Here is a 71,192-nt window from a genome sequence, read left to right on the forward strand (position 1 = left end):
AGAAAGGCTTTTGAGGCCTGACATTTGAGCTTAATCAGGCCCCCCATGGAAGATTCGGGGATTGTACGTTCTGATCAGGTGGTCGAGGGTAAAGGGCATCCCCTTAATCATGTTCACAAAATATCTGATCATGTAAATAATACGCCAGAACAACGGATGAATTTGGCCGAGAGTCACTCGATATCGTTCGCAGAAGTCGAGGATCACGGGGTCTATTGAAGGCGAGGATGGCTCCACCGAGCCAAGAGTAAATGGATAGGTATACACACTAAGGAAGCTGGCCTTGTATGTCATTATGTCCTCTCCCCGAGAAGAAATCTCCACCAGTACCGCGTCCCTCCAGCGGCAGTCAGTCTTCACCTTTTTGTCGTCTTCTACTAAACTAATATATCGGGACATGGGTTCACATCGTCCCAGCCTCAAAGAAGGATTGTCGACCTTGAAATCGGAGGTCGTTTCGCAGGGTCCTAGGATGCATTCCTCAAGATGAGGGGGTACTGTTACCTTGCCCTTAGACGAGCATGAAGAAGAGGAAGGCACATCTTCCTGAGGGACAGAGGTGGAAGTCTTCGCCATTTTTGTTAAAAGATTTTAGAGGAGAGAAGAAATTGTAATCAGAGAAAGAACATAAGAGAGAAGTAAGAAGAACTCTTTTGAAGGCTTGATGATATAGTGGAGAATAAGGAGCGAAGGAAGAAGTATTTATAAAGGCCAATCATGTACATTGGAGCAGGCCAAAAGATAGCCAACTGATGTAATCAATTCAAAGGCTTTTCAAGGGTTGTATGGACGCGACCTTTAGACACCCTTTTTATCACATCAATCGCTTGATATAGCGTAACTGACGTCATGATGGAAGTATCGAAGAGGCAAGCATTCAATACCGTTTCTTATAATTTTCACTCTAAGAAACACGATGACTATCTTTATACGGCTAAAATCGGAGAATCCAATTTTATGATCATTATGACATTCCATAACCCGTCTCCAGAAGGCTCGAGGCACAACTCGAGGTTCGACCCCGAGTGTTCTCTATGCTCGATCTCGGGGCAACGTAAATCGGTAGCTATCATGGACAAGCGGGAAATTCCCAAGGCACGTGGTCAAAGCTGACAACGCCTTCAAGAATAGTACAAGTCTGTACCGGACCATTAAGTAGTTGTACAGCTACGTATCTTTGTAATAATTATATATGTACCATGTTAGGATTCCCCCTCCTATATAAAGGGGACCCTTATCATTTCTTGCACATATAATATTCAAAACAAGAACAAGAACATTCTCTGCTCTCTAACTTAAACATTCTCCATTGTCTTTCCTTTGATTTATTGCTTACATTTATTGTGTTTCATTGATTGTTCCTCATTTATTATTTATCATTGATCATAAAGAGCCATTATTGAGGCCCTTGGAACTATTAGTCCTTCATCAATCATCCCCATTCAAGCTCATTAACTCGGGATCTGGACCAAGTGAGGTGCATAAAAGATGATGACGGCAAAGTTTTGATGGGAGATGACCAGATTAAGAGGAGGTGGCAGACCTACTTTCATAAACTTCTAAGTGAAGAAGGGGATCAGGATATTATACTTGGGGAATCGAGGAATGCCGACAGTCACCATGAAGTAAGTAATTGTAGGGACATTGAGATCGATGAAGTCATGGAGGCAATGCGTAAGATGAGAAGGGGCAGAGCTACCGGGCCAGACGAAATTCCGGTTGAACTGTGGAGGTGTGTGGGTAGAGCAGGCTTGGAATGGCTTACTGCATTGTTTAGTGTTATATTCAAGACTAATAGAATGCCTGAAGAGTGGAGGTGGAGTACAATGGTCCCGTTGTATAAGAACAAAGGTGATGTCCAGAGCTGTAACAACTATAGGGGCATCAAATTACTAAGTCATACCATGAAAGTTTGGGAGAGAGTGGTAGAAATGAGAGTGCGAAGGACGGTGTCTATTTCAGACAACCAGTTCGGGTTCATGCCGGGACGATCTACCACAGAAGCTATCCACCTTATTAGGAGGATGGTGGAACAGTACAGAGATAAGAAGAAGGATCTCCACATGGTGTTTATTGATCTGGAGAAAGCGTACGATAAGGTTCCTAGGAAGGTCTTATGGAGCTGCTTAGAGGATAAAGGGGTCCCGAGTAACTATATTAGGGTGATTAAAGACATGTATGATGGAGCTAAGACTCGGGTTAGGACAGTAGGAGGCGACTCTGAACACTTTCCAGTTATTACGGGGTTGCACCAAGGGTCTGCGCTCAGCCCATTCCTATTTGCCCTGGTGATGGATGCACTGACTCATCATATTCAAGGGGAGGTTCCATGGTGCATGCTATTTGCTGATGACATTATTCTAATTGACGAGACAAGAGGCGGCGTCAACGAGAGGCTAGAGATTTGGAGACATGCTCTTGAGTCTAAAGGTTTCAAGTTGAGTAGGACGAAGACGGAATACCTCGAGTGCAAATTTGGAGTTGAGCCGACGGAAGCGGGAGTTGAAGTGAGGCTTGACTCTCAAGTCATTCCCAAGAGAGGTAGTTTCAAGTACCTTGGATCGGTTATTCAGGGGATCGGGGAGATTGACGAGGATGTCACACACCGTATAGGGGTGGGGTGGATGAAGTGGAGGTTAGCGTCGGGAGTCTTGTGTGACAAGAAAGTGCCACCGTTACTAAAAGGTAAGTTTTATAGAGCAGTGGTTAGGCCTGCCATGTTGTATGGAACTGAATGTTGGCCGGTAAAGAACTCACACACCCAGAAGATGAAAGTAGCAGAGATGAGGATGTTGAGGTGGATGTGCGGGCATACAAGGATGGATAAGATTAGGAATGAAGATATTCGAGAGAAGGTGGGTGTGGCCCCCATGGAGGACAAGATGCGGGAAGTAAGACTCAGATGGTTCGGGCACATTCAGAGGAGGAGCACTGATGCACCGGTGAGGAGGTGTGAGCGACTGGCTGTAGTGGGCACGCGGAGAGGTAGAGGAAGACCTAAGAAGTATTGGGGAGAGGTGATCAGACAGGACATGGCGCGACTTAGGATTACTGAGGACATGGCCCTTGATAGGGAATTATGGAGGTCGAGCATTAAGGTTGTAGGTTAGGGGAGAGTGTGAATATTTCTACAGCACAATAGAGGGAGACTATCCAGTTAGGAGTTAGACTAGGAATGTCATTGGTCGTCTATTGATGCAGGGCTTTACCTTCTAGTTGTACTATACCAGCCATTTATTTCGTATTTCGTATTTCGTATTTCATATCCTGTATTTCATATTTCATATCTCTTATATATTGTTGTTATTTTTATTACGCATTTTTATGGTACTAATATATCATCTCCTATTGCTTTTTTGAGTCGAGGGTCTCCTGGAAACAACCTCCCTACCCTTCGGGGTAGGGGTAAGGTCTGCGTACATATTACCCTTCCCAGACCCCACTTGTGGGATTATACTGGGTCGTTGTTGTTGTTGTTGTTGTACATTTTTAGGATTTAAGGATAATTAATCAATTCCTACAATCACTGTAACGTACAAATCTCACTCCCCCATGTTTCTCTCTCCACATCTCACCCACTCCCCCACGTTTCTTGTACAAGAGAGCAGCAATTCCACCACTGACAACCATTAAAAAGCTTTGAAGCTTTGAATTCGAATTTGGGTTTTCAAAAAAAATTATTTGTTTGAATTGGGTGTTGTTGCAAAGAATTGGGGTTCTCTCTACGTCCCTCTCTATCTCTCAATCCCTAATTTCAGTAATGTAAAGCTAAGGAAAAGATAGCAGCAATTCCACCATTGACGGCCATTAAAAAGCTTTGAAGCTTTGAATTCGAATTTGGGTTTTTAAAAACTATTATTTGTTTGGATTGAGTGTTGTTGCAAACAATTGGGAATATAGTTTGGAGTTTATATCTCAATTTTGAGGGTGTTTTGGTGAAGATTAGACTTGATTTTGGCTGAATTTCATATTGAAACTCGAAGAAGAAGAAGAAGAAGAAGACATGACATACATTATGCTGCAGAAATTGTAGTAAAATTGTAGAAAAATTATATTCTATTGCTTTTTTATTTATTTAAATATTGTATAAAAGTTGAACAATATTGTATAAAACTTATATTTAAGTTGTATGATATTGTAGTTGTATATAACTGGATAGAAATAATGTGTGAAAGTTGTGAATAAATTGTGGATAAGTTGTATAATATATAATTAGTTGTATGAAATTTGTTTTTACTATATATATAAATCAGATACAAAATATACAAAAGATATTGTATAAAATTTGTATAAAAATTATTTTTAAGTGGTATGATATTGTAGTTGTATATAACTTGATATAAATAATGTATGAAAGTTGTAGATAAATTGTCCCTAAATAGAACTTTTCTCAGCTCTTCACGAAAAAAGAAAGAATATAAATAAAGTAGTACATATTATTACTAGGATCTTGCAGTCATAACGTTAAGTAATAATATTTTTAATTTCATCCAAATTTTTTTCTTTTTCGGTTCACATAGAGAATTTGATTAGTGTCTTTTTGCAAAATATAATAAGTGAAACAATAGATACAGCTATACAGCTTAGCTGTGCACTCCAGTAGGACCTAATTCAAGCTCAAACAATTATGAATTGCCTATTGCAAGACACAGTATTGAGAAAGCCCAACTTTGTCTCGGCAAGGAAGCAACTTTAGCCATGGAGTGAGGTTCTCTGTGCAAACAGCCTCACAGGGCAATGTGGAGAGGAGGGGAGAGAGGAGAGAAAGAAGGAAATTGTGTAACTAAATCCCTTAATTGAAGCCACAAATAATGGATTGAGAGCCTTTTAAGGTGGATTGTATATATTTGGTAAACAAAACTTGTTTATGCCATGTAATTAGCTAAACATAAATATTAAGGGTAATAAAGTTTCAAATAGTGTATAAGTATGAAAAAATCAGTTAATGAATTTCTCCGAAGTTCTAACTTTTGAATACGAATATTTAGTGAATAAATAAAGTACTTTGACGAGCTGCGAATTAATGAAGGGTAGAAAATTAAATTCTTTCTTGATGTGGCCCAATTGCAACAGCAAAGATGTTGTGTGACCAAACTACAAATTCAGAAAATAAAAATTACAAATTTATTGCACGTTTGGACATAAGAATTTTTTTCCTTTTTTGGGATTTTTTTTTTACTTTTTTTTAAAATTAGTGTTTGTTCACAAAATTTTCAATTTTCACTTGAAGATGCATTTTGGAATTTATCAAAAATTAAAAAAACTCCAAAAAGCTATTTTTTAAAATTTTCACTGAGATCACTCACAAAACTTAAAAAACAATCCAAAATTATATTCATGTCCAAACACAACTCTAATTTTCAAATACCATTTTCAGTTAAAATTTTTTTTCATTTTTTTTTTTGAAATTTTACAATTCTTATGTCCAAACGCCCGCTTAGACTCTCTCACTCCTATTTTATACTCCATGACGTGTTTGACTAAACAAAGATTAAAGTAACCTAATAACTTTCATATATTATAGCCAATTTGGCTGAGGTTTTTTTTTTTAGTGACACTAGGTAGAACTCTAAAGGGTTGTTATTTAGGAATTAGTCGGTGCGTCCTTAATTTTAATTTTTCGGTTTAATTCTTCAGGATGAATTGTCCTGAAGTTAAGATTTGTAATTTAAAATTTTAGGACAAAATAAATACTGACTAATATCTAAAAAGCATCTCTGAGAATGGCTATCTGTGCACCAGAGGCGGCTCAAGCACATACGGGACCTAAAGCCAAAATTTAATATGAGGCATAAATTTTTAAAAGAAAGTTATAAGATATGTTTTATTTGAAGTCTATTCTTCTAACTTTTTGAGATATAAAGTTGTTAATATTTTTTTATAATCGATTTTCTCTAATAATTCTTGCTCGATTGATAATATAGCCAACCTATCTAGTCTTTCTTGAGATTGTTGATTTTAGATAAGATTTTACAAAGCAATAGAAGTATAGAACTATTAGAAGCTTAAATGTATTGTTGAATACTTGAACTAGTGAAATCTTGGAGAAAGAAGGTGAGTAATGAAATCTTGGAAAAAGAAGTGAGCAAGAATATCAAAGAGAAACGCAAAAAAATATGTAGGGTTTTCTGAAATATGAAGAGATTGAAAAAAAAAGATTGACTTGGACAAATTAAGGAAGAGAGAGCAATTTTTTTAACGAATGAGTGAAAAATGAAAAACTAAAAGTTATGAAAACTATTCATCTACACATTTTTAAGTGAGTCAAATTGTTATTTTATTTATTTATCTACAAAATTTTCTCTCCTTTATAATAAAAACTCTAGTTTTGTATTAAAAGTACTAAATATTATTTTTCAAATACCTATGAACCTATTATTTTTAAAAATGAGGCCACCTAAATTTCGAGGCCTAAGGCACATGCCTTACTCCACGTAAGGTTGGAGCCGCCCTGCTGTGCACTTGCTTCCCCCCCCCCCCTTTGGACAGAAGTAATTTTTTTCAAAGTTAAGGTATTTGGCTCAACTTTTAGAAGGAAAATAGTGTTTTTGAGCAGAAGCAAAATCAGTTTTTGAGGAGCTGAAAAATATAATTTCTTGCCAAAAATATTTTTTTGAAAAACTTGACCAGACATTAATTGATGCTCAAAAGTACTTTTCAAATTTATTAGCCAAACACAAATTGCTTCTTACTAAAGGTACTATTTTGAAAAACACTTTTCAAAAGAAATTAATTTTAGAAGCTTGTCCAAACAAATATTAGACTATCATAGTAATAGTAAAAACATATTAAAATAATTAACGAGGTTGGTTTTATATAAATTATTATGTTAAGTCTAAATTATAAATAGTAGTAAGATAAATTTGAAGTCTTAAAATGTAAAATTGTGTAAATAATACTTTATGCGAGATGATATCACATATTTTAAAACTCTTCAGCGAGAACTATGCCATATAAATCAAAATGGAGCAAGTAATATAATACTTTTATTATTCTCAAATCGTGGAAGCAGTCACCAATGCTTGCATTAAGATAAATTGTGTACATCACACTCCTTAAAGTACAGTCATTTCTTAGATCCTACGTAGATGGAAAATACCTAGTGTATCAAATTGTAAAAACTTCTTAGGGCTCGTTTGGTATGAGGATAAGGAATAATTAATCAGAAATTAAGGGTTTGTTTGGTATGAAGGAAAACATTTTTCGGTAAATATTTTCCAATTTTTCCATGTTTGGTTGGCTTAAATGTTTTGGAAAATATTTTCCTTATGAACTCATTTTCCTCCAATTGGAGGAAATTTTCCAAAACTCCTTCTCAACCTTCCCCACCCTCACCAACCCACCCCACCCTCTCTCTCCAAAAAAAGGTTTTTTTTCTTCAAATTTCAGTTTTTCCATTACCACCCACCCTACTACTCCTCCACCCCAACCCCAACCCCACCCCCTCCCACAAAAAAAATTATTTTTTACCTCACTTTTTTTTTGCAATTTTAAATTTTTGTTTTTTCATTTTTCTGCACCACCCACCACCCACCTCCCCGAAAAAATATTTTTTGAATATATATTTCAGTTTTAGTTTTTTTATTTATCGGTTCAAAGATTCAAAATTTTACAAGTTCCAAAGTTATGAGTTCGGAGGTTTATATGTTTGGAAGTTTACGGGTTTAGAAATTATAAAGTTTACGGGTTCGAAATTCCGCAGTTTCGAAAGTTTATGACATTTGTGGGTTCAGAAGGTTGTTGGTTTAAAAGTTTATGGCTTCATGTTTATTACTCCCTCCGGTCCAAAATAAGTAATTTTTTGGCTTTTTTCTTGTAGTCCAAAATAAGTGATTTTTCCAGATTTCAAGAATGAATTAATTATTTTTTTCCTACATTGCCCTTGGAGTAATTAATGTTGGAGTATGTGTTAGAAGTGTTTATGTGAAGATATAATAAAGGTTAATATGATCAATTTCATTGCTAAATAATATTAAAAGGTGAATTTCTTAATATGTGTGAAAACAACGAAAAAATCACTTATTTTGGACCAGAGGGAGTATATCTAAATTATTTATGAATACTCTTGAAAAGTCATTTTCCTTAATTTGCGTACCAAACACCGGAAAATGAATAAGATTACTACTTGTTTTCCGAGAAAACATTTTCCCCGAAAAATATTTTCCGTTATACCAAACACATCCTAAATTTGAGATAGAGTTTATTCCAAATTTGGTTGAGATAAAACTGAAATATAACTATACTAAGATTAGTTATTTGGAGATTGCACTATTATTTTTATTCCTATGAGAGAATTCAATAACAGTTCCAAATAACTAGTTCCAAAATAATTAATTCTGATTTCCCAACCAAACGACCCGGTACACCAAGTGGCCCATAAGATTCATTCGAGCCGCGCAAAAAAGGAAAAAAAGAAAAAAGGAGTAATTTGGAGCCACAAATTAAATTGACACTCCTCTTTTATCCTTCACATTTTCATGACTTTCTGCTCCTGTCCATCTTGATGTGTTCACCTCTGTACTCTTTCACAAAAACCCAACTTCTACACAATGTTGTAGCTTTACATGACATTTAAAAACCACAGCTTTGTACAAAAAACCCAAAGATGAATTCTGCTTCAATGTCAGCATCAGTTTTAAACTGCCAAATCTTGAAATTTCTCCCACCCAAAAGCTCTATATTCTTGAAATCTCCATTACTTAGTGGCAAAAGTTGCAGACTTTGTGTGTCAGCAAGTTCAAATGAGTTGGATAAACAGTTAATAGAGGACCCAAAAGAGGAAATACAAGAAAAGACTAATGGGGTTATTATTAACAGTGAGGAAGAAAGAAGAGGGGAAAATTCTACTTCTACTGGTCCTAATGCTGTTCTTGATAATAAGGAACTCAAAAAGGTCAGATTTTTATGTATTCTTTACTCAGTTTTATTCAATTTTTGATATGTTTGAGGTAGCTCGGTTCACATGCTAGTTATGCGGGAATTATAATGCATGGATTGTCTATGCAGTGAATTAATTATAATGCAGAGATTGTTATGCGGCGATTAATAATGTGGAAATTGTTATGCAATGATTAATAATGAAAGGGTTGTTATGCAGGAATTACTTACTTTAAGGTTATTTTTGTATTTAAATACTTTAAATCCTGTGTTGCTAATACATTGCTTAATGCGGGTATTATGCAAGAATTGTTTTTTCTTACACGGCCAATCAAATGCTGCATAAGTTAGGCATGAATTATTAGTTCTAATGTTAGGCATGAATTATTACTTCAAAGGTGAAAGAAGCTAATGAAAAAATTACAAGCATGACCATTTTATTGTGTAACTGCATCAGCATGAACTTTGTAAAGCATAGCCGGTCTTAGATCCATATAAAAGAGAATGCTTGAGTAAGTTTGTGGGGTCTTTGTGATAATTGTCTAATCATAATGAAACCTTTGAAAGAAACAGAGCTAGATTTTATAGTTGAGTTACTCCCAAGGTTCTTTTTCTTAATAGTAACAATTTGCATCAAAGAGAGGTCCAATGGAATGACTTGTAGATTATCGCACAAACTTTCATCATCGAGGACGTTAGAACGGTCCATCTGGTATTGTGCTAAAAAACGTCTCAAATTTCTGTCGGGGCTTTGCAAAGCCAACAGCCAAATTTGCAACATGATTATTTTTCCTGCTATGCTACATGGGCAAATATAATTTGACTAATTTATAACTTTGTGATGTCTTACCAAGAATGTGTGATAACCTCAAAATACTCTCTAACAGGCTGTTCTAAAGACTGCTGCGACCTTTGCACCAAGGGCTTCCACTGCCACAAAAAATCCTGCTGTACCTGGAACTGTTTTATACACTGTTTTTGAAGTGCAAGGCTATGTTTCAATGTTGCTCGGTGGAGCTCTCTCCTTCAATCTCATATTCCCCTCAAATGAACCAGACATCTGGAGACTAATGGGAATGTGGTCCATATGGATGTTTAGTAAGTAATTTTGTTTTATAGAACTAAACCTTGCTTCTAAAGTAGTAGAAATAAGATCATTTCTGTATAAGAGATTCAAAGTTGCTTTTATGACGTAGATATGTAAAGTTCATCTGTCCATTAATTCATTTCGTTTTCCTTTCACTGTTTTCTTAATTGGAGGACTATGATTAGGTGGTTCCATTTGCGGCTTTAGTTGGTTGCTATTTGAATCTGATGTTACTTCATTTAGATAGTTTTCTCAAATGTCAGTTCATGCCTCATCATGTAAGGAACATCAATTGTTTTAAAGAAATATTATTTTCGTATTTTATACAATTTTCCTAAGTGGAGGGGGAGCCTTAGCATAATGGTAAAGTTGCTGCTATGTGACCAAGAGGTTACGGGTTCGAGCCTTGGAAAGAGCCTCTTGCAGAAATGCAGGGTAAGGCCGCGTATAATAAACCCTTGTGGTCCTGCCATTGACTGGACCTCGCGCATAGCGGGAGCTTAGTGTACCTGGCTGCCCTTTATACAATTTTCCTCAATATGGTATCTTATATTCTTGAGATTCATTGTGATTTGAGTTGCTGTGTAAACGATGTTCAAACATTTTGTGTTATTAAACACGCTAGTCTCAATTGTGAATGCCAAAGTAAACACTAGCATAAAATGTATAAGTTGATGTAAGGAGACACTATAATTTGTAATTCTAATGTAATTACTAATTTTTCTATCTCCCCAAGATATTAAACTTTGACTGTATATATGCGTTTTAAAATAAATATCCTTATAGGTGTAGAAAGTTAATTTGTACCCTTGCTACTTATACCTCAATTTAGCTGTAAATTTGAATTCAAATATTAATTTCTATTATTGCAGCTGTCCCTTCTCTTCGGGCTCGGGATTGCTCAAAGAATGAGAAAGAAGCTCTCAATTATCTTTTTATCCTCATTCCCTTGCTTAATGTTATAGTCCCATTCTTCTGGAAGTCATTTGCTGTCGTTTGGTCAGTGGATACTGTAGCATTTCTTGGGATGTACGCTTGGAAGGTATTTGGTTTATTCAGTAGACAAATTGAGCATTGTTTATATTCTCCTCTCTGCTAACATACTTTGTTCGTGCAGCTTGGATGGCTACAGAAAGAGTGATGGCAAAAGAAGTGACGGATCAGTGTCGCTCTTGTTGCTTCAAATAAGTAGCTCGTTCAGCTGATATAATCTCTACTATGGCTGCTTATGGTTCACGTCATGTCTGCTATATCATGATTCGTTTGAAAAATGAAACATCTACGAGCAGAGTAAGAATATCTCATATCAAGTTGCCTTGCTTCGGCTAGTTCGAGTTATGAGCTTTACTGCTAACACAGATAGATATTGTTTTCTTTGGGTTGGGGGTTGCACACCTTTAGTTTTATGTGCTCTGTGTATTTCGTTACCCTTAAGAAAGTACAGATGTTGTCCATCCTTCTTCGTACCGATGATAAATTACTATTAAGAAAGTACATGCACTCTCCCTCATTTATGTACAGACGATAAGTTGTGAAGATGAATTTTTGAAGCCCTAAAAATACATCTGAGAAATGACTTTATGTTTACATTGAAAGGAACTTCGTTAGCTTGAAGTAAGAAAAATAGGCATTGGTCCAATGGTGCTGCCCTATAAGTTGCAGGTCATTGTGTATTTTTGGTGGGTTAAGGAGAGGATATCGTCAAATATTTTCAGTTCCCCCAATTCCCCCCCCCCCCCATTTCCCTCCGGCAGAGGTGGTCTCCTTTCTGCTGGAGGCAGTATCATATTGCATGACGAAGTTTAAGTAAATTAAAGTAAGACCTTTTTCTACAACCAAAAACCTGGCTTCATACATTCTTCACAAATTCATGAAGGTAAACATACACAGATACAATTTGGTTGTTTGGTGACATTTTATATACTTTATCGGTCATCTGTAATGTGTTTTTGTGTATCCTTTCATGCGTAAATGAGAAATCAAATCTTGAAACTACTACTATAGTAAACTTATTAGCTTGTTTCGTGGAGCATAAAATTACTACTATCGTAAAATTTATGAGCTTATTCAAGCCATAATATATTGACACGGATGCTTTTTGAGCCTGTGGCGTATTGGCCTGAGATCTCCATGCACAAGCTGCTATATTTAATGTTAGTGAAACATCTTACTCAAAAAGCTCACTCAAATAATCACTTGTGTCAACACTAATCATAGCCAAAATGTAAAATTAAGTTTGTCAAAATGGAAATATGAAATATGAAAAAAGTTTAATTACAAGGTACAGTTACATGCTTTTAATTCTATACTCTGGTGATGATTTGAACCATTACTTTAACGTTATGATTCTTCCTTGTGCTGTGACTTGATGCACCAAAACTTCCATAATTAGAATTTAAGTTGCTTTGTTGCCTTAACGAAATCAATACTTACATTACTTGATTCCATGTTGCTTTTACTTCTGCGATTTGTGCTAGCAATTGCTCTCTTGGATCTTTGTTTTGTACTCAAACCAAGTTCTCTATCTGTGACTTAAATTTGAATCCATGCTGTTGCAAGACTCACATTATTTCCCATTAGATTCAACAGTTGCTTTCTCTTGACGCTCCCTTGTGATATTACTGTTGGATGTTCCGCTACTTGAACTTGAGTTGACACTTCTAGAGCGGGATTTTACCTTGCTTTTATGTCTCGAACCTGCAGAACCCCATTTTCCAGATTTTGTTGTCACCTCTCCTTGTTCATCTCCACTGTCATCCTCATATTCTGATGATCCCGATCCGCTTCCGTATCCATAATCTGAACTTCCTCTATCATCCTCTTGATTATCATGAGCTTTTTGAGACCGTTGTTTGTCATGGACCTTTTGAGAATATTGTTTGTCATGGACTTTTTCATTGCTTTGCTGGTCACTCTCACTGCTTGCATCCTCATTATTTGAATCGCCTTGATCCTCATCATCTGAATCACCTTGGTCCTCATTTTCTGAACTCTGTTGATCTTTGTTTGACTTATCCATATTTGATGTTGGGGTTGGAGCTGGAGGCGAACTAGGAATAGGGTCATCGGGTTGTGGCATTGTAAGAAAACTAAGAGCTGCCACAACATCACCAATTAAAGGACGAACCATTGGTTCGTCTTGAAGACACATTGCGGCAACCCCAACTGCTTGATTTAAACTTTTGGCAGGAAACTTCTTTCCAAGACGCGGATCTGCCAATTCAGGGAACCTCTTTGGATCCCTGAAAAAGGGTTGTGCCTGTTAAAATCACATACATTTGGTGACCAGTTAGAACTATACTCGAATGCCCTTTTGTTTTTAGCTAAGCAAAGGCACAAGAACTATGAGATTTAAAAAGAAATTCTTGTATAGAATGTACTTACCCAAGCAACTAGATTTTGCTCATCTGCTGGCCTTGATGTATCCACTACGCGACGCCCTGTTATAAGTTCAAGCAAGACAACTCCAAAACAGTATACATCTGACTTCATAGAGAGTTCACCCGATCTTTCAAACTCTGGAGCACAATAACCATTTCCCACCATCATTGGAGACATATTTGTCCTACTCCCTCCACCTGCAAGCTTAGCAATACCATAATCTGAAAGTTTAGGATTGAAATCTTGATCCAGTAGAATGTTTGAGGGTTTCAGATCACGATAAATAATTGGTGGATTGGCCTTTTCGTGTAGATACTCGAGTCCATTAGCAGCACCTGAAGCTATCTTCATTCTGGATAGCCAATCTAATGGCTTTTTCCCATCTTTGAGGTCTGGAATGTAACAAAACTTTAGTTAGTACAAAATCAAGAAAGTGTATGACTACATGAAAGGGGGAAGGGGATGGTGGTGGTGAAGAGCTGTGGCAAGTGTAGTTAAGGGAGTTTAATTGGATCCCCTTCTTTGGAAAGTTACACTGAGCGAATACGATGAAAACAAATTCTTTTCTACATATATAAATTGTTGGAAGGGGAGCCTTGGAGCAACGATAAAGTTGTCTCCGTGTGACCTATAGGCCACGGGTTCGAGCCATGGAAGCAGCCACTAATGCTTGCATTAGGGTAGGCTGTCTACGTCACATCCCTTGGGGTGCAGCCCTTCCCCGTACCCTGCGTGAACACGGGATGCCTTGTGTACTAGGCTGCCTTACATATAAAGTGTTGAATTCTCTTTAATATAAGGGAAGTTTGTAAAGTAGTGGGAAAAGTAGCTCAAAAATTGTGTTAGGTTGTTGGTTTGAAGTTCAAGTGTGGCATTCTTGTATTTTTTTCTGATTCCTCTGTTCGAATTTCTGACTCTGCCACTGGTGAAGAGTGCGAGGTATGTGCATAAACTTACCAAGGAGATGGTCTTCTACGCAACCCATAGGCAGGTATTCAAAGACCAAAATCCGCTGATCGCCATCAGCACAATATCCAATGAGATTGACCAGATTTGGGTGCTTAAGGAGAGTCAACTTTGAGAGCTCAACAAGAAACTCCTGGTTTCCTTGTGTTCCACTCCTGTCTAGTTGCTTCACTGCCACAACCTATTCAGGTACAAACCAGACATCAAAACTGAAGTTCTTTCTTGACTCGTAATATAGGGTGACATGTATAAAAGAATTTTTTATTTAAACAAGTTAAAGTCACAACAAGGCTGAAAGAGATAAACGGTAGTTTTACCTGTCCGCCTTGAAGCGTTCCCTTGAACACTCTTCCGAATCCACCTTCACCTATCAGGCATTCTTGCTTGAAATTCTTTGTTGCACTGGCAAGCTCACGGAATGTGAAAGTCTTAGCATTGGTGTTACCATTTTCGATAGGGTTATTGTCGTCTTTCTGAAAGGGTTCAGCTGGTGGGTTACCCCCAAAATGCATGGAGAAAGTGAACATCAGCCTACAAATGTGTTAGGAAAACTACACAAGACATGTAGCAGCACACCATCTTGTCTTTTGTTCTGAAGACCATAACCATCTATTGTTTTTATTTAGTAACGCTTGGTGCATGAGCATTCCCCAGACTCCGATTAGACTGTGTTTGTTGTTGTTGTTTGGTGCATGAGCATAAGGGGGCAGCCCTGTGCACTAAGCTCCTGGCGTACGTGGATCCGGGGAAGAGTTGAACCATATTGAGTCTTATGTATATAGCCTTACTTTGCATTTCTGCAAGAGGTTGTTTCCATGCTCACACGCCCGGCAACTTTACATGGTGCGTGAGCATATTTACTCAAAAGGGGTATGTTTTTTACAAACAAATCTTGCCTTTACTTCTAAAGACCATGGCCATCTATTGTTTTCATTCCCTGATTATCTTAAAACTATTGGCTTTCTACATAGCGTTAGTATTTTGTGAATGCTTAGGTTGATGCTGTTGTCTTCTTTTCCTTTCAAATTAATGATCCTAGGAAAACCATCGGCTTTTGCATGACTTCTAGGCATGTATTCTTCTCTTATTAACTAAAAAATGAGACAGATTTAGACAAGAAACAAAAAAGGGTAGGGAAACTAAGGAGAAACATCAAGTTTGTGTTATTTAGGAGAACACAACCATCAACAATTCATTTTCTTTAAATTTCAAAGGATCTATAGGAATTCAAGTATGATATTAAAAGAGCATACCGGGATGTGGTGGGATGGTTGCGATCTCTTTAGGCTGAGCTACCGGCAGCTCCTCCTGCGGCGATTCGGATTTTTTCTTGAAGCAAGGGAGGCAACTCATGTTCTTGATCCTCTCAAAAGATCAAAAAAAACTTCCACGGTCCCCTCAAGAAAAAAAAAATCTCTTTTTCGAAATATATAAGAATTAATATGAATTGTGTCTATTTACAAATGGAACTCAAATGGAAAAAGTCTACAAGAAAAAAAAAATATTTCTTCACGTTGTCCCTCTCAAGATTCCAAAATGTTTAAAAAGAAAAATGCATGATTGTACATAAATTCATGATCATCACGTTCAAAAGCTTTTAGGTAAGAAACGAAAAAAAATAGTTAGGAGGAGGAAAAGGGGTGGCAATGGCCCTTTCCTCTCATCCTCCCCGGTTCTGGTTCAAGAAAGGGTCAACGTAAAGATATTATTTCGAAGCAATCTATATAGTTTTTTTAATGCGAACATGTCTTGTAAAAGAATATAATTCCATATTGATCTCCAATGTACGTTTTGCAATGATATGGCTCCTTCTATCAATGGACCCTAAGGTTGTGGAGGTGTTAGAAATTGTAGGAAAAATAAATCACTTGGAGAGGAAGCAGGGACAAACTTTTTTTCTTTTTTGGTCTTTTATCTTCTTTGTTTTTTTTTTTTTGGGGGGGGGGGGGGGGGGGGGTTAAACTTTTGGCTAAAAAATATTGGTGATATCTCTCATTATTAATTAGAGGGAAAAGGGCGATGTGAATGGTTATATTTGTAAACGCACGTATATTTATAATATGTTACACGTATCTCTCTTCATTTTTTATTTTTTTAAACCAGGGAACTGCATAAGAAAAATAAAAATATTGAGGCTAAATATAAAAAATAATACCACTTATCATTGTAAGAATTTGTAATTAATCCAGTTTTTCTAATTGTCGCACCTTATGAAATATCTTGCATACGACATTGGACAAGCTAACGATAATCATGCAACAGACGTATAATTGTATACTATGAAAGTTAGTACCATCTGAACAGGTTGGGTACTTTTATTTCTATTTATTTATTTATATTTCACTCGACTTGTAAGTTGTAACTAGACTCTGATTTTAGATTCTGCAAGCTTATTTTAAAATTATATTGAACCAAAGCATCAGCAAGCTATAAGAATGAACTATGTTAATTCTTTAAAAGTTTGTCCTCCTTTGGTGGGGATCCAAATAAGTTTTTTTTCTTTTTCTTTTTCACTTACAGGAATTTTCTGCTAATTTTGTTCAAATAATCTTGTTGTAGGAGTGAGGAGGGCACATCCCTATAAAATATTATGTTCAAGTTCTACATATATGTTTGTGTGTATAACTAATGGATTTGTCTCAACAACAAACATGAGTTGTGAAAATGAACAGTATCACTCCATACTTAATTATAATTCTCGGGTTCGTGACCTGGGAATGAAAAAGATCTTAATAGAGAGTGCATCTTCTTTTAGTTTGCTTTACGCAATATGAATTTGAATTAGTCCGGACTGCAATGCGAATAACGGACATCGATTGAAAAACCCAAAAAATAAATTTATCTCACGTTTAAATCATCGATATCTGCTCGGAAAACTTTTAAGAAAATAATTTTAAAAAGGATAAATCGTTGTTTGGTATGCTAAAAGAACCTTATACCAATTTAACATGCTCTCATAATTTATCAAAAAAATTCCAAAGCACAAATTTGAGGAAAGAATTTTGCTACAGCAATATATTCCTTGTCATCATTTAAAATTTTCTGTTTCAATCGAGAAAAGGAAAAGAAATATTATTCCCAATGGACTTCAATAGAGATTGGAAAAGAATAATATAATTAAAACTTAATTAATTTTTTTTACTTGAAATACCATGATTAAATTATTAATGATGCGTTCCCAAAATATAACTTCAAAACTAAAAAAAGAGCTAAATTAAGCAAAATGAATGTACTTACCCCTTTGTTTCTTAATTATGTTGAAAATATCTGGATAATTTTGCTACATGGCATTGGCTCTGTTGGTATAATTTAAAGTATTTTAAGATGTTACGTTTGATGATACTTGATTTTAGGTAATATTTAGTCCGTTAGAAATACCAAATAAAGGAAAATAATTTAGGTGATATTAAAATAAGTCATTTTTCATTACTATGTACTATTTTATTTTACTGGTATATATAAATTGCTCACACCAAGTAAACATTTTCTTTCACTCTTTACTACTTAAGGTTATTAGCAAAGCATCTCAACGAATCCCATTATCACCTTCTCTTCCTACAACATACTATAATATTATAACACTACTAAAAAAATTAAAATTAGCACTACAAAAAAAGCTGTGAATTTGAGGCGGTTTGTTAACCGCCGCTAAACACAAAAATGGCGAAAATGGCAGTTCACGTAAACAGATAGTCGTCACTAAATTATTCGTAACTAATAAACTTTTTTAATAATTTATCGTTAATTCATTACTAAGTAGAATAAGCAGCGAATCTGCTGTTTAGCTTCAGAATTTGTCCATTATTACCTCTATTTTTTAGTACACGTAAAAAAAGTCAGAAAATAAACGATTTCCCGTTGACAAAATCTTAAATGATTCGCAGAAGATTTTCCCGAAAGTGGACATACTTTTTTGGTCATATTCGAACATACTTATAATTGAATCCGAATTGGCAGAATAAGTTTTCTACTTTGCTTTTTTATGTCATTTGCATAATTTTGTTCTTTTAAAGGATTTAATTCATAAACAGCGATAAAATAAACTTTACATTATTGATATACTTTAACTAGTTATAACATATTATTTTGTCTTACTGTCTAACTTACTAATTTCTCTTTTTCTCTAACCAATAACTTGCTTCAAATATTAAACCCACTTTGAGCTACACGTATCCTTCTTTTTTAAGAAACTTTTTAAAAAAGAATAACATAGGGGTGTGTTTGGTATAAAGGGAAATATTTTTTTGGAAAATAAATAGTAATCTTATTTATTTTCCAGTATTTGGTATGTAAATTAAAGAAAATAACTTCTCAAGAGTATTCATAAATAATTTAGATACAATAAACATGAAGCCATAAACTTTCGAACCAACAACCTTCCGAACCCACAAATTTCATAAACTTCCGAACCATTAAACTTTCGAACCCGCGAACTTTTGAACCCGTAAACTTTATAATTTCTAAACCCATCAACTTCTAAATACATAAACCTCTGAACTCATAACTTTGGAACTTATAAAATTTCGAACCTTTAAACCGAAAGATGAAAAAACTAAAACTAAATATATATATATATAACCGGAGGGGAGGGGGGTAATGTATGCAAAAAAATGAAAAACACAAATTTGAAATTACAAAAAAAAGTAAAAAAAAACTTTTTTTTGTGCGGGCTGGAGGAGGGGGACAGTGGGGTTGGGTGGGGGTGGAGGGTGAGTGGTGCAGAAAATCGAAAAAATAGAAATTTGAAAAAAAAAATAGTGTGTGTTCGGGGGAGGGGGGATAGCAGGGTGAGTGGTTAAAAAAAGCCTTTTTGGAGAGGGGTGGAGTGGGTTGGTGAGAGTAAGGAATAGGGCGGGGAAGGTTGAGAAGTAGTTTTGGAAAATGTTTTCCCTTCTCTTGATAAGGAAAACATAATTGGAGAAAAATGAGTTCATAAGGAAAATATTTTCCAAAACAATTAAGCCAACCAAACATGGGAAAATTGAAAAATATTTTCTTTTCCTTCATACCAAACACACCCCTAATCTCCGGCCAATTTGAGCACCTCGTCTGAGTAAAAGATATACTAACCTGATCCAAGGGGAAAATGGTATGTGAAGCGAAATTATCACATCTTAGCCACTTTTAGGATTAGTAATCGAAAAATAGTTAGCATTTGCAAAGTCATTGAAAAATTACCACTGTTTTGCTGAACTCAGAAAGTTCCAGCATAATATGCTGAATTATGGAACTCCTGCGTATAAACTTCCAACATGGAAAATTCTAGCATAATATGTTGGATTATGGAGCTCTTCCATTTAAACTTCTGGATATTATGTTGGAACTCCAGCACATTATGAAATTCCAGCATATTATACTAGAATCTCATATGTAAAAAATTTGAACTCCAGCATATTATGCTGGAATTTTCTCTAATATTTAAGGGTATTTTTGTTCAGATTATGTATTACATGAAAAATAACTAAATTTCCATTACTTTTGAAATTGTGGCTATGTTTCAATTACCAGTTGTAAATCTGGCTATTTCTGATTTTTTTTCTTTTCGTGTACGTGAAAGCAAGCTCCTCCAAGCAGGTCCAATTCTGGGCCGGAACTCTTTTTATTGCCCAATTCTCTTGGCTTTTTTCATTTGAAAATTTTCGTTCCTATACCATATATGAAACTATATTACCAAATATGTTCATAGTTTGCATATTACCCGCCATGCTAATAGTATTTCTACAAAATATAAACAATTCATTAAATAAGGAATCATTGTAGCTGTAGGCTTCCTTATTAAGGCGCGCTAATATTGGGGAATTAAATATTCCCACTCCCCCAAGTTTCTCTCTCTAAATCCCACCACATCACTCATGTATCAAACCACACCCCAGGATTTTCTCTTCAATCACCCACGATTTTCTCTTCTAAAACCAGCGAAAATCTGTAATCCCTCCACCAATGACAACCATTAAAAAGTTTTGAAGCTTTGAATTCGAATTTGGGTTTTCAAAAGATATTGTTTGTTTGGATTGGATGTTGTTGCAAATAATTGAGAATTCTCTCTACGTCTCTTTCTATCTCTTAATCCCAAATTTCAGTAATATAAGAGGAAAGGAAAATAGAGCAGCAATTCCACCATTGACAACTATTAAAAAGCTTTGAAGCTTTGAATTCGAATTTGGGTTTTCAAAAATCATTATTTGTTTGGATTGGGTGTTGTTGCAAATAATTGGGAATATGGTTTGGAGTTTATATCTCAATTTTGAGGGGTTTTGGTGAAGATTAAACTTGGTTTTGGCTGAATTTCATATTGAAACTCGAAGAAGAAGAAGAAGAAGAAGAAGAAGAAGAAGAAGAAGAAGAAGAAGAAGAAGAAGAAGACATGACATACATTATATTGCAGAAATTGTAGAAATATTGTATTCTGTTGTTTATTTATTTTTCTTTTATTCATTTAACTATTGTATGAAAGTTGAACAACATTGTAAAAAAAATTGTATTTAAGTGGTATTATATTGTAGTTGTATATATCCGAAAAATTATAGAAATCAAATACATTGTCAACGAGCAATGGAAATTAGGAACGATATGGGTGTTCGTGTATACATGGAGACGGAAAAGGAAAACAAAAACTTAGGTTCATATCCGCTGTGTATAACTGTTCACGATTTCAATATGGAATTGAGTATCACCAATGAGAACACAATTGCATGTTTGTGCTGTTACATTTTATATCAAATTCTAGTTGTATATAAATGTCCTACACTTTATTTACATTTTATCTACAAATAAACTGTATGTCAGAGTAAATATATATATCAGTATGGATTTTCACAATATCTACAAAATTTCTACATTTAGAATACAATAAAACTACATATCATTTGAAAAATTAATATGAAAATACAGAATTTCAATGTTTCTACAAATAATCTACAAACTGTTCATAACAGAATTTATCTTTATTTTCATGCAGGTTCGTCTGTAACACTAAAGTTACTTGATATGCCAACATCTCCTGGTATAGAGGAATATGACTTATCTATGATTTTCTACAACTTTCACACATTATTCCACCCAGTTAAATACAACTACAATAATACAACTTACATACAAATTTTATACAAAATTTATATAATATGTCTTTTGTATATTTTGTATCTGATTTATACATAGTAAAACACAAATTTCATACAACTAATTATATATTATACAACTTATCTACAAATTATCTATAATTTTCGTACATTATTTCTACTAAGTTATATACAACTACAATATAATCCCACTTAAATATAATTTTTTTACAATGTTGTTCAACTTTCATACAATAGTTAAACGAATAAAAGAAAAATAAATAAACAACATAATACGATTTTTCTATAATTTTTGCAATATAATGTATGTCATGTCGTCTTCTTCTTCTTCTTCTTCTTCTTCTTCTTCTTCTTCTTCTTCTTCTTCTTCTTCTTCTTCTTCTTCTTCGAGTTTCAATATGAAATTCAGCCAAAACAAGTCTAATCTTCACCAAAACCCCTCAAAACTGAGATATAAACTCCAAACCATATTCTCAATTATTTGCAACGACACCCAATCCAAACAAATAATGATTTTTGAAAATCCAAATTCAAATTCAAAGCTTTAGAGCTTTTTAATGGCTGTCAATTGTGGAATTGCTGCACTCGTTTCCTTTCCTCTTATATTACTGAAATTTGGGATTGAGAGATAGAGAGAAATGTAGAAAGAATTCTCAATTCTTTGTAACAACATCCAATCCAAACAAACAATGTCTTTTAAAAACCCAAATTCGAATTCAAAGTTTCAAAGCTTTTTAATGATTGTCAATGGTGGAGGGGTTACAAATTTTCGTTGGTTTTAGAAGAGGAAATCGTGGGTGATTGAAGAGGAAATCGTGGGGTGTGGTTTGATACGTGAGTGAGGTGGTGAGATTTGGAGAAAGAAACTTGGGGGAGCGTGAATATACGGTTGAGTAAAATTAGGAAACTAATTAATACCATTAAAATCCTAAAATGGTAGATAAATGGTAATTAAGTATATAGAAGGTAATTGTATCAAAAGTTAAGCATGAAGGGTAATATAGTTTACTATATAGCATAAGAATGTAAAAATTCCTTTTTCATTTTTAGTCCGCACCAAAGACTATTCACATTTGGTAGCTGAAAAAGTATATAACTTTTGTATATATCATATATATATACAAAAAATATATATATTTTCGGTTATTATTTTAAGAGCATCATTTTCCTAATTCTCTTTCCCAATCAAAGTCACTAAGAAGGGCCAGGAAAGAGCCAATAGTTCATCACTGACGAAAAAACTGAATAAATCGAGAATCACTAACTAATACTACTAATCTGTTAGATCCTTGTCAATTATTGCTAAGATTGATCAAATATGATCTCTTAAAAGCCCTTAGGATTGTAATAATTCCATTGTGTACAAGAATAAAGAGGTCATAAATCATCGCAAGATTTAAATGTCTAACTACTACTTCGGACATCACCCACAAAGAGTATTAAGCAGCATGTGAGTTCCACAAATTATTTTAAGACAAATAACTAAAGAAAAAAACGACATTACAAATCACAAGAAAATATAAAATGCTTAAGACACTATACACGTACTAGCTTTTAGCACCAACTTGACTGCAATGGTGATTCAATTCTTGTAAAACTTGTGCAACTCTTGTGGTCAAGATCTCCCCAGCCACATGTGGGACAACGGTTTTAGGCCTCGTAGCTTCTGGTCCCTCTTTGTCTTGCACTCACTTGGAAAGTGGCTTAGCACAGACACCAAATGAACTTTCAATATCAAATCATTAGTCTTCCTTGGGCCTGATTTCAATCCCTTCAACAACTAATCCACTTTTCCAGTTACCTTCCTTGATCTCTGTCAAGCTCATCTCCAGTTCGACTTCTTGCCCTCTCTTGACAAAGAATTCTCCCAACTCAACTTCTAACCATCCATCACTTCTCTGTTGTGGATATCGTGCTTGTGCTTCGTTTTCTAAAGGTGGATTCACTTCCAGTCTTAGGATATTCGCCATCTGGTTCAATAGTCCCACCCGCCTTGGAACAATTTGGTACATATGCCTCCGTGCTGCCTCTGGATCCAGAAAAACTGTATGTGATTTTCTTTCATGCCCCGAAATCCTTAATGCACCCTCTGCACTTTGGTGATCAAATCCATAGGTCCTGGATTTCGTTGTGAACACGAAGTACGCTGCATAATTGGTGTCAGGGGATAACATAGAAGTGTTTATCTTGCCGGCAATGTCAAACCAGCAGACATCAAGAAGCTCAGCGACCTCTGAGAACCTAGTTTCAGAAACATCACATTACATCAACTTGAGAATGACAAATTGACATCTTATAAGAACCAAGACTCTACTCTTCTTCGCTTTAGCATTAAAACTTTTATCCTTAGAACTAGAATGCAAATGAAAAAACAAGTACTAATCGTCAACTCAAATAAAAAAAAGGTAGAGGAAAAGGACTTCTCTTCTACCCCATAATAAAAGTTACTTGTCAAATGAAATACCTGGACTCGGGAAGGGAGATCCATCTCCAATACCTAGGTGTGTCAGCCCAAACAATTGCAAGTGACTTTGCAGCTAACATGTAACATTTCTTTCCACTGCGCTTCTCCAATGAGAAGCTCTACATTTTATCAATACCAAGTCAGAAGTAAACTTAGCAAGCAAGAAACAAAACTAAGCGCAGCAATAGTTGCTCAAAGTAGAGAAAATAGGAAAAATGAGCTAATCACATGTGAACCAAAAGACAAAGCAATGATATGAAAAGTGTAGCAGAAAATACACAATGTGATCAAGGCGATATCAATATGTACTTAAAGACAAAATGGCGGATACACACCAATCCACAAGTGGCAACTGTGGTCCTGTTGCTTTTTTTTTTTTTTTAATAATATTCTAATTTCCTTTAGTACCCAAAAGATAAAAGAGGGGAAAGGGGTTAATGGGAACGTGAAAAGGCTTTGATTTGTGTATCATAAAATGTTAATACCATTCACAAAAGAATTTAAAAGAATATGGTTAGCAGACACCACTATATAAGGTTCTAACACCGTATTCAACTTCCCATCTTCTGCATCAATGGCGATGTAGCCAATTGCAAACAGATTGTCTCTCTGACACATGGACTTGACGAATACAGGAAAGATATCAGCTTTCAATGAGTTCAAATTACCAAGAACTAGCACATACTTAATGTCTATGTGATCGACGGATCACTTTAATCTTTGAAAGAGAAGATTCCAGGAATAATTTGAACCACTATCTTTTCTTCTGCATGTTTCACATCGATATAATTCCCATATTCTATACGTTTCTTTTAGTAATTACCTCACAGACTGCCAGGTAGCTTTTATATCGTTGAAGTCGGTCTTTAACCTACTCTATTTGGTTGAGTGACACAAGCAAAAAAAAAAAGTCGCAGTTATCCACTTGTCAAGGAAATGACTGACTATTATATCTTCTTCACTAGTTCAATCCATGTGAGTAAACATATGAGCAAAAGATTCTTATTGTTGTTCAAAATCACATGTTCTAGAGTAAAAATTGTCTCACATTATATTTCATATCAAAACAAACCAAAATCAATTCTCTCCTGACAAATTACAAACAACTCTTTCAAAATCAATTCCAAACAGTCCAAAAAAAAAAAAAAAAACAAACAACACTAAACAAACTACCCAAAAGTGTGGCCTAGTGGTTAATGAAATGGGTGAAAAACACTAGGTGACCGGAACCAAAAAAACACAAGGTGATTTCGTCCCATCTGTGACCTTGGCGGATGGGAGGTGGCAGAGGTGCACACAAGCAAGCATGGACACCATAGGTAAGTTACTTCGGAAACAAAAAAGTAAAGTCAAATTTCTTTGGGTATTATCTCAATTCCAATAAAATGCAATCGGGTCCAAAAAAACACTAAAACAAAATCATTTCTAGCCCTGACGCTTGGTTTAGAATGTATTCTCTAACTATAACAAAATGAGTTACTGACAATGTAAAATTATTTTCACAATCCGATCACTTAAATAGGTAATTAACATGCTATCACAGAATAATGTAAAAAGACCTTTACCATGTTAGTGTATATAACTTAAATTCCAACAAGATATGAGTATATCCGCAATTATTGTTTTCAAAAACAAAACAGACCAAAACCAATTTTACAACAAACTCAAAATTATTCCTCTCAAAACTAAATCCCCACACATACCAAAAAAACAAACCACCTCACTCCACCAGACGCATAGTAGAATAATAATATCCAACTATAATAACAAGCCTTTTTTTGTGTGTATTTTATCGATCGCTAAAGCAATGCACTTCATTCCGAAATATTCCATACAAGAAAAATCACATTTTTCGAATTCTCAAACAACGAACAAAAAATTCGAGATTAAAAATTATTAGTTCCAACGAAATCAAAATAAAGAAAACATAGTAGATAACACTATGGCGAACCAGAAAAATAAAAATAAAAAATCATATATATCAAATAATCCATCATGTATAAATTACCTTAGTGCAACCGTCAATCAGAAAAGGATGATCACAGAGGTAAAGATAAAGCTCTTTCTTCGAACCGAACACAATCGAATCCTGTCCATTACTAGACCGGGAAATAATATCACGATAATCCGGCGGCAAAAACCGGTCCCAAACGGCATCCGATTCAGCAGCGGACCGAAAAACTGAAGCTACAAGCGATAACCGACTCGCATCCCTCGGACATGTTAATGATAGAACGTTCGCTATGCAACCTTCCGGCAGGTGGTAGATATCAACGCCGTTGACGGCGGAGCTATTTCGGCTTTCCACCGCCATTGTGATGTACCTTTGTACCTGATGATTTCTCTCACTATTTATATGTGTGAGGGTATGAAAAAAAAATTATTTTCGTGACGGTAATGGGTAAGATTATGTAAACGGGCCAAAGCAGCTACTTATAGAGATGTGTGGTTGAAAAAGACTTCTCTTTTTAAAAATTTAAAATTGCCGGAACAGTTTTACGTGTAGACAAAGTGTATGTATTCTTTGTTCTTGCCCGATTTCCTTGCTGATTTTTTTTTAAATGAGAAACTTGTAATTCTCTGTGTAAATCAAACTTATTCTTTTTACAACTATCAAACTTATTGCATTATAGTATCATTTGTTTGTCACAAGGGTGTCAAACGGACAGGACGGATCGAATATTAAGGGCCAAAAACAGATAATATAAAAAACGGATAAATATTCGATCTTACCCATATTTAGCACGGATAGAAAATGAGTTAACTATCGAATAATATGGATATCCATATTATTATTCATGACTTCTTAAATATAATCACTTTTGGAAGAATTCCTACTTCCTAGTCTTCCAAACTTAAGGAACCCCCAATTTGAGTCTTTAAAAATGTAAAAGTTAAAATTATTAGTTTTCCATTGGTTATCCATTTTCTAAGTGGATAATATGGCTTTTATTTATATTTGACCCGATTTTAAAATTTTCATTATCTAGCCCATTTTTAGTGATAGTTGGATAACTATTTTTTTAATCCACTTTGCCGCCACTAGTTTGCTATATATTGTAGAGAAATTTCCATAAAGCACTATCTTTTAGTGGTAATTGGCTATCTATAGATATCATTTGCTATATTATGGATTGTAGATATGTTTTCTATTGTTATAAGATGTATTAGATGTATTTAAGTATTGTATTCATGAATACAGTAGCAAAAATAGGCGTGAATCAGGGAAGTCCAGCTAATCAGTTATTGTATTCGAGTGTATTCGACTGTATTCACGGCGTGAAACAAGGGGTTACACTGTTTTTAAACGGAAAGTGAATCAATTAACATAATAGACTCCTAATATAACTCAACAAACTCAATTATAACACACAAAATTTGTATTTTCAGTTATAAAAAAGATTCTCAACCGAAAAATACCCCAAAAACATAGCAATCTTCAGAGAAATTATATAATACATCTGAATACATAAATTATATTAATTAAAAAAAATATATGAATACATTCATGGCATATAGCGAGACAGTGAATACAATAAAATACATAGAAAATAACGGGATACATTGAAATACAATAAAAAAAAAGACAATGAATACAATGAAATACATAAAAACACAGTGTGATACATTGAAATATATTAACAGAAAATCAAGTTGCTCAGCCCCAAACTCCGTCATCTTTGTTCAAGAACAAACCCTAATTTCCGGCGAATCCACCATCGAGAAAAAAACTCTAAACACTACATGTCTTTTTGTAAGTGGTATGTAACTTATACAACGTCCATCGCACGTATTTGTATTGTAGGAGAACTATATTGTTGTTGTCTACCTAAAACTCCTTCATCAACATATAGTCCTCTCCAGATGAAAGACCCGTGAAGCACAGAGGGATTGACCAAATTCTGGGTTGCACAAAATTGAGGAGAAAAGTCAGAGAAGTCTTCGTGGTATACCAGGCAAAATCACCGTTTGTGGCTAATGGTAGGTGATAATAGGCTAGATTTATGTAATATGGCGATTGTTTATGCCCCAGCTTGATTATGTTTCACGGTGATAATATAGTTAAATGATGATAAATTGGCTCTAATTGTGAATTTCACACGTTGCAGGAGTGAGTAGCACGTATGAGGACTTAAAGCTGTGATTGGAGCTAAATTGAAGCAAGAAAAGCCCCATAGGAGCGGAGTACGTGGGAAGATAAGAAAAAGAAGAGATGAAATGAAGACCTGGACTAGCACGGCCACTAGCGTGACCGCGCTAGCCCAGATTGTCGAGGCAGAATGATAGGGCATATGCACGATCACTAGCGCGCCCATTAGCGCGACCGCGCTAACCCAGTTCTGGAAAAGTAAAATTTAGGGGTAAAACTGGAAGTTTGGGGGAAAATCCATTTAACCTATAGAAAGTCTAGCTCGCCCAAGAGATCATTATCAAGGTTTTCATAGCTTAGTTCAAGAAAAGGAGAGGTAAAAGCCAAGGAGGATAATTCACCATCGAGTTCTTCCTTTCTTCCTTTTGTTTTTACGATTGTGATGAATTTGAATATTGTTATGATGAACAATAGTATGAGTAGCTAAATATTTTAGTCTAAGGTTTTGATGGAACCTATTGAAGAGTGGACTTCTTGCTACGTTCTTGTTGTAGTTAATTGATAGGATCCTCAATTAGCTGTGCCTATTTAGGGTGCATAACTCGGGAGAGAATGCATATTTTGGTAATTGTTGAACAACACCACTTTCAAAGTATATAAGGGATCAATAATCGAGGGTTTAAAGGCGGGATTAGGGATAACGAAGCCTTGGGTGTAATCTAATGTGAGCTGTAATAAATAAAGCCATCTAGCGTAACTCAGGAGAGTGCGTCTAGTAAATTATTGTGATTACTCGGGAGAGATTTACTGTAATAAAAGTGCTCATGATTGATAAAGACGGTTAGGCAATTCTATGTGAAACATAACTGGAAGAGATTCCATCAATAGGGGAAATCATAACCTTAGAACCTTCTCTTAATTGTTTACAAATTAATCATAGTTAGTTTTCAGTTGCTTATTTACATTCATTCTTAGTTAGTAGAAACATCTTCAATTGCATTTCACAACGTTTGAGAAGTTGATTCCGTGGAATTTGGTAAGTCTAACGAGAGTAATTGATAGGTTAATTCCTTGTGGGTTCGACTCTGGGCTAAATACTCAGATTATATTTGCAACGTCCGCGTGTCTTTTTTATAAGGCATAGTTGGGCGTGATCAAATTTTGGCGCTGTTGCCGGGAAATTAACGGTGTTATCAATTACAATTGAAAGAAGTACAAAAATTCTTAGTGTAGTCAGTTTTCTCTATACTCAATCTTTACATTGAAATTTTAACGTTTGTTGACGTGGTTGTACAGGTGCATGCCTAGAAACTCATCGAGAACTGGTGAAGTATTTGAAGCATTATCAGATCCTGAGAGAGTTTTCAAGGTCTTGAATCGGGCCAACCGGAAAAACAAACAACTGAACAATTCGAAACAGACATGGGAGATCACAAAGAAGACCCAGCTGCACCAATAGCGCCAGTGGCACCTCTTGTGCCAGAGGCTGCTCTCTATGACTGGGCACAACACACAGCTGAAAATCTGGCCACAACAATTGTAGTCCCGCAGATACAAGCTGAATCATTCCAAATCACGAATAACATGCTGCACTTGTTGCAAAACAAGGGACTATTTTCGGGGTCACAAGTCGAATATCCTCAACAACACTTGAAGAATTTCCTGTCAATTTGTAAAACCTAAAGGCAGCCCAACGTAACTCTAGAAGCAATCAAGCTGTTATTGTTTCCATTCTTAGTGACAGGAGCTGCCCAGACCTGGCTAAACTCACTCCCCATAAATTCCATAACAACTTGGGAGGAGTTAGTCAAGCAATTCGTGAACAAGTTCCACCCACCCAACAAGACTGCTCAACAAATTGATGAAATTTTGAGTTTTAAACAGAAACCAATGGAGACACTACATGAAACATGGGAACGTTTCAAGGAGATGCTGGTTATATGTCCGCACCATGGTATTCCAGATCTGATGTTGGGACAACGATTTTACATGAGATTGCCAGATAGTGTGAAGAACATTGTTGATGCTTCAGTTGGTGGAGCATTTTTGAGCAAAACATGGAGAGAAGGCCAGAGTCTGCTTGACAAGATAGCACAGAATTCAGGATGGACAACCAGGAATGCACCTATCACTCCAGTGGTTCACTCAATACCCTTAGATCCATCCAACTCTATGGCTGAAAATATGGCCACCTTATTGACACAGATGAGTATCCTCACCAAAAAGGTGGAGGAGTCAGGGCAGAAGCAACAGGTACACATCGTAGATACTACCAATGAGGGCTTGTGCACATTTTGCATTAGTCAACCAATTGGTAACCAGTGGAATGCAGAACATGATCATCATCACTACCCTGAAAACATGAACTATGTGTCTAATTATGGAGGACAGAGACAGGATGGTCAGAATTGGGGCCAGCAAAATCAGCCGTACAGGCCAGTCCAGCCACAATTCAACAATGGGAGCATGGGAGGTATGAGACCTCCTAACAATATGGCACCTTACCCAAGGCCACACGGATATAACAATCAAAATCAGCAATAGGGGTATCACCCTCCTCAGCAGCAGCATGGTGGATGACAGGTTGATGGGTTTGCTAGACTTGAGGCAATGATGCAGCAGGTTATTGGGTATAATGCAAAAATTAGTGAAAGAGTAGATGCACATGATTCAGCTATCAAGAATATTGAAGTGCAGATGGGCCAAATTTCGATGTCTCTAAACAATCGTCCTCATGGGCATTACCTGCAGACACTCAAATAAACCCAAAAGATCAAGGCCCGAAGTAGCTGATGGCAGTGAGTCTACGAAATGGTAGAGATTTAAACATGGATCAAGAGAGGGATCGAGAAAGTAGACAGGCTGAGACACTCATACCCGTGCCCATTGAGCTAGATGAGTCAACGAAACTGACAGAGGTGACAGTCTAGCCTGCCCAGGAAGAACATAACATTCAGATTGAGACTGAGAAAGAAGTTGAGACAGCCCAGGAACAAGTAGTTGAGGTGGCAACTGATAAAGAGCAGTCCCAAATCATTGGGAAGAAGAGACCTCCCACACCATTCCCTCAGAGGCTGGCTAAGTACCAAAAAGAGGAGCAATACAAGAAATTCTTGGAGATGCTGAAATAAATCCAGGTAAATATTCCATTGATAGATGCTTTGAAAAAGATGCATGGGTATGCAAAAATGATGAATGACTTAATGTCTGGAAAATTCAATTTCCAAGACTTGGCCACGGTGACTCTTACTCAGACCTACAGTGCAGTGGTGACTAGACCAATTGCGGAGAAGCTATCTGACACAGGGAGCTTTACAATTCCCTGCACTATTGGTAATTTTGCTTTTGCTAAGGCACTTTGTGATGTAAGGGCCAGCATAAATCTTATTCCCCTGGCGATTTATAAGAGGCTGGGGATTGGAAGAGCTAGACCCACCTCTATATTGTTGTAGCTGGCTGACAGGACTGTAAAAAGACCCTCTGGTATCCCAGATGATATGTTGATTCAGGTGGGGAAATTTGTGTTCCCTACAGATTTTGTGATCTTAGACTGCAAGGTGGATGAAGAAATTCCCATAATTTTGGGAAGGCCATTCTTGGCCACTAGGAGAGCTCTCATTGATTGTGAGACTGGGGAGCTCAAGATGAGATTGAACGATGGAGAGATAACATTCAATGTGTAAAAATCTATGAGGCGACCAAGTGAATTCGCCAATTGCTCTCTTATTGATGCCGTTGATGTAATTGTAGAAACTGATGATGAGATGCTGACTATTGAGGACCCTCTTGCTGCATGTCTGATGAATTTAGATGAGGTGAATGGAGAAGAACTGGCAGAATGGGTGTTGGCATTAGAGGGCAGAGGGTTCTGGGATAGAACTCCTGAATTTGAGCCCTTGCATTTAGAAAATAGAGAAACTCCTCCAACCAAGCCATTCATCGAAGAACCACCAAAGCAAAATTGAAGCCGCTACCCACCCATCTCAGGTACAAGTTCCTTGGACCTGACTCCACATTACCTATTATTATCTCATCTAGTTTGTTAGATGTGCATGCATAACAACTCTTGCAAGTACTCAAGGAGTGTAAGACTGTCATTGGGTGGACCATGGCAGACATTAAGGGGATCAACCCCGCCTACTGTATGCATAAAATTCTGCTGGAAAAGGGATACAAACCTTCCAGGGAACACCAAAGAAGGATGAACCCAAACATGAAGGAAGTGGTGAAGAAGGAAGTGATAAAGTGGTTAGATGGGGGAATCATTTCCCAATCTCTAACAGTAGCTGGGTTAGCCTAGTACAATGTGTTTTTAAGAAGGGTGCCATGACGGTGATAAAAAACGATAACAATGAATTGATTTCAATAAGAACCATCACGGTTTGGAGAATTTGCATGGACTACAGAAAGTTAAATCTAGCCACCGGGAAAGACCACTTCCCACTTCCCTTCATTGATCAGATGTTAGATAGATTGGCAGGGAGGGCACACTTCTTTTTTCTGGATGGGTACTCAGGGCACAATCAAATCTCCATTGCACCAGAGGACAGAGAGAAGACCTCCTTCACTTGCCCATATGGCATTTATGACTTTTGGAGGATGCCCTTTGGCCTATGCAATGCACCCGCCACATTCCAAAGGTGCATGATGGCCATATTCACTGACATGGTAGATGACATAATGGAGGTATTCATGGATGATTTCTCAGTGGTAGGGAACTCTTTTTATGAGTGCCTTATAAATCTGACTCGTGTGCTGAAATAGTGTATTGAGACTAACCTATTTCTTAATTAGGAGAAGTGCCATTTCATGGTACAAGAGGGCATATTTTTGGGGCACCGGGTGTCAAGTAAAGAAATTGAGGTGGATCGCGCTAAAGTTGACGTGATAGCAAAGCTGCCACCTCCAACTTCAGTCAAGGTAATCAGGAGCTTCCTCGGGCATGCTGGTTTCTACCGGAGATTCATAAGAGACTTCTCAAAAATTGCCAACCCTCTCTGTAAGCTGTTTGAAAAAGATCACCCTTTCTTGTTTTCTGATGATTGCAGGGTAGCATTCGAGGAGTTGAAAAAGAGGCTAGTCACAACACCCATCATTGTTGCCCCCGACTGGGAGCAACCATTCGAACTCATGTGTGATTCCAGTGGCTATGTAGTGGGAGTAGTGCTGGGACAGCGGAAAGACAAGCTAATGCATCCAATCTACTATGCCAGTCGAACGTTGAGTGGAGCCCAGTTGAACTACACTGTGACTGAGAAGGAGATGTTGTCTGTGGTGCTTGCTTTCGACAAATTCAGATCGTATCTGATTGGTTCTAAGGTAATTGTATACACTGATCATGCAGCTCTCAAGTACTTAATTGAGAAGAAGGAGTCTAGGTCACGCCTGATTCGTTAGGTGCTGCTACTGCAAGAATTAGACCTTGAAATTCGTGACCATAAGGGCACAAAAAACTAAGTCGCTAACTATCTATCACGACTTGAGGGAGCTGACAACTCAGTTGAGGTTGATGACATTCTGGAAACCTTTCCAGACGAGCAGAAGCTCACTACTAGTTTTGAGGAAGTACCATGGTATGTAGACTTTGCAAATTACCTGGCTATCAGTATAGTTTCTTATGACCTTTTATCTGTATAAAAGAAAAAGTTTTATCATGACCACCGCATGTATTATTGGGATGAACCTTACCTATTTCGAATATGTGGTGACAATATGATCCGGAGGTGCATCCCCGAGATAGAACAATCTTCTGTTTTGCAGGCATGTCATGCATCAGCGTATGGAGGGCATTTTGGAGGAGTCAGAACAGCTGCGAAAGTGCTAGATGCCGGTTTCTTTTGTCCAACAGTGTTTAAAGATGCGCACCAATGGGTGAAGGGCTGCAATGAATGTCAGCAAATTGGGAACATTTCCCGTCGCCATGAGATGCCCATGAACCCGTTTCAAGAAGTGGAAGTGTTTGATGTCTGGGAGATTGACTACGTGGGACCCTTCGTCAGCTCCTTTTGCAATAAGTACATACTTGTTGTTGTGGATTACGTGTCCAAATGGGTAGAAGCTGCAACATTGCCCACTAATGATGCAAGAGTGGTGGTGGAATTTTTGAAGAAGAACATATTCACCCGTTTTGGGACCCCGAGAGCGATTATCAGTGACGGAGGTACCCACTTCTGTAATAGAGCCTTCGAGAAGTTGCTAGCAAAGTATGATGTACGCCACAAGGTGGCTACCCTTTATCACCCATAGACCAGTGGACAGGTGGAAGTGTCTAATAGAGAAATAAAGAGTGTATTGACCAAGACTATAAACACTACAAGAACTGATTGGGTGAAAAAGCTAGATGATGCACTCTAGGCTTATAGAACGGCTTTTAAAACACTAATTGGTATGTCACCATATAAGTTGGTGTTCGAGAAGGCCTGCCACTTGCCAGTGGAACTTGAACACAAAGCTTGGTGGGCACTAAAACAGCTGAACCTAGACATTGAGGCTGCGGGCACAACGAGAATCACTGAATTGCATGAGCTTGACGAGTTCCAACATCTTGCTTTTGAGAGCACAAGGTTGTACAAGGAAAGAATGAAGAGGTTTCATGACCAGAACATTGTTGAGCGACATTTCAAACCCGGGGACATGGTATTGCTCTATAACTCAAGATTACGGTTGTTCCCTGGTAAGCTTAAGTCACGATAGTCTGGTCCATTTCAAGTGGTTGAAGTATTCCCTTCAGGGGCTGTAGAGATTGCCTCAGAGAAAGACTCTCACACATTTAGAGTCAATGGGTAGAGATTGAAGTTATACATAGGCATGAAAGAACCAAAGAAAGTGTCAGAGATCCACCTGACGGAACCTCAGAGGTCGAGCGAGCCTTAAATGCGCTTGTCTATGTCATGCCGCGACATTAAATCAGGCGTTGCATGGGAGGCAACCCATTGAATTGCTGTAATCATCGTGCCACGACATTAACTAAGGTGCTAGTTGGGAGACAGCCCAACGATAGTAGTAGTTGTTAATTATGAGTTTTTAGGAAGTGCTAACCAATGCAGGTGACAATGGGTGGGTGATAAGGCCATCGAAAGTGGTAAGAACAGGTGAAAAATGTGAAACAAATTGTGCCCAAGAGTGCGCCCGCGCATATGGGTAAGTATTCTGCCTAGGATCAAAACTATTAGCGCGCCCATGCTATTGAACGTGCTACTGGCCGTGCTACTAGCGCGATCGCGCTAGTGGCCATGCAAATCAATGAGTTTTCTGCCTGGGCTAGCGCGGTCGCGCTCGCACCGCGCTACGACTGTGCTAGTCTCACCCACATCTGTACGTTTAGTGTTGTTTTTTTTTGTTTTTTTTTTCATGTTAATTTTTAATTTAGCCTAAAACTACCCTTTTTTTCTAATAACCCCTCATCTAATAAACCCCTCTTAAATCACAAATTCCCTCCCCCCCAATCGGTACAACCATCTTTAACAGCCCTCCCTAACCCTAACCCCCCTTCTTCTTCAAAGAACTCTCCTCTTCTCCAACATATTCCCCATCCTCATTCTCTCAAGTCTCAAGCCTCCTTCACTTCTACATTTCTTCTCTTCTCTCCACACTTTATCACTACAGGTATGAGTCCCTTATTCTATTTTTCCTTTTTTTATATATATTTTTTCAGAATTTTGTGTGTTTAGTGTTGCATTTATGTAGTTGTTTTTCTTTGTCTTGAGTAGTAGAATTGGTAACATATGTTGTAGTGTTTGTGGGTGGTGAGATTGGTGGTGTGTTGCTTCACTTGGTTTGCGATTTTGGAAGATATTGTGGTGGGTTGAGGTTGTAACATGTGTGAAATAGGGTATGAGTGTAGAATGCCCACAACGTGTTTGTGTAAATGCCTCAGTAAACGTAATTGTGTAGTTGTGACCACTTATGCGTGTGAAGTCTGAGTAACCGCATTGCGTCACAATTGTGTGTTGGGCTGTGCTAATGTGCTCCCATTTTTCAGGTACTATGGCTCCATCTCAGAAATGCTGTGCCATAGGTGCCTCTTCTAGAAGCCAAGCTGGCTCGTCCAGGACGTGCGGGGCAGCCGCTGCGCGCCCTTTGATTGTAACAGATTTGTATCTACCAAGGCTCAGGACCGCTTTGCGGATAAGGCCTCTAAAAAGCTGATTCCAAAGAGGGGTATTGACATAGGATCAGTCCAGCTACACTGCCCTCACATGTACACTGAGCTGGTAAGGCGGGGGTTGCAAACTTTCATTAACGAGTCGGGCAAGGGCAATGTAATGGTTGTTAGAGAGTTTTACGCCAATGTGCAGGAGCATGAAAATGGCGTAGTCACGGTGCGACGAAAGGCGGTGAATGCTTCTGTTGAGGCTATACGGACGACCTACCAGCTGCCCCCTCCTGTGGACCCTTATGATGACTATTATGAGGGGTATGGCGGAGGACACACACAGTGGGAGAGGTTCTTTGAAATGATCTGTGTACCCGGGAAGGAGGTGATCTGGATGAAGTATGGTGAGAAATTTCACTCCTCGGCACTAACCTTTGAAGGGAAGTGCTGGTTGTATATTATCAACAATCGTCTGATCCCGTCCCTGAACACTACGGAAGTGAATGGCCCCCGAGTGGCCTTGATTTTGTGCTTCATCAATGGTCACAACTTCGACGTGGCCAAAGTGATCCATGAGGAGAGGTTCATCTGCTGTCCAATCAAAAGGTATGGATTCGTTTTCCCTTCTTTGGTCACTAACCTTTGCAGGCAAGCTCGGGTGCTGGAGAATTTGGCAGTGGATGGGCTGGTGCCAAAAGACCGCAAGTTCCGGGCCGACAAGGTAACCACAGGCAAGGAGCCGGCGGTAGCAGTTGGGGAGGATAGTAGTGGCTTTGATGACTCGGAGGACGAGGAGGCTGGGCAGGAGGACGTGGGGGCCAAACTACATGCCCATGAGCAAAGTGCAGCAGCTGCAGCACCATCTGTGACTACAACATCTTCTGGAGCTGCCCGGGTGTCCCATTTCACCGCTTTAGAGCAGGAGGTGGCTGGGTTGCATACCTCAGTCACTGATTTGGGTGCCCGCATAGACGCGGTGGCTGACCGGTAGGTGAAGTCGGAGAAGAAATTCTTAGGCTGGCTGAGAGCTCTGGGTCGTGCGTGTAATGTGAACCCAAACACCGTCTCCAATCATTAGTGATATTTCAGGGAAGTTCCTTTACCTCACTGTTCTTTAAATTTTTATGCCATGAGGACATGTCTGCATTTTAAGTGTGGGTTGGGGGATACTTCAATGTATATATATATATAAGTAGCAATTTGACTGGCTGATGTTTCTTTATTTCTCTTTGATTGTTTGAGGTGTCATTAGGTAATTTTAAAGTAGGTAAGTGACTTGTCGCGACGACAGATCTCTTTCGGCAGGGTTCTTGAGGGACTAAGTCGATAAAAAAAAAGGGAATATGGAAACTCTTCCTGATGACGGATCCCTTAGACTATTTTCTTGAGGGAAGTAAGTCTAGAGAAAAGACCAAAAAGATTTTTTTATTTTTATTTTTAGGTAGTGTAGTAACTCCCCCTTGGTATTTCTTTGGGCCACAATTCTTTTCCAAGGGTTTAGGTTGAACCCGGTGTAGGTAGTTTTTGTTTAGTTTGTTTTATTTATTTAGTTTTTAGTTAGGATTGATGGGCTACGAGCTAAAATCAAAAGAGAAACCTTTAGCGTTGATACACCTGAACACAATAGACACTAGAGTGTAACGCTTAGTCTCAGTAGTTGATTCTTGCTAAAGTGCCTTAAAATTATATGTTTGTCACTCACTTGAATACTCAGAAGAGAGTGTCTTGATAAGCCAATCTGAAATGAGTCATATGCCATGTGTGTGTGAGTTTTACTGTATTCCATGATTCACATTTGATGCCTAGAACTTGTCCGGTGTGTTTGCAAAGCGAAATAGTAGTTTCATTCAGTCTTAGAAGTGATATAAGCATTTCTTTGTTAAGACAGACATATAAAGTAAACCCACCTAACTGTAATACATCGTAGTCAACCCCGTTGAGCCTATAAGCATGTTTCTTTGGCAACCACATTGCAAACCTTACCCAATTATTTGAATGGACATCTGTTTGAACCCCTTTACCTCTCATAAATCACTTGAATGGTATTGAAATTATGCAAAAGCAAAATTGTGGGGTGGTGGTTTGGTTTTTGAGTGGAACCATTGAAATAGAGAAAAGGTGCAGTGTTTGGATAAGTAAAAGAATAAGCACCACTGAAAAAAGAGAGTAAATGTAGTAATCGATAAGTGGTAGTTGTTACAATTGCACCTAATGGATGGGGATGCTGTAAATAAAAAGTGGTGGAGTGTTTGGTTGACATAAGTATGGTTTTGAAGGTTAATATAATTGTATTAAAAGTGCTTATGGAGGTTAGTCACTATATCCAAATATATCCTACCTGTCCCTTAGCCTACATTGCAACTAAGTGAAGTCATATTGATCTTAGACTGAGTGGGCTCGATTAATAGAGTAGTACACTACGGGCAAGCCTATGGTGCATCTTTGTGGCATGTGAATGTTCTTTTTGAGAGTGAGCGAATTTTGTCTATCTAAGTTCCTAATTGTTCTAAATATCATTATATGTGGAACTACTCTCTTGTGTGATGTGAGGGCATGTGATTCACGAAGGAAAGACAAGTCTTGACTTCTATGGAAAGTAATTTGAGTAAGTATGAATAATGCACGGCACGTGAGAGTTGATTTTTGAGGCGAAGATTGTTCACTATTAGGCATAATTTATGTGATATGTTCTTGGTGTGATGCGTTAAGGAATAATGCTTAGTGAAGGAACCTCTATAGAGTGTGGTGGATTGCTCGAGGACTAGCAATGATTTAAGTGTAGGGTGTTGATAATAGGCTAGATTTATGTAATATGGCGATTGTTTATGCCCCAGCTTGATTATGTTTCACTGTGACAATATAGTTAAATGATAATAAATTGGCTCTAATTGTGAATTTCACATGTTGCAGGAGTGAGTAGCACGTATGAGGACTTAAAGCTGTGATTGGAGCTAAATTGAAGCAAGAAAAGCCCCTAGGAGCGGAGTACGTGGGAAGACGAGAAAAAGAAGAGATGAAATGAAGACCTGGACTAGCGCATCCACTAGCGCGACCATGCTAGCCCAGATGGTTGAGGAAGAATGATAGGGCATATGCGCGATCACTAGCGCGATCGCGCTAGCCTAGTTCCGGAAAAGTAAAATTTAGGGGTAAAATTGGAAGTTCGAGGGCAAATCCACTTAACCTATAGAATGTCTAGATCGCCCAAGAGATCATTATCAAGGTTTTCATAGCTTAGTTCAAGAAAAGGAGAGGCAAGAGGCGAGGAGGATAATTCAACATCGAGTTCTTCCTTTCTTCCTTTTGTTTTTACGATTTGTGATGAATTTGAATATTGTTATGATGAACACTAGTATGAGTAGCTAAATATTTTAGTCTAAGGTTTTGATGGAACCTATTGAAGAGTGAACTTCTTGTTATGTTAATATAGTTTGTCTGGTTTAACCTCTATTTGTTCAACTACGTTCTTGTTGTAGTTAATTGATATGATCCTCAATTAGCTGTGCCTATTTAGTGTGCATAACTCGGGAGAGAGTGCATATTTAGGTAATTGCTGAACAACACCACTCCCAAAGTATATAAGGGATCAATAACCGAGAGTTTAAAGGCGGGATTAGGGATAACGAAGCCTTGAGTGTAATCTAAAGTGAGCTGTAATAAATAAAGCCAACTAGCGTAACTCAGGAGAGTGCGTCTAGTAAATTATTGTGATTACTCGGAAGAGATTTACGATAATAAAAATCCTCATGATTGATAGAGACGGTTAGGCAATTCTATGTGAAACATAACTGGAAGGGATTCCATCAATAGGGAAAATCATAACCTTAGAACCTTCTCTTAATTGTTTACAACTTAATCATAGTTAGTTTTCAGTTGCTTATTTACATTCATTCTTAGTTAGTAGAAACATCTTCAATTGTTATTCACAACGTTTGGGAAGTTGATTCCATGGAATTTAGTAAGTTTAATGAGAGTAATTGATAGGTTAATTCCTTGTGGGTTCGACTTTAGGCTAAATACTCAGATTATATTTGCAACGTCCGCGTGTCCTTTTTATAAGGCATAGTTGGGCGTGATCAGTAGGTGATGTGGGTGAGAGGAATTTTGAGATTGAGCATCATGTTTTCAGGAAATGGGGGAAGAGAATGACATGTATCAAAGTAGAGAAAGAAAGAAAATAGTGTAACTGAATAGCGTGTTTAGTGGCTTAGGGGTAGGAGGTAACCAAAAGTAGATATTTTGCTATAAACATTAAAAGGTATCTATAGAATATAATTTTTTTAAATGGTATTTATTTAAAATAAATAAGATGTTAACCTTTGCTATAGGAGGTAAAAATTCCTATATTATACCACTTCAAGTTTTTATTCTTTTATGATAAGTTGTGAAATTGTAATATCTAACATATAGTTCTAAATTGATTATAAATCTGATATATTAGTATCACCCTTTAGGTTTGCTCAGATACACGTGACTATGATTTTGATATATACTAGAAGCTTCGATTAAAAAAGTTATTTAAGTAGTTGTGAAAATGGCGAGGAGAGGGAAAATACTGTTATGAAATAAAAACTATAAAGTAAAGACAAGTATAGAGAGAAACTGATATATTATTCGAATTCAAACTGATGTACATAATGAACTGAAATCTCTTCTATTTATAGAAGAAAGGAAGCTGCTGTGTAAGCTGCTACGCAAGCTGCTGTGTAAGCTGCTACTAGAAGCTGCTGTGTAAGCTGCTACTACAAGCTGCTGTGTAAGCTGCTACGCAAGCTGCTGTGTAAGCTGATACTGCAAGCTGCTGTGTAAGCTGCTACTATACCAGATATGGATAATCTTCTACCTAGGGAAATATTTACCCATAACCGGGTACCGAAGTGATAAGCTTCTTCAGGAAGATTATTTCCAATAGAGTACTAAATAGATAAACATATTTACGGTGGAGTCCCATATGGATAAGCTTCTTCAGGAAGATTATTTACAATGGAGTACTAAATGAACATCCATAATATAATATATTTATAACACTCCCCTTTGGATGTTCATTAAAAGATAATGTGTCTCATTAAAACCTTACTAGGAAAAACCACGTGGGAAAAAAATCATAGTGAAGGAAAAAGAGTACACATATTTAGTAATACGCATTGCTAGGTGCCTCATTAACAACCTTATAAGGAAAACCCCATGGGAAAAAACCTTAGTAAGGAAAAAAGAGTGCATCGCGTATTTTACTCCCCCTGATGAAAACCTTGTTTCAAATATTTGAGTCTTCGTATTCCAATCTTGTATACCATCTTTTCAAAAGTTGAAGTTGGCAAAGATTTAGTGAATAAATCTGCTAGATTATCACTTGAACGGATTTGTTGCACATCAATGTCACCACTTTTCTGAAGATCGTGTGTGTAGAATAATTTTGGTGAAATGTGCTTCGTTCTATCTCCTTTTATAAATCCTCCCTTCAATTGGGCTATGCATGCAACATTGTCTTCGTATAAAATTGTGGGTTTTTTCTCACATTTCAAACCACATTTTTCTCGAATAAAATGAATTATTGATCTCAACCATACGCATTCCCTACTTGCTTCATGAATAACTATTATCTCAGCGTGATTTGAAGAAGTAGCAACAATAGATTGCTTTGTGGAGCGCTATGATATGATAGTACCTCCATATGTAAATACGTAGCCGGTTTGAAATCGAGCTTTATGGGTATCGGATAAATAACCTGCATCTGCATTACCAATACGATCTGCACCACTTTTGTTAGCATTAGCAAGATAAATAAGTGCACCATCTACACCGAGATAGAGTATTTCAGGACCAAGGAGCTCCTCATCCTCTTCTAGAGGTTGGAACGGATCCTTATTCACTTCAAGTGATTGAATATTCATTGGTGTACTTAATGGGTACACTTTGTCCATGTAAAAGTATTTTTAAGACCCTCTTGGAGCTCTTCCGGAGTTCCAATAAGATTTATGTCACCAACATAAATAGCAAGTGTAACAAATTTTGATGACATTTTCTTTATAAAAATACATGGACAAATAACATAATTTATGTAACTTTCTTTCAGCAAATATTTACTGAGGCGATTATACCACACGCGCACAGATTGCTTTAAACCGTACAAAGATCTTTATAATTTGATCGAGTACATTTCTCAAGACTTTGAATTATATGCTTCGGGCATTTTCAATCCTTCAAGGATCTTCATATAGATTTAGCCAAATAAGTCATATAGGTTAAGACTTGTATCTAAATGGTATGACATCTTCAAGTGTCTGGACTGCTAGTCCGATCCTCACAATCTTTTACAATATTGTGCACTATATTGTATTAAATATATCGTCGACGATCATTTTGTGTCAGTTCCGAAGCGACATAACTTGTGGAGATCTCATCACTTTCTTTATTTTCAGGTACCTGAACTTTTTCGGGAGTTTCATGAAATGTTATGTCGTGGGCTCTTCTAGAGCTTATTTCCTCCTCATTTTGATCATTAGCTCCTACTATTTTTCAAGGATTGTTACCTTTGGAACCGATTGGTCTACCACGCTTCATGCGTACAGTAAACTCTATCCTTCAGGGACTTTAATTTTAATAGGAGCATTTGCAGCTGAAATATGATATTTAATTTTGGATCAGCAAATGCTTCTGGCATTCGACTTGAATTATCTTCTAAGTGAGGATCATGATAATTCGATTCATATAGCATATTTTTCAACTGTTTATTCCATCCCCCAAATGTTAGAAAAACTAACATATATCCCCAATCATCTTTGGGAAACATATCTTTGTGTATTATGGTAGAGAAATTAATCATATACCACACAACAAAAGATAGTAAAAATATTTGGTTTCTGATCCTAAACCAATTGTGAAGGGAGGACTTATCATATATTGTTGATCTGATGCATACAAGTGTTGCTATATGCAATTTAGAAAATCTTAGACCAACACATGAAGCTTTGTTCTCATAAGCAATGGTTTAGCCATTAATAGGAGGTATTCAATGCTAAACCAGCTTGGATATAAACCAGCATTATCAAGATGAACTGTCTTGATTTCATAATCTGAAAATTATGCTCTTAATCGAGAAAAGCAATTCCAAATGCCAAACTGCAGGTTGACAATAATTACACATGTAACCATCTCATATATGCACCTATAAGTGGTTCACATGATAGGTGAACGGGCCCATATTCACCTTTTATATATTTCAGAATCAGGGGTCTTAGTCCCAACTTTAGCTGGTATAATCAATTCATTATGAGAACAAGCAACACATGAGAATTCCTGAAGAATCTTCTAGTTCTTTAGTATATGCTTATCTGAATTCTCAAATAGCTCATTTAAAAATGGCAAATGAAAACTTCAAGTTTATCATGTCATGTGCTATCTCTTAGTAAACTTCTGGTTTACTATGACATAAACTTTTGCTTTAGTAAACTTCTGATTTACTGTGATACATGATATAGTACAAATTAAAGAATAAGACGGGGTAACTTCTCACATACATATTATTTTACCCCCTATGATTGTGGAAACATGAAGATTATCAATCTTCCAATTATTTGTAGTCTCAATATGATAGCCATTTGTATTAGTAAACTTCAGGTTTACTACAATATATGTTTTGACCATAACCATATAATATGAATGACATATATGTATATAAGCTCTTCGAGATCCTTCATTTATTATCCACAATCTAATATTTATCTGACACTATTAGTGTCATGTATTCTTTAGGCAAACATTTAGCTCTTCAGGAGTTGTTGATACATTTTGTACTATCAAATATTGCTCAGACACTGCTGGTGTCATGAGAGAAAATCATAATCAAATAAACAATGTAAAACAATTGTTTAAGCACATGAAAACTCCTCTTCATAATATTTTTCCGCTTCAGGAGGCAATTTCAATTGTGTTACTTCTTCAGGAGCAAATTTAAAATACGAAATATTGAGTATATATTCTCTCAATTATATTAACTCTTCTGGAGGTGAATTGTAATGTATTCACATCAAGAGCGCGTTCATATTTACCCGACTTATTAGTATTGTCACATTCACTTCAGGGAATGGATTAATATTATCAAAAGTTCTCATCCTTCAGGAAATCGAACATAATTATCTGAATGCGCATTAATCACATCAAATTGTGATGCCTCAACTTCTTTTAAAATATTTACTACTTCAGGAGCAAATCGAGGCGTGCATTTAATATAGAGAATATTTATGTAGCTTATCTTCAATTGTAACCATAGAAAGCCTAAATTATCACTTCTGGTGATCATAGGCATATACCACTTCTGGTAGTTAACAAAATATAATTACAATGAGATATACGAAATATAACCACTTCTTGTGGTTGTATATTTCTTGCAAACTCTGCTAGAGTTTAAGTTGATCTAATAATGTTATCCATATTCTTCAAAATGACATAAACAAGATATATTATAGTAAACATCATTATCAAATCATAATTTTTCTTTATGTACAACAATTACATAACCATACTATCTATTACAAATAACAAAAATTAAAATATTTACATTTCTACAGATTCACCACCGATTACATGACTTGTTTCTCCTTCTGGGAGTGCAAGGTAATCAGTTACATCCAAATGCATGAAGTATATATTATCTTCAGAAATAAAATTTGCTTCAGCATTTTTCTCTGTCTTCTTTAGGGAGGCTTGATAAATCTCAACCAGGTGCTTTGGCGTACGACAGGTACGTGACCAGTGCTCTTTTTCTCCACATCTATAGCATGCATTTTCTGCATTTGGTGCTTGCGCCGCTTCATGCTTTTGTTCCTTCCTTTTCCACTGCTGGTGGTGAGGAGGCTTCTTTGGTGCATTATTATTACCATGATTGGGGTTTCTTCCCCGACCACGGCCATGACCACGACTGGGGCCACGACCTCTTCCACGTTTAGCTTGGTGGAAGTTCGTCTCATTCACTTCAGGGAATGGACAAGAACCAATAGGTCGGCTTTCATGATTTTTCATTAATAGCCCATTATGTTGCTCTGCTATAAGAAGATGTGAGATAAGTTCAGAATACTTTTTAAATCCCATCTCTCGATATTGCTGCTGCAGGAGCATATTCGAGGCATGAAAAGTGGTGAAAGTTTTCTCCAACATATCATGATCAGTAATATTATCACCACATAACTTCAATTGGGAAATAATTCTGAACATAGCAGAATTATACTCACTGATAGATTTAAAATCTTGTAGCCTTAGATGAGTCCAATCATAACGTGCCTGTGGAAGAACGACCATCTTCAGGTGGTCATATCTATCTTTCAAATTATTCCACAGTATGACTGGATCTTTAACAGTAAGATATTCCATTTTCAGGCCCTCATCAAGGTGATGGCGTAGGAATATCATTGCTTTGGCACGGTCTTGGTTTGATGCCTGATTTTTGTCTTTGATGGTGTCTGCCAGACCCATCGCATCAAGATGAATTTCAGCATCAAGCACCCAAGACATGTAGCTTTTGCCCGATATATCCAGGGCTACAAATTCAAGTTTAGAAAGATTTGACATTATTTAGGAAAAGAAAGTTCTTACCTCAGATACTTTCAAAATATTTGCTCGAGATGGTAGAGCTTCGTGCTGATAACGTGTTATGAAATAAAGACTATAAAGTAAAGACAAGTATAGAGAGAAACTGATATATTATTCGAATTCAAACTGATGTACATAATGAACTGAAATCTCTTCTATTTATAGAAGAAAGGAAGCTGTTGTGTAAGCTGCTACGCAAGCTGCTGTGTAAGCTGTTACTAAAAGCTGATGTGTAAGCTGCTACTACAAGCTGCTGTGTAAGCTGCTACGCAAGTACTGAATGGATAAGCTTATTATACCCGGTATGGATAATCTTCTACCTAGGGTAATGTTTATCCATAACCGGGTACCGAAGTGATAAGCTTCTTCAGGAAGCTTATTTCCAATAGAGTACTAAATAGATAAACATATTTACGGTGGAGTCCCATATGGATAAACTTCTTCAGGAAGATTATTTACAACGGAGTACTAAATGAACATCCATAATATAATATATTTATAACAAATACAAGATTTTAGCTTATTTTTTAGATCTAACTAATCGGTCAATCACAAAAAATATTTACAACAAGGAATATGTCTTTTTTCTGGAAAAGGGAATTTGTCTATTAATTGAAAAAAATGAAAATATAAAATTAAATCTCGTCATTAAAAATTCAAATATGGGAATTTTTATACTTCTTCAACTATCTTTCCACGTTGAGGATCGACCAATTTAGCATTACCATTGAATTAGAAACATTTATGTGTTTAATTAGATGAAGTATTTGACAACTCATATGTTAACAATGTTTGACTGATTCCAACTGTATATAAAGAAAAGATAAATGTTGAATTCTTAACCATTAAGTCTATGCTTTGGAGCACAACGTGCATATTCCCTTTTTGTTCTTCCGTTTTTTTTAAAAATTCCTTTTTAACTTTTCATTTTCTGATATAATAAAGAAGTATCAAAGAAATAAAAAAGTCAACCTTTCCGAACAAAGAGAATCTAGATGGAACGTTTTTTTTTTTTTTTTTTCTGGTTAAAGTTTAAAAATACTAGCGTAGTATATATTTTGCAGACTTACTTTTTGAATTTTGGATGTAATATTTGTGTTGTCTTTGCAAAAAAATTAACCTTCTTTTATCTAGATCTCTAAATTGCCATCAAGGCTTGATCCTCTCATTCTTAACATAAAAAAAAGTAGGATTTGAACACTAAGAATGAAAATTTCTGATAGTAAGCATGTTTAATGTGTCTTATTACTCGATATAAATTCAAATTAGACGGGAATCAATGAGAGTATTTGGACGTAAAAAACCATAAAAAAGAAAAAAGAATGATGCACAATTTCAGTTTTGAAAATTCTAAAAAAACACAAAATCCAAAAATTGTTTTTTAAACTCAATTTGAAAAATATAAAAACAGAACACTACATAAATGGAGGATCTTTGAGTAAGCCTTAAAAGCAGACACGCAATTCTCGGATGTATTATAAGTCAGATGTGTGCGAGACACGTTTAGGGCCATAAGTTAGAGCCACACTATAATTAAACAACTAAGTTAAAAGTCAAAAGAGATATTTCGATCCAAATTATGATATTGGTTGAGGTAATTTTAAAGGAATGAATCAACTAAAAAAATTTCGGACATCCAAAACGAAGTAATTCACTCCTATCTTATTTTTTATATTTTATGATAGTATTGTTATCTTGATGGTCAAGCAATTATTTCTTTGATTGCGATCAACTTTTTTATGAAAATTCTCATTTATACATTTTTTATGTAATTTATAAATAAATAAATTAATATCCAAAAGTTTAGATGATTTATATCTCGTATATTGTAAACAACTACTATAACTCACACCCTTTAGGGTTGTCCAGTTGGTTTGGAGGGTGGTACCTGGGATCGGATCCCCCCTCAATACCTTCTAGGTTGAGCTTGTCGTATAGGGCTTGTCTAGTGCGGTTTACATTCCTTATGTGATTTGCAGGCTATTACACAGGGGGAGTTTTACCCAATACGCACAAAACGCTCATTCGAAGGGAGAAGCTGTGGCAGAAATCGTAGCGGCCGCGGAATTCCCGTCTTACCAAAAAACAAACAAACTATAACTTAGGTACATTATAACGTACATCAATCAAGAATGATGGCAAAGGAGACGGAGTACTTTACCAAAAAAGCTATTATGCAACAAGAAACATGTATAATATAACATAGCTAATTTTTCCATAGAAAAATAAGTTTTGAGCTCAAGAATCTGTTTACCAACTGCAGTCTGCACACTACAAAGAGCAACAAAGGTAATCAATAAGAATAAGAAACCATAAAATGAGATTTTAGAGAGAAACTCTCAACTCTCACTGGAACCAAACCAAATGGAAAACCCACCCAAAACAACTAACATACTGCCGGAACCACCGGACCCAAATAACATGGGGGAAGACACCCTAAATACTCACTCTTATAAAGAAATGCTTCCTGACAAGCAAGCTACTTCACAAACAGATTACTTCGCAAATGAGATGGGAAACATAGAAACTCAACGAAAAGGCAAAGAAAAAATGGACCCAATCTTACTATCTCATGAAGATAGAAACAGAGACTCTATGAGCCATGGCGCCATTCAGTCATCATAAAACTCTTTGGCAGGTGTATGCCTCATCATCTTCTCCGAACCAAAATTATTGAACTATGGAACCCATTCGAACAGTTAATCTTGATTAACCTAGGATGTGATTTCTTCATAGTCAAATTTGGTAAGGAAAAAAACCTGATTAAGGCAATTCTCTAGGGGCCATGGTTCATTGCTAGAAGCTTCCTATCTGTTAGAAGATGGGAGCCAAAATTTATCCTACAAGAAGCTACTCTATCATTCAATGTAATATGGGTCCACCTTCTCCAACTGCCAACTGAATTATATGATAAATAAATCCTCGGAAAAGTTGGCAGAAAATTAGGAAAACTACTTAAAATAGATACTTGTACTTCTGCGACACTAAGAGGAATGTATGCCAGAATCTGTGTCCAAGTTCCTTTGGAATCACCAGTTGCAACCTCCGTCACCATAGGAGATCACAAATAACTGATTGTCTATGAAGGAGAGAACATCCTATCCACAGGGTGTGGAAAATTAGGTCACACCATAAAAAGATGTTCTCAAAGGCGAAAACAGGCACCACCATCACCTTCAACAGATAACCCTAGTTGCTCCAACTCAAAAGAAACTAATGATGGTGGAGGGGAATGGAAACTGTTTCCTTTCCAAGAAAGCGCAAACAAGGACCACCCACCCAACAACGACCAACTGTAAATCCAACCAGAAAAAACAAAACAACTACTTAATCGGAGGGAATATAGGTTCGGATGTTCGACGCCACATCCGGTAAGTTCTTCGACACCCAAACCTTCAAATATGCTACAAAAACTAACCCAGTACACGACTCAAGCCTAGACCAAGATTCAAAAATATTACCAGACCTATGGAAAATCAAAGCACTCAAGCTCAGGCCACAAGGGAAAAGCCCAGCACAAAGATGAAGAGGAAAGCGGGCCCAGAAGAAGAAAGGGAACAAAAAGAGGGTGAGGAACCGGGGCCTACTTCCCAAAATAAAAACCAAACAGACCCCCCTTCCTCCCCCCCTTCCAAAAAAAAACAAAACCAACCAGGCCCACCCAAACTCCAAAGTCAACCAGCCCAAAGGGCCTAGTAGAGTGTCTGACAACCCATCAGATAGAAACCCACTCCAACCCCCAACCCATTAACTCCCTACCAAGGTTCAATAATGATCCCTAATCCAAGGCATCACCCCGACAAACGCCCTTTCTGAAAACTCACTTCATGAAAATCCCAGATCAAAATCTTAGAAATCCAAATTTGGCAGTTGATTTGACACCAGCAATCAACTCAACCGGATTTTGCCACAACCCAATACCCGGTGTAGTAGACGCAGAAACCAAAGCGCCAAAGATGAGAGACGATCCATCTCCATCATCATCAACAAAATTTGTTGATTACCCCAATAACGCATCATTTATTAGCAATACAAAAAAGGACAGACAGAAAAAACTCAAAAATGGAACCCCCACCCAACCCCTATCTTCCTAACCTCCGTACCACCAACATCGGAACATGCACCGACATCCTGGCTGGAGATAGCCCTCCATGGTCAGGCACTAAGTTACACTTTTCAATTGGGCAACCTGCACATATCCCTCATCATTCAAAACCCGACACATTTGGCGAGGGTAACTGTGGAGGCCCTAAACAAGGGCTTGGCGATGTTTGGCTCTCAACTTTGGCAATCGATGGTGCTCCAGACCATCAATCCCTTACAGCAATCCACAGACCCACCATTAGTCCACAATATGATGCAACAGATCTTCAATTTCCCTTCTTCCCGGATCCGGCAATGAGGATCCCTTTGCCACTCCTCAGTTCAAGGTTCTCCCACCATGGCCAAAGCAAGAGCCTTCATCTTCAGTGCAGGAGAAATAGAGCTCCCCACCTGTAACACTCCTCAAATTTATAAAAGTTTCGAGACACACTAATTATAGAATTAAATTATTATTATTATTTTTTTCTTGCCTATAGTGAAAAAATATCTATCTATCTATCTATCTATCTATCTATCTATCTATCTATCTATCTATCTATCTATCTATCTATCTATCTATCTATCTATCTATCTATCTACACACACACACTTAAATAATTGGATATACAATTAGGGAAATATTAATAATTTTAATATTATTAATTATTAAAAATGTGGGTATCATTGATTATTAGTTAAGTCAAAAAACAAAAGAAAAAAAGAAATTAACCTAAAGCCCAAAGTGGGCTGTTGTAAGAAAAGGCTCAAGGCCTTAGACCCAAGAAGCACTTTCAAAAAATGAAAGGATCAAAGCCTTCCAGCAAAACAGAACATGAGTTCTGTTTAGTCACGCTTAGCAGAGGCAAAGAAAAAGGCTTAAAGCATATAACAAACAGAGGCAGCGTTATTTCTCCTACTTCTCCCATCGAAGTATAACGCAGGACCTTCTTTAGACCACGACTGAGGTAATTTTTTTTAAATGAAATTGTAAGCTATAACATCATTATACACTAGAATCTAACACCCTAATAGGGTAAATTCATAGGAAAGGTTTACAAAACCTCAAGAACACCCATCAAGTACGAGTTAGGTTTTTGGTGTTACAAGATAAATTCTTCACTTTTATTGGATTGCTATAACGGGTTAAAGTTGTTAGAGGTAGTGAAAAAATTGTTAGAACAAGACATCGCCCCAAAACTTAGAAATTTAGGAGTTGAACCTAAAGTTCTTAGAGTTGAGAAAAGATTAATACCTTGGGAAAGATGGATACTTATTTTAACTTATTGTTGTAGTATTCGGTCGTTGAGTTGATTACAAGGATTGGAACTTGCATTGTTGCTTGAAAGGAGAAATTGAGGTGAGTGGATATAACCCTTTACTTAAGAATTTCTACTCACAAAAACATGCACACAAAGTGTTTGATAAAATGCTTTAAAAAGTCAACATGTGCTTAATTGGAACGAGTGAATACATGTTGACTAAGTATATTCTAGTTGAAGCTTATATATTTTACTTGAGAAGTATAACCGTCTATTCTTCATATTTTTATGCTTTATTACATGATCTTATATGTTAAAGTTTCAAGAGTTATATAAAATTTTCAGACATACATTGAGAAAATTTTATTTCATGCTTATTCTATGCATACACTCAAGTATATTATTATGAATACCGATAAAGTACTTTCAAACAAGATTTAGACTTGAAAAGTCACAAGAAGAAGTTTTAAAAAGATAAGAATTTTGGGAGTATTCTCTATTCTGAGAAGGGGTCATCGTCCAGGCCGAGGGCCTGACCAAGGTGTTGACTTCCTGAAACTACTTGTGCCAAAGTAGGGAGCACAGGAGCCGAGGGTCTCGTTGTTGAGAATTTACTTAGCTAGGCTAAAGTATGATATATGAGTGCTGAGAACCATGAAGCGAGTGGCACCTCGTGGATTGGGCCTATTCGATCAAGTTGGGATCGAACCCGTACCGATCACACGGTGACTGAGACAGAATTAAGTCGGGATAGTTGGAACTCCCAAAGTATAAAGTGAAGTATTATTTTGTATAAAAAAGAAAAAGAAAAGAATTTCTTTTAGAATATTCATAAACTATTAGTATGCAATTATTTTAGAATTATTCTTATAAGATTTATGTTTTACGTGCATTTAGAACCTTTGCTCGTAATGTATATGTTAGTAAAGTTTCGCCCCCTGTTGTTGAGACTCACTGGGTAGAATGGATGGTACTGACGTTCTCTTTTGGGAACCTATGTTGGTCTGCGGTACAACGTAGGAACCGGTTTTGCAGGCGAGCAGGCTACAGGCTAGGACTTCCTACACTTCCAGTGCTATTGGTGAGTTCCGTTTTGTTCGTGGAGTATTCCTTAGAGTCATCTTTATTTAGTTATTTCTTTGTTCACTTAGAGAACTGGCCAGGAAATCTCATGTCTTGAGCAGTGCGTCAGTTTATCAGTACATGCTTCATAGACATAGTCGTTGGGTTTAGATTCAGATGTTTTTTTATAATAACTTAGCAGTAATTCAGTAGTTACTATGAATAAAGTTTTGGATTTGATTTATTTAAATATTTAAATTAATTAAAAGTATTTGGTTAGAGTATTTCCTTGTTGCATATAAAGTTTGGAGTTATAATAGATTTGATAAGCAGAGATGGTTAGCTCGGTCATGTTTAGTGATTGAGTGCCGGTCCCGGCTTGTTTAGAAAATAGGTCGTGACAAACTTGGTATCTGAGACTCAGGTTTATAGAGTCCTAGGGGTCTATGAAGTCGTGTTAGTAGAGTCTTGTTTATGAGTATGAAGCTTGCCATACTTATAAACATGAGACTACAAGCATTTAGGAAAAGTCTCAATTTTTTTCATAATTTAGATCGTGCAGTAGAACCTACCTCTAAGAAATTATCTAATGTATTCTTTTCTCCAAAACTCGCAGAAATGGCTCGTACTCGCAACCCTGACACTGACACTCAGGATGTTGCTCAAGAAACTATTGCTACTATTGTGGCTCAAGGCAGAACTAAAAAGGCTCCAACTCAGAAAAGGAAGGGTAAATCCACAAAGGGGGTTCAAGTACCACTGGTTGAACATGAAGAAGGGGTGGAGCATGATGATCCAGTACCTTAGGATCTAGTGCCGCCCCCAACAGCAGCTCCGGCTCAGACATCTATATCTCCAGAGGTAAGTCAGATGTTTAATGCAGTCAACAGTGCTATGGAGATGTTTAAAGCCTTCATGGCCAACCAAAACGAGAGAAGAGATGAGATTCCACCTCAATCAAATAGACAGAACAATTTTGAGTCCTCAAGAGTGAATGAATTTTTGAAGTTGCGTCCTCCAATGTTCCATGGTTCTATAGTTGATGAAGATCCAATATTATGGCTGGAAGGTGTGAAGAAAGCCCTCCGAGCAATGAAAGCATTTGATGATGAAGCTGTGGAGCTGGCTGCTTACCAGCTTAGAGATATGGCTAGCGCTTGGTTTGAGATGTGGGAAAAGGAAAGAGATTAAGATGATGGTCCGCCTACTTGGTAAGAATTTGAAGAGGCCTTCATGGCTAACTTTATCCCAGAAGAGGATAGGGAAGCTAAGGCTACAGAGTTTGAACAGCTCAAGCAAGGGAATAAAAGTGTGCATGAGTACTACATGGAATTCATAAAGTTAGCTAAACATGCTCCTCACATGGTTAAGATAGAAAAAGCAAAGATTCGCAGGTTTGTTGGCGGTTTAGCTTACCACATTAAGGATACGACATCAGCTGCAGTAGTAGGGATGACAGCCTTCTCCTCTGTTGTGGAATTTTCCAAGCACTTAGAAAAAGACAGACAACAAAGGAGAGAAAAAAAGAGCATAACAAGAAAGCCCGGACAACGGGCATGTTTAATGGTACATCTAGCGGAGGTGGAAGGGATTCCTCTAATAAGGAGCCATTAGCACCAGCTCAGTCCAGTCATCATTCAGGTGGTGGGTCTTTCTTCAGACGTACTCAGAGTTATGGAAATCAGTCTCGCCAGAATCAGAATTTTAGGACATCGTCCTCACATAGCCAGAGTCATGCTGAGCAACATTCACACCAACAAGGTCTTTGTGGAACATATAAGCGGCAACATTCAGGTCAGTGTAAGCTCGGGTTTCATGGTTGCTATCATTGTGGAGACATTGGTCATATAAAGGCCAACTGCCCAAAGTTGCGACGCAATTTCAGTGGTGGATCAACTCGTCCTTCTAGTTCCTCAGCTACTGTAGTTGCACCACCCCAGGCTCGTGGTTCTCATAATCAGGCCGGGCCTGGGGTAGGCAGAGGTGTAGATCGAGTTACTCAAGGAGGGGGACAACCCCGTTTGTTTGCTACACTTGATCGTCAAAGTGCAGAGGCATCTGCAGAAGTTATTACAAGTATACTTTTAGTCTGCTCTCATAATGCTTATGCCATAATGGATCCAGGTTCAACATTTTCTTATGTGACTCCATACTTTGCAATTAACCTTGGACCAGAACCTAAACAACTTAGTGAGTCATTCCTAGTATCTACTCTAGTTGGCGAGTCAGTGAAAGTCACAAGAGTCTATAAAGGTTGTACAGTTTCAGTCCAAGGTCGTAATACCAAAGCCGATCTCATAGAGTTAGAAATGGTGGATTTTGATGTGATCATGGGTATGGATTTGTTGTCTTCCTTCTATGCCATGTTAGATTGCCATGCCAAGATAGTTAGGTTCCAATTTCCAAATGAGGAAGTCTTTGAGTGGAAGGGTAGTTCAGCATTGCTTGTAGGTAAGTTTATTTCTTACCTTAAAGCACAACGAATGATCGGTAAGGGGTGTCTCGCCTATTTGGCTCACATCATTAATCCAAAATCAGAACCACCAGCTCTTCAGTCTGTGCCAGTTGTTAAAGAATTTCTAGAAGTTTTCCCAGATGACCTTCCCGGACTTTATCCAAAAAGAATCATAGACTTTGGCATTGAACTCATGCCAAGCACTCAGCCCATATCTATACCTCCTTATAGGATGGCTCCAACAAAGCTTAATGAGTTGAGAGAACAGTTGAAAGACCTCCTTGACAAGGGCTTCATCAGGTCGAGGGTTTCACCGTGGGGTGCCCCGGTCCTGCTTGTCAAGAAGAAACATGGGTCTCTCAGAATGTGCGTCGACTATCGGTAGTTGAATAAAGTTACCATTAAGAACAAGTACCCATTGCCAAGAATTTATGATTTATTTGATCAACTTTAGGGTGCAAAGTACTTTTCAAAAATAGACTTGAGGTCGGGGTATCATCAGTTGAGAATCAGAGAAGATGATATATCTAAAACAGCCTTTAGAACTCGCTATGGGCACTATGAATTTCTAGTGATGTCCTTCGGGTTGACAAATGCTCCAGCTGCATTCATGGACCTCATGAATAGAGTTTTCAAGCCATTCCTGGATACCTTTATTATTGTGCTTATAGATGATATTTTGGGATACTCTAAGAGCAAGGAAGATCATGCAGAACACCTTAGAATAGCCTTGCAGACCTTGAAGGAGAATGAACTTTATGCCAAGTTTTCAAAATGTGAGTTCTGGTTGCAGTCAGTGGCATTCTTAGGCCACGTAGTATCTAGTGAAGGAATAAAAGTAGACCCTTAAAAGACAGAAGCAGTCAAGAACTGGCCTAGGCCGACAATGCCAGCCAAAATCAGGAGTTTCTTGGGGTTAGCTGGCTACTATAGAAGGTTTGTAGAGGGGTTTTCTTCACTTGCAGCTCCATTAACTAAGTTGACCCAAAAAGCAGTTAAGTTCCAGTGGTCTGACGCTTGTGAGAAGAGTTTTCAAGAGTTAAAGAAGAGGTTGACCACTGCACCTGTATTAACCTTGCCGACAGGTTCAAGTGGGTTCACAGTGTATTGTGATGCCTCTAGAGTTGGTCTCAGTTGTGTTCTTATGCAAAATGGAAAAGCTATTACTTATTGTCACACCTCCTTTTTCCGCGCCCGAGGGGCGCAGGGGGAGTTTTTTCCAATTAAAGGACAATTGAAACGGGATTGGTTTGTTTATTTCAGAGTCGCCACTTGAGAGATTTAGGGTGTCCCAAGTCACCAATTTTAATCCCGAATCGAGGAAATAATGACTCTATATTATAGTCTGCGTACCAGAAATCCGGATAAGGAATTCTGTTAACCCGGGAGAAGGTGTTAGGCATTCCCGAGTTCCGTGGTTCTAGCACGGTCGCTCAACTGTTATATTTGGCTTATTTATCTGATTTTTAATACAATATGAACTTATGTGCAAATTTATCTTTTAACCGCTTTACTATTATTGTTTTAAAAGAAATGTGAACATCATTTAAAACACGTCTTTGGACTACGTCACATGAAATGCACCCATAATCCGGAACACATTTTATTTGATGTTTTGGGATCGGATTTGGGTCGCATGAAATGCACACCCGAGCTTAAGAAAGTAAATTATTAAACACGCGCCTAAAGAGACTATCGCGTTATTATTTTGGGAAGGCCACGAAATTCACTAAGCGGCCCTCCTGAATTCTAAGTAATTTAAAACAAGTATTTACTGAGGGCCCCGCAATTTGTATTTTTATTCGGCGAGGCTCATCTCATTCTTATTTTTTTAAAAAGGAATTTGCAACGTCATGGAAATGCATCTCATACCACGTCACAGTCAATGTACCCGTGATTAAAGACACATTCCGATTTCGTTGAGATTTGGATTTGGGTCACATAAATGTGCACCCGAGTTTAGGGAGTTAACATTATTAAAGGCGCGCCTAAAGCAACTAGCGCATTTATTATTTTTTGGTAGGGCCGTGAAATTTGCTAAACGACCCATCCCGGAATCTAAGTATTTAGTATATACATTTAGAGGTCCCCGCAGCTTGTGCGTTTTTGAGGATCGTCTCATTTTATTTATTAAAGGCAAGCCTAAAAGCAATTATGATTTTTTACCCACGACGTCATCCGAGGTTAAACGAAAACAACGATTCTAATAAATAATAATATCCATGGTAAAAATAAAAAAAAAAAACAATTCAACTAAGATGACTCGCAAACCGTTCATACATTCTCACATTAACTTTAAGCATGCGGTAACTACATAGAATAAACGTTTTTAACACAACAACAAAAATTGCATTGGTGACATTCATCCATATAAAATAATACTCTTATTCACCTTGAACGATAATATGCGAAATGAAACGGAATGAAACAAAGGATGAAGAATACTAACCTTCGAACCTCGACAAACCTAGAACACAAACAAGACCTCGACGGGGCTCAAGCTGGACTTCACTGAACGAGGAACAACAACGAAAACTCGGAACGACCTCGACGTTCCGGACCTCGACGAACAACGATGACCTCAATGGAGACTGAAACCTCGGCCAAGACTGCCAACGCACGAAATGTTGGTTGCTGCTGTATTTCTATTTTTTTTCGACGCAACAGACTGATACGCGGATATGAAGCAAAGGGGTCGTTTGGATGCTGGACTGGGGACTGCGAGCTGGGCAACAACAGTGGGTCGTCGGGGCGATGGGGAAGGTGAGGGAGTTGGTGTCGCCGGTGGTTTTGGACGATGCTGGGTAGCAGGTGGTCGCGGGCTGCTGTTTGACGGACGTGTTGAAAACGAACAGCAGCAACAATGGCTGCTGCTCGATCGACGCGGCGATGGGGTCGACGGGCAGTTGAAGCAAAGGACGATAGTATCTTCCTCTTCAGGTGGTGTTGGCCGATGGGGAAGGTGACGAACCTGTTTTTTACAGTGTGGTTGAGGGGGAGTCCGACGTGAGGGAGTGGTAGTCGTTTGGTGGTTATGGCGGAGAGGGAGTTGGGGAAGGCGACGATGCAGCAACAAAAGCTGTTGCTTGATGGGTGGTTTCTGGATGGTGGAGGCAGCTGCGGTGGTGGTGTTCGGGTGGTTTAACGGAGGGGTCGTGACGGGGAGTGTGAGCGTGGGGAGGGAGGTCCGGTGGTCCAAGCTCTTTTTTAGGTTTCTGCTTCTTCTTCTCTTTTAAGAAGGAAGAAGAACAGTAATCTTTTTTCAAAAAATTTCCAAAAAGTCTCCCCTTCTTTTCGTTGGTCCCCCGTGCATTTAGCATGGGTTTTGCCCAGAAAAATGAGCCCACGCGTGGTGGGGTTCGAGGCATATGTCCCCCACGCGTGGTGGGGTTCCCCATGTGTCCTGGACACTGTTTATTATGGGCTAGGTCCGAAAATTAGGCCTAAAACCGGGTAGTTTAAACCCGAATATTATTCTTTTGCCCGGACCCGAGAAATAGGAACACGTTGCTTAACTAGTCCTATGTAAGCAAAATAACTACCAAAAATAAGACTAGTATTTAAACAAAACTATATCTTTTTAAATATTTTCAAGATTTTAAATAGCTACAAAAATATTAATAAAACTATTTTTTTGTAATTTTCGTAAATATTAAGATAAAATATGAAGTACTATTTTTGTATTTTTTCAAAGTTAAAACGACTATAAAATATTAATAAAACCATTTTTTGTAATTTTCGTAAATATTAAGATAAAATATGAAGTAATATTTTTTGTATTTTTCAAAGTTAAAATAACTATAACATATTAATAAAACTATTTTTTGTAATTTTCGTTTTTTTTAATAAAGACAAAAATATGAAATAATATTTTTTGTATTAAAATGACTTCAAAACATTAATAGAATTATATATATATTTTTTGTTAATTTTCGAATTTATATAAAGTACCAAAATAAAGTGCAATTTTTGATTTTTTCAAGTTTATGAGGGATACATAAACTAAAATTTATATATATACTTTTTTTGTAATTTTTCTTTTTGCAACGAAATAAAGTAAAAATAGTTAAAATAGCTATACTAGACCCAATTTCACATATTCACACTAAAAATGTGAAAATTCTCGGGGAGGGTCAAAAATCACGTGCTTACAGCTGCCCCTCTTTGACTGGAAACACGAAGAGTTTTCCGACAAAGAACGACTAGCCGTGTTTTTGACCCGACCATTACTTGGACGGACTACACTTCAGGAAAGGGAGGGAATGTGACCGAGCCCTGGTATCTGAGCTGCCTACATATCCTTGGTTATACAGGAATCAGGCCACGTGTAGTTCGGAAATGAGAGAGATAGTGAAGTGTACCGAGGTGAAGAGCCGATCGAGGTGTCGTTCCGTTGAGGTTCCGGTCCGCGGTCCTGCCATTACAACAAAAATGAAAACTGAAAAAGACTAACTAAGCCTATCAGCTACTAGTTACAAGGATTCCTATCTCTTAAGTCTTCTGAAACTTGGTCTTGAGTCTTGAATAGTGCTTCATACAGACTTTGGATTTGAACCTTGATACTTGCTAGTTGTAGGCGCCAGTTCTTGAGCAGATCACATCTGTTCTCCACTTCTGTGCTTTGGATTCATTCATTTTTTTTTGTTTTTTGTTTTGTTTTTTTGTTTTTTTGTTTGTTTTTGTGACTAGCTTTTGTTGACCCTCTCAGACTGTTGACTCGCATTCTTGGGGCGAGCTTCTTGTTGCTTCTATCTTGGATTGAGTGCTGGGGATTTCTGTTGTAATCCTTCTGCTTTCCAGTGGGTCACTGCTTGATTTTGAAAAATGTTTCTCCGTTCTACAGGCGGACCCCTGACTTCTTCTATCTTCGACACGCAACAACCTCCGTTCTACAGGCGGGTCCCTGACAATCAAAACAAACAAAACAAACAAAATTTCCTAACCAGTTTGTACTGGGAAGATTTGTGAGTCGTTAGCAAAATTGTAACTCACTTACACCACTGATGCAATGATGAGAGCAAACTAAAGTCTAGGATGTGCATCTCCTATGAGTAAAACCAAAACCCTTGCTAGCAAATGTGTCTGCTAAAATAAAAACCTCAATGACTCAAACTAGAAAGTGTGTCTTCTATGGTTGAATCGGACTGAGCTAAACTAGGAAGTGCGTCTCCTAAGGGTGAAAACTTCAGTGATTAGAAACTAGGAAGTGCGTCTCCTATGAATAAAATCTCGATTAGGAAGTGCGTCTCCTACGGGTAAACTTCAAATGAATCAAATTAGGAAGTGCGTCTCCTACTGGTGAAGCTTGCTTAGGAAGTGCGTCTCCTATTGGAAAAACTGTTCTTAGGAAGTGCGTCTCCTAATGGGTAAAACTTGCTTAGGAAGTGCGTCTCCTATTGGTAGAACTAAACTTAGGAAGTGCGTCTCCTATGGGTGAAATGAATCTAGGAAGTGCGTCTCCTATTGATGAAACTTGTTCTTAGGAAGTGCGTCTCCTGCTGGGTAAGACTTGCTTAGGAAGTGCGTCTCCTATTGGTGAAACTTGCTTAGGAAGTGCGTCTCCTATTGGTGAAACTTGCTTAGGAAGTGCGTCTCCTATTGGTGAAACTTGCTTAGGAAGTGCGTCTCCTACTGGTGAAACTTGCTTAGGAAGTGCGTCTCCTACTGGTGAAATATTTTTAGGAAGTGCGTCTCCTATTGGTGAAACTGAACTTAGGAAGTGCGTCTCCTACTGGGTGAAACTGAACTTAGGAAGTGCGTCTCCTACCGGTGAAACTGAACTTTAGGAAGTGCGTCTCCTATGGTGAAACTGACTTAGGAAGTGCGTCTCCTATTGGTGAAACTTGCTTTAGGAAGTGCGTCTCCTATGGTGAAACTGACTTAGGAAGTGCGTCTCCTATTGATGAAACTTGCTTAGGAAGTGCGTCTCCTATTGGTGAAACTTGCTTTAGGAAGTGCGTCTCCTATGGTGAAACTTGAACTTTAGGAAGTGCGTCTCCTATGGTGAAACTGACTTAGGAAGTGCGTCTCCTATGGTAAAACTGAACAAACCTAGGAGGAAATGCATCTCCTATGGGTAAAACTAAAACTTAGGAGGAAATGCATCTCCTATGGGTAAAGACGTGGAATGTATGCCTCTATTATCTGGGCGGGCTCCCAATTTCAACACTTGAAATAAAAGACTGAATGTATGCCTCTGTTATCTGGGCGGGCTCCCAATTTCAACACTTAAAATTAAAGACTGAATGTATTCCTCTGTTATTATGGGCGGGCTCCCAACTTCGACACTTAAAAATAAAAAGACTGAATTTATGCCTCTGTTATCTGGGCGGGCTCCCAATTTCAACACTTAAAAGTAAAAGACTGAATGTATGCCTCTATTATCTGGGCGGGCTCCCAATTTCAACACTTGAAAGTAAAAAACTGAATGTATGCCTCTATTATCTGGGCGGGCTCCCAATTTCAACATTTGAAAGTGAAAACTGAATGTATGCCTCTGTTATCTGGGCGGGCTCCCAATTTCAACAGTTAAAATAAAAAGACTGAATGTATGCCTCTGTTATCTGGGCGGGCTCCCAATTTCAACACTTAAAATAAAAGACTGAATGTATGCCTTTATTATCTGGGCGGGCTCTCAATTTCAACACTTAAAAATAAAAAGACTGAATTTATGCCTCTGTTATCTGGGCGGGCTCCCAATTTCAACACTTGAAAGTAAAAAAAGACTGAAATGTATTCCTCTCGTTATACAGGTGGGCGCCTGGAACATGAAATGCAAATACTGAAATGTATTCCTCTCGTTATACAGGTGGGCGCCTGGAACATGAAATGCAAATACTGAAATGTATTCCTCTCGTTATACAGGTGGGCGCCTGGTCAACCTAAAACATAAAAGTATTCCTCTCGTTATTCAGGTGGGCGCCTGGTTTGAAATTTAAAGACTGAAAAGTATTCCACTCGTTATACAGGTGGGCGCCTGGTTGTAAAGATATGAAAAATGATATGCCCGTATTATACTGGTGGGTGACCTCGAACAGAAATGAAAAGACAGAAATGTATTCCCGCATTATACTGGTGGGTGACCCAGAACAACAAAAAAAATGAAAAGACAGAAATGTATTCCTCTCGTTATTCAGGTGGGCGCCTGTCAAGAAATGTAAAGACTGAAACCAACATATCCTATTTGAGGGCGGATGAACCCGACAGATCCTATTTGAGGGCGGATGAACCCAACATATCCTATTTGAGGGCGGATGAACCCAACATATCCTATTTGAGGGCGGATGAACCCAACATATCCTATTTGAGGGCGGATGAACCCAACAGATCCTATTTGAGGGCGGATGAACCCAACATATCCTATTTGAGGGCGGATGAACCCAACATATCCTATTTGAGGGCGGATGAACCCGACAGATCCTATTTGAGGGCGGATGAACCCGACATATCCTATTTGAGGGCGGATGAACCCGACATATCCTATTTGAGGGCGGATGAACCCGACATATCCTATTTGAGGGCGGATGAACCCAAAATATCCTATTTGAGGGCGGATGAACCCGACATATCCTATTTGAGGGCGGATGAACCCAACAGATCCTATTTGAGGGCGGATGAACCCGACATATCCTATTCGAGGGCGGATGAACCCAACATATCCTATTTGAGGGCGGATGAACCCGACATATCCTATTTGAGGGCGGATGAACCCGACATATCCTATTTGAGGGCGGATGAACCCGACATATCCTATTTGAGGGCGGATGAACCCGACATATCCTATTTGAGGGCGGATGAACCCAACAGATCCTATTTGAGGGCGGATGAACCCGACATATCCTATTTGAGGGCGGATGAACCCAACATATCCTATTTGAGGGCGGATGAACCCAACAGATCCTATTTGAGGGCGGATGAACCCAACATATCCTATTTGAGGGCGGATGAACCCAACATATCCTATTTGAGGGCGGATGAACCCAACATATCCTATTTGAGGGCGGATGAACCCAACATATCCTATTTGAGGGCGGATGAACCCAACAGATCCTATTTGAGGGCGGATGAACCCAACATATCCTATTTGAGGGCGGATGAACCCAACATATATTTAAGACTTGAAAATGTCTTACCTCGAATACTTGCTGGGGATTGGGATGAATTTTCTTTTTCTACCTCCCCCATTTTTTATTATTATTCTTTTTTTTATTCCTTTTTTTGTTTTGTTTTTGCATAGCTTCTTCCTTCAAAGACTACCTCCCTTGATTTACTTACCTGTTGGGGGGTAAAATGTTATCAGCTGGGGGTACCTGACTTCCAGAAAATTTTCTAAATGGAAGGAAAATTTTCTGCCCCAGTTTGATAATATCCCTTGTGGCATGCGTTTCTGCCTCAATGCCATTTCCCTTACCTGTTTCAAATCAAACAAAATTGTTAGTTTAAAACATGGTGGTTGGTTGTGATACTCCTGCTGGGATGGTTTTCCCTTTCTCCCTCCTTGCTCTGTGTTCCACAACTTGTTGGGGATGATATTATGTGCTGGGGATAATCCCTTCCTGCTGGGGATATCCATCTTCTTTTGTGGCATAGCTCGGAAACTGGCATTTTCCCGACCTTTTAGTCTAGTATGGATTTCGCCAAATCATGCTCACTGCTCTCCTTGCTTTGTTCACGGGCCTTGTCTTTGAGGTTTATAACCTTGGTTTTGGCAAGGATATCCCTCTTGATGCTCGTCAATCCTTTTGTCAATTCCCTTTGCTGGGGATATCTTTTTTGACACTGACCTCGCGCTTGTTCCTTGCTGACTATACCATTCGGATATACTAGTCAGATCTCATCTTGGAAAGCTGATGGCATATTTTGAAGTCATTTCATACTTGTTCTGACCGGACAGACTCTATTGGGGAAATTTTTTATGAAAGGAGAAAGATAACAGAAACAAAATAAAAGACAAAGGAAACGATGACTCTTTTACAAAAGAAACTATAAATAAAAACCTATCAAACGCAGATACCGACTCTAATGGCCATGACATGCGTATGTGGCCTATCCTCTGCCGTCAATCATCTTTTAAGATCTTCCATTGGCGATTCCCCCTCTGATTCTCAATCTTATTCGACTTGTAGTGCCCGAAGGGTTTTCACTATCAAGTCTCTCTCATTTTTGGCTTTTCTCTCAGCTTTCATCGCCTTATGGTGCCTGTGAAGGTTTTCACCGATAAGACTCTCTCATTTGTATCACTCTCCAGCTGGGGGTTTGGAGTGTTGCCGGTATGACTCTTTCTGTTGGAGATTAAAGTCCTTTCTGCTGTGGAACAGAATGTTATGTTCGCCGGTAAGACTCTTCATTTGTCCGACTTGGCATTTTTTAAAGACTGATCAGAAGGTCTTTCTTTGGACCGTAATGTGGGTTTTGGATAGGCTAGAAAGAAAGGGTATAAAAGGCTCAAAAATATATGAATTTTGGTTTATTAGTTACAACTTTCGGAATTAGATTTATTTACAACAAACGTAACTTTTGCCCCAGTTCCTTGCTTGGGGATATTTCAGTTGATTTTTTTTTCATTTTTCAAAACTATGACCGAGCCGTGAAGCGCCTACATATCCTCTTTGAGGAATCAGGTCAAACGTAGTTCCTAATTCCTCTTTTTCATTTGATTTTCTTTTTTTTTTTCTTTGTTTTCAATTTTCTTTTCTTTTCTTTTTTTCTCTTTTTTTTCGTTGTTGTTTTCTTTCTTTCCTTCTTTTTTTTTCTTTTTTTTTTCGTTGCTACTGATTCCGAACGAGGGGTATGAAAGAAAATAAATAAGGCTCAAAAGGGGTTAACGAAGGATAAAGTGTTTGGGTAGCAGAACAAAATGCCTTCGTCATTCCAGTCTTCAAAACATGCCAAGTGCGAACAACACAATCAAACAATAGATTTATAGTCTCTTCCGATGGTGCTGGACTTGACAATTATATTCAACATATGTTTGTTCATTTGTCACTTCTAAAGCACCGTTGGGCGACACTCTCATTCTCATTATTATGAACGACCCTCATGCCAATTTAGGCGAATCTTTCTTTAACGGTTTTCTTTGTGTTTAACTTGCCCCAGTTCCACATGACTCGAGCTCTGAATAATCTCAAACCGTCCTTATTTTCTTTAAATGGTCTGATCGTCTTTCCAGGGTTTTAGGATTAACTTTAAAGACTAGGCCCAAAGTGAGTGCGCATGTCATGTCCCTAGAATCGGCATTGAATGAAATGATAAAAGGACTAAACAAAAGACGACTGGAACTAACAAAAGACCGACTTTGTATTAGACTACCGGCGAAATGGTTTGAATAATAAAACAAACAAAACAACCAGAATAAAATGCTAACATAAACTGGACAAAATTTAAACAAACTGCTATGACAAAAATGGAAAGATAAGAAGGTTTGACACATGACAAAATCCCAATTACAACCTTAATAATCCGAACAACAGAAATGACCACAAAATAAGCCACCACAAGCTTCTCTCTTGCTGACCAAGGAACGGAGCGTCCTCCCACTTTATCAAAACTGGCATCTTAGCCACTGAGCTTTGCATCAATACTGCCGAGACCATTACCAGCTTCAACCTCATCAACCTCCGTCGGCAAATTCTCGAGGAGGTTCGAGTGCTCCATGTCACTGTTATTAATCGCAACCCGCCCTTCTCGGATCATTTTCTCTACTTCCTTTCTCCAGCTATGACAGCTCTCAATGTTGTGCCCTACGACATTGGAGTGGTAGGCGCATCGTGCTGCCGGATCAAAGCTCCTTGCAAGCGGATTTATAGTACATGCGGGGAGTGGCTCAATCGAACCAGCATGCCTTAGCCTTTCAAACAGACTGGCATAAGATACCCCGATGGGGGTGAGAGCATTTCCTCGTTTCAGCAACCTCTTCATTCTTTCATGTTGACAGGGCCGGAAACCTGACCCAGGTGGCTTTTGGTAGGGTTGTGTAGGTGGGTAGGCATTTTGTGGAGCCGGGTTCCTGGAAAGTGAAGTATGGCGGGGAAAGAAGTGGTGTTGGGGAGCGGAGAAGCATTGAAGAGTGATGGAGCTACTCGGGTAGCTGGGAAGACTGTCATAAGCGGGTCGGGATGGTGAGTATGGGGGATCTTCCGCTATGGTGTTGGGTGCTTGGGAAGCGACAGAGTTCAAGAAACTTGGTGGTGGAGGGGGCGGTGCTTTTCCAGTTATCCACACCTGATACATGTCTGCCACATGTTGTCTCAGCATTTTTACTTCTTCCACCAACCCGTTGTTCCGTTTGACCAATTGTTGTCGGTCATCAGTACCGACCCACTCGGTTCTGCGGTTCTGAGCCATTGTCCTTTGATTTTGCTTTGCAGGGAGGAGTTACCACAACCAACCACTTTTCTATATATGAACACAGCAAAGGGAAGCCATCAACGTTAGTGTTAGGGCATTTGACAAACAATCATATATCAGAGATGCAATGCGCCTAAGCAGTCAGACAATTGTGCCCCTCTGAAAATTTTCCACACTTTCCTTTATTTATTTATTATTATATATTTTTTTATTTTTTATTTTAGTGGTGGTCGAATCTTATGGAGATTGCCTACGTATCAGGTCCCCGCGTGAATCAGACCTTGCGTAGTTCGGACCAATAAAAGATAAACAACACTAAACACACACATTTTTTTTTAATTTAAAACAAACTGGGTTTCAAGGATTTAAAGATTACTCACCAGCTTGAAAATTAAACAACCCGCATGTTCTAATCAAAAGATTGGTAGACTTAAAAACAAAATTCCATCTCCCTTTCTCTGTTCGACAAATGCAACCAAATGGTTATTTTTTGGCAAATGTGGCCCCTTCCAATTTTCACATGAATTTTGAGGTCGGGGAGGATTATTTTGACACTTTAAAACTTGTCCATTCTTTTATGAAAATAACCTTTCGACAACTGAAAGATACTCTAAGGCTATTTTGGCAAGAACGGTTTAAGACGCGGCCTAAGCTGGCTCCGCTTATTATGACAAAATTCAAACGGTATTCACCTGACCGCTGACTCTTTGTTTTTTTTCTTTTCAAAATTACAAAAAAAACCTGGTGTTGCAAACACGGCCCTTCAGCGCCTCGGGGACGAAGATTTTTAAGGCTGTGTGGGTCAACTGGACCAAATCTTTAAAAAAAAATGACCCGAAGGTGGCTGTTTATGCAAAGTCAGCCTTCCGACGTCCCTTTCGGGAACATTCGGCTATTTATGACAAAACAACATCACCTGACTTATTTATGACTCTTTTATCGATTTTCAAATTAGAAAACTCAATACTGCAAACACGGCCTTTCAACGTCTCGGGGACGAAGATTTTTTAAGGCTGTGTGGGCCAATTGGACCAAATCCAAAACATGACCCAAAATTGGCTGTTTATGCAAAGTCAGCCTTCCGGCGTCCCTTTTGGGAACATTCGGCTATTTATGACAAAACAGCATCACCCGACTTCTTTATGACTCTTTTTATTGTTTTTCAAATTTGAAAACTCAATATTACAAACACGGCCTTTCAATGTCTCTGGGACGAAGATTTTTAGGCTGTGTGGGTCCATATCTCAAAATGACCCAAAGGTGGCTGTTAATGCAAAGTCAGCCTTCCGGCGTCCCTTTCGGGAACATTCGGCTATGTCTTGATAAAACTGCGTCACCTGACTTCTTTATGACAAAATTAAAATTTGACGTATATTTTTTATTTATTTGTTTTTTGGCTATTTTAGCAAAAGGTGGGGTTGGACCCGATGAGGGTTGCCTACGTATCTCACATCCGGTGAGAATCAAACCCGCGTAGTTTGGGCAAATAAGCTATTTTTGAGAAGACCCTTTTCCATTTCTACTTTTTTTTTATTATTATTCTTTTTTCACAACAATCAAATAGACTATTATTTTTCATTCATAACAAACAAACAAATTAACGAAAAACATAAAACCTTCCTTCTTTTTGAGAAGGTGGGGTTGGACCCGATGAGGGTTGCCTACGTATCTCACATCCGGTGAGAATCAAACCCGCGTAGTTCGGTCAAATAAACTGTTTTTGAGAGGACCCTTTTCCATTTTCTATATTTTTTTTATTATTATTATTATTTACACAATTAGCGAGACTTTCTAAAGAAGTCAATAATGAAAAATATATTCGGATTTTTTTTATTTTTGAAGATTGGGGTTCTAACAACTTCTCTAAACCTTTGGCAAGACAAATGCACTTGCAACACATGAAGATATATATACATTTTGGAAATAAAGGAAAACTCTTGGATTTGTTATATATAACATATATTTGCAATAATTAAACCCCTTTCGACGCCCGACTCTTTTTTTTTTTATAACCTAAATAAACTTTTGGACTTTTGACATTTTTTCAAAACAAGACTGCTAATAAGACATTTTTTATTTTCTCCAAATTTCGACAGAGCTTCGACTCTACTTGGTTTTTTCTCCACGCTGTTATTTTCTCCTCTTTTCCACAATTTTCTAATTTGTGGATGATGATAAAAACATACACAATCCTTTTTTTTTTGAATTTTCAATGTTTTTATTTTATTTTATATATATACATATATATTTTATTTTTTATTTTTATTATATTTTCAAAATGTGGCATGGGAGACATAACGATTTCCAAGACTTCTTGGATTCCGCAAATGCTCCCCATGCGCTTTTCCAACATATGAAGCGTGGGGGACACATGAGAATTCCAAGACTTCTTGGATTCCACAAATGTTCCCCATGTGCTTTCCCAAAAAGCAAGCATGGGGGACATAGGGAATTCCAAGGCTTCTTGGATTCCACAAATGTTCCCCATGCTTTGATTAAAATAAAATCATGCTGGAAATGACCAAATGACTCATTCGCCCTTGACTGAATACAACATGTAGCACATAGGATGCCATAAGATGGTCTATTATTTTCAGGTTGCTTATCCTAGACGGACCCAACCCCTATGTTGAGTCCCCTAAGTCAAATGCACATGATGCAAATAAACGTTCCTACTAGGGATCCGGCATGAAGTCACGTTATTCTATGTTCAAAAGCCTGGGTAAGTGTTCTAGACAGTGTACCCGAGCGGACAACTCGAGTCGAGGAGGGGCAACTTACCGGGAACCAAAAGGCCGTCCGGCTTCGTAACTTATCCGTCCCCTTTCTTATTTCGGGTATTGACACTAACAGAATAGGGAGTCTCGACCAGCGAGCTTCTCCCTGGAGGTAAGAAGAGAAGGGTTTCGGCACAGTTTATATACAGTCCAAATAATATCAAAGCGGTAAAAGCAGCATTTAGCACATTAGGCTCAAACACGTAAAAAAACCAGATAATAAATAAAGCCAAATAATAACAATTATTTCAAGCTCGAATTCTTAAACCTGAACCAGTGGTTCTGGGTATATCCCCAGCAGAGTCGCCAGAGCTGTCACACCTCCTTTTTCCGCGCCCGAGGGGCGCAGGGGGAGTTTTTTCCAATTAAAGGACAATCGAAACGGGATTGGTTTGTTTATTTCAGAGTCGCCACTTGGGAGATTTAGGGTGTCCTAAGTCACCAATTTTAATCCCGAATCGAGGAAATAATGACTCTATATTATAGTTTGCGTACCAGAAATCCGGATAAGGAATTCTGTTAACCCGGGAGAAGGTGTTAGGCATTCCCGAGTTCCGTGGTTCTAGCACGGTCGCTCAACTGTTATATTTGGCTTATTTATCTGATTTTTAATACAATATGAACTTATGTGCAAATTTATCTTTTAACCGCTTTACTATTATTGTTTTAAAAGAAATGTGAACATCATTTAAAACACGTCTTTGGACTACGTCACATGAAATGCACCCATAATCCGGAACACATTTTATTTGATGTTTTGGGATCGGATTTGGGTCGCATGAAATGCACACCCGAGCTTAAGAAAGTAAATTATTAAACACGCGTCTAAAGAGACTATCGCGTTATTATTTTGGGAAGGCCACGAAATTCACTAAACGACCCTCCCGAATTCTAAGTAATTTAAAACAAGTATTTACTGAGGGCCCCGCAATTTGTATTTTTTTATTCGGCGAGGCTCATCTCATTCTTATTTTTTTTTAAAAAGGAATTTGTAACGTCATGGAAATGCATCTCATACCACGTCACAGTCAATGTACCCGTGATTAAAGACACATTCTGATTTCGTTGAGATTTGGATTTGGGTCACATAAATGTGCACCCGAGTTTAGGGAGTTAATATTATTAAAGGCGCGCCTAAAGCAACTAGCGCATTTATTATTTTTTGGTAGGGCCGTGAAATTTGCTAAACGACCCATCCCGGAATCTAAGTATTTAGTATATACATTTAGAGGTCCCCGCAGCTTGTGCGTTTTTGAGGATCGTCTCATTTTATTTATTAAAGGCAAGCCTAAAAGCAATTATGATTTTTTACCCACGACGTCATCCGAGGTTAAACGAAAACAACGATTCTAATAAATAATAATATCCATGGTAAAAATGAAAAATAAAAAACAATTCAACTAAGATGACTCGCAAACCGTTCATACATTCTCACATTAACTTTAAGCATGCGGTAACTACATAGAATAAACGTTTTTAACACAACAACAAAAATTGCATTGTTGACATTCATCCATATCAAATAATACTCTTATTCACCTTGAACGATAATATGCGAAATGAAACGGAATGAAACAAAGGATGAAGAATACTAACCTTCGAACCTCGACAAACCTAGAACACAAACAAGACCTCGACGGGGCTCAAGCTGGACTTCACTGAACGAGGAACAACAACGAAAACTCGGAACGACCTCGACGTTCCGGACCTCGACGAACAACGACGACCTCAATGGAGACTGAAACCTCGGCCAAGACTGCCAACGCACGAAATGTTGGTTGCTGCTGTATTTCTATTTTTTTTCGACGCAACAGACTGATACGCGGATATGAAGCAAAGGGGTCGTTTGGATGCTGGACTGGGGACTACGAGCTGGGCAGCAGCAGTGGGTCGTCGGGGCGATGGGGAAGGTGAGGGAGTTGGTGTCGCCGGTGGTTTTGGACGATGCTGGGTAGCTGGTGGTCGCGGGCTGCTGTTTGACGGACGTGTTGAAAACGAACAGCAGCAACAATGGCTGCTGCTCGATCGACGCGGCGATAGGGTCGACGGGCAGTTGAAGCAAAGGACGATAGTATCTTCCTCTTCAGGTGGTGTTGGGCGATGGGGAAGGTGACGAACCTGTTTTTTACAGTGGGGTTGAGGGGGAGTCCGACGTGAGGGAGTGGTAGTCGTTTGGTGGTTATGGCGGAGAGGGAGTTGGGGAAGGTGACGATGCAGCAACAAAAGCTGTTGCTTGATGGGTGGTTTCTGGATGGTGGAGGCAGCTGCGGTGGTGGTGTTCGGGTGGTTTAACGGAGGGGTCGTGACGGGGAGTGTGAGCGTGGGGAGGGAGGTCCGGTGGTCCAAGCTTTTTTTAGGTTTCTGCTTCTTCTTCTCTTTTAAGAAGGAAGAAGAACAGTAATTTTTTTTCAAAAAATTTCCAAAAAGTCTCCCCTTCTTTTCGTTGGTCCCCCGTGCATTTAGCATGGGTTTTGCCCAGAACAATGAGCCCACGCGTGGTGGGGTTCGAGGGCATATGTCCCCCACGCGTGGTGGGGTTCCCCATGTGTCCTGGACACTGTTTATTATGGGCTAGGTCCGAAAATT

General features: G+C 38.0%; 6 protein-coding genes and 1 non-coding gene across 7 annotated transcripts; 4 read left to right on the forward strand and 3 right to left on the reverse strand.

Moving 5' to 3' along the window:
• The first annotated feature begins 8,462 nt into the window (after positions 1-8,462).
• On the forward strand, positions 8,463-11,551 carry LOC104215861 (protein RESISTANCE TO PHYTOPHTHORA 1, chloroplastic). The gene is made up of 4 exons (XM_009765786.2): positions 8,463-8,893; positions 9,765-9,975; positions 10,837-11,006; positions 11,082-11,551. Exons 1-4 carry the CDS (start codon positions 8,606-8,608, stop codon positions 11,103-11,105), a joined length of 693 nt encoding a protein of 230 aa, XP_009764088.1. The 5' UTR covers positions 8,463-8,605; the 3' UTR covers positions 11,106-11,551.
• Positions 11,552-12,131: 580 nt separating this feature from the next.
• Positions 12,132-16,163, reverse strand: LOC104215860 (probable serine/threonine-protein kinase PBL25). The gene is made up of 5 exons (XM_009765785.2): positions 15,565-16,163; positions 14,629-14,798; positions 14,303-14,492; positions 13,349-13,737; positions 12,132-13,223 (listed from the first exon to the last, which is right to left on the reverse strand). Exons 1-5 carry the CDS (start codon positions 15,662-15,664, stop codon positions 12,531-12,533), a joined length of 1,542 nt encoding a protein of 513 aa, XP_009764087.1. The 5' UTR covers positions 15,665-16,163; the 3' UTR covers positions 12,132-12,530.
• A 6,546-nt stretch (positions 16,164-22,709) lies between these two features.
• Positions 22,710-26,257, reverse strand: LOC104215859 (putative F-box protein PP2-B12). Its single transcript, XM_009765784.2, has 3 exons — positions 25,863-26,257; positions 23,855-23,973; positions 22,710-23,631 (listed from the first exon to the last, which is right to left on the reverse strand). Exons 1-3 carry the CDS (start codon positions 26,166-26,168, stop codon positions 23,133-23,135), a joined length of 924 nt encoding a protein of 307 aa, XP_009764086.1. The 5' UTR covers positions 26,169-26,257; the 3' UTR covers positions 22,710-23,132.
• A 3,538-nt stretch (positions 26,258-29,795) lies between these two features.
• On the reverse strand, positions 29,796-29,902 carry LOC138869935 (small nucleolar RNA R71). Its single transcript, XR_011400170.1, has one exon. It is a non-coding gene; the product is annotated as a small nucleolar RNA R71 (small nucleolar RNA).
• Positions 29,903-30,772: 870 nt separating this feature from the next.
• LOC138868494 (uncharacterized) lies at positions 30,773-31,627 on the forward strand. The gene is made up of 3 exons (XM_070146047.1): positions 30,773-30,862; positions 31,082-31,309; positions 31,397-31,627. Exons 1-3 carry the CDS (start codon positions 30,773-30,775, stop codon positions 31,625-31,627), a joined length of 549 nt encoding a protein of 182 aa, XP_070002148.1.
• Positions 31,628-32,052: 425 nt separating this feature from the next.
• LOC138868495 (uncharacterized) lies at positions 32,053-36,092 on the forward strand. Its single transcript, XM_070146048.1, has 7 exons — positions 32,053-32,234; positions 32,351-32,630; positions 32,739-32,864; positions 33,120-33,263; positions 33,705-33,995; positions 34,347-34,617; positions 35,926-36,092. The coding sequence occupies exons 1-7, from the start codon at positions 32,053-32,055 to the stop codon at positions 36,090-36,092; spliced, it is 1,461 nt and encodes a 486-aa protein (XP_070002149.1).
• Positions 36,093-53,584: 17,492 nt separating this feature from the next.
• On the forward strand, positions 53,585-54,868 carry LOC138868496 (uncharacterized). The gene has a single exon (XM_070146049.1). It carries the CDS (start codon positions 53,585-53,587, stop codon positions 54,866-54,868), a length of 1,284 nt encoding a protein of 427 aa, XP_070002150.1.
• The last annotated feature ends 16,324 nt before the right edge of the window (positions 54,869-71,192 follow it).

Source organism: Nicotiana sylvestris, chromosome 5, assembly GCF_000393655.2.
Source record: "Nicotiana sylvestris chromosome 5, ASM39365v2, whole genome shotgun sequence".
Taxonomy (NCBI): domain Eukaryota; kingdom Viridiplantae; phylum Streptophyta; class Magnoliopsida; order Solanales; family Solanaceae; genus Nicotiana; species Nicotiana sylvestris.

Excerpts from the sequence above, each read along its gene's own strand:
- LOC104215861 (XM_009765786.2), top strand. The coding sequence starts at position 8,606 with ATGAATTCTGCTTCAATGTCAGCATCAGTTTTAAACTGCCAAATCTTG. Across the intron at positions 8,894-9,764 it reads ATAATAAGGAACTCAAAAAG|GCTGTTCTAAAGACTGCTGC; the intron begins GTCAGATTTTTA and ends ACTCTCTAACAG. Across the intron at positions 9,976-10,836 it reads GTGGTCCATATGGATGTTTA|CTGTCCCTTCTCTTCGGGCT; the intron begins GTAAGTAATTTT and ends CTATTATTGCAG.
- LOC104215860 (XM_009765785.2), bottom strand. The coding sequence starts at position 15,664 with ATGAGTTGCCTCCCTTGCTTCAAGAAAAAATCCGAATCGCCGCAGGAG. Across the intron at positions 14,799-15,564 it reads AACCATCCCACCACATCCCG|CTGAACCCTTTCAGAAAGAC; the intron begins GTATGCTCTTTT and ends GTAACCCACCAG. Across the intron at positions 13,224-13,348 it reads AGCAAAATCTAGTTGCTTGG|GCACAACCCTTTTTCAGGGA; the intron begins GTAAGTACATTC and ends TGATTTTAACAG.
- LOC104215859 (XM_009765784.2), bottom strand. The coding sequence starts at position 26,168 with ATGGCGGTGGAAAGCCGAAATAGCTCCGCCGTCAACGGCGTTGATATC. Across the intron at positions 23,974-25,862 it reads TGATTGACGGTTGCACTAAG|AGCTTCTCATTGGAGAAGCG; the intron begins GTAATTTATACA and ends GATAAAATGTAG. Across the intron at positions 23,632-23,854 it reads ATCTCCCTTCCCGAGTCCAG|GTTCTCAGAGGTCGCTGAGC; the intron begins GTATTTCATTTG and ends TTCTGAAACTAG.
- LOC138868494 (XM_070146047.1), top strand. The coding sequence starts at position 30,773 with ATGGATCAAGAGAGGGATCGAGAAAGTAGACAGGCTGAGACACTCATA. Across the intron at positions 30,863-31,081 it reads AGTCAACGAAACTGACAGAG|GTAAATATTCCATTGATAGA; the intron begins GTGACAGTCTAG and ends AAATAAATCCAG. Across the intron at positions 31,310-31,396 it reads TTGCTAAGGCACTTTGTGAT|CTGGCTGACAGGACTGTAAA; the intron begins GTAAGGGCCAGC and ends ATATTGTTGTAG.
- LOC138868495 (XM_070146048.1), top strand. The coding sequence starts at position 32,053 with ATGGCAGACATTAAGGGGATCAACCCCGCCTACTGTATGCATAAAATT. Across the intron at positions 32,235-32,350 it reads CAATCTCTAACAGTAGCTGG|AAAGTTAAATCTAGCCACCG; the intron begins GTTAGCCTAGTA and ends CATGGACTACAG. Across the intron at positions 32,865-33,119 it reads CACCTCCAACTTCAGTCAAG|CGGAAAGACAAGCTAATGCA; the intron begins GTAATCAGGAGC and ends GTGCTGGGACAG.
- LOC138868496 (XM_070146049.1), top strand. The coding sequence starts at position 53,585 with ATGTTTAATGGTACATCTAGCGGAGGTGGAAGGGATTCCTCTAATAAG.